The sequence below is a fragment of the Oncorhynchus masou genome, unplaced genomic scaffold, assembly GCF_036934945.1.
Source record: "Oncorhynchus masou masou isolate Uvic2021 unplaced genomic scaffold, UVic_Omas_1.1 unplaced_scaffold_2029, whole genome shotgun sequence".
Lineage (NCBI taxonomy): Eukaryota > Metazoa > Chordata > Actinopteri > Salmoniformes > Salmonidae > Oncorhynchus > Oncorhynchus masou.
In genome coordinates, this window is record NW_027008518.1 from 2,953 (window position 1) to 74,254 (window position 71,302).

Consider the following 71,302-nt stretch of genomic DNA (forward strand, 5'->3'; position numbering starts at 1 on the left):
TTTGTCTTCCAACAAGACAATGATCCAAAACATAAAGCAAAATCTACAATGGAATGGTTCAAAAATAAACATATCCAGGTGTTAGAATGGCCAAGTCAAAGTCCAGATCTGAATCCAATCGAGAATCTGTGGAAAGAACTGAAAACTGCTGTTCACAAATGCTCTCCATCCAACCTCACTGAGCTCGAGCTGTTTTGCAAGGAGGAATGGGAAAAAATTTCAGTCTCTCGATGTGCAAAACTGATAGAGACGTACCCCAAGTGACTTACAGCTGTAATCGCAGCAAAAGGTGGCGCTACAAAGTATTAACTTAAGGGGGCTGAATAATTTTGCACGCCCAATTTTTCAGTGTTTGATTTGTTAAAAAAGTTTGAAATATCCAATAAATGTCATTCCACTTCATGATTGTGTCCCACTTGTTGTTGATTCTTCACAAAAAAATACAGTTTTATATCTTTATGTTTGAAGCCTGAAATGTGGCAAAAGGTCGCAAAGTTCAAGGGGGCCGAATACTTTCGCAAGGCACTGTATCTCCTACTAACATATCTCCTACTAACATATCTCCTCCTACTAACATATCTCCTCCTACTAACTTATATCCTACTAACATACAGTGAGGCAAAAAAAGTATTTAGTCAGCCGCCAATTGTGCAAGTTCTCCCACTTAAAAAGATGAGAGAGGCCTGTAATTTTCATCATAGGCACACTTCAACTATGACAGACAAAATGAGGGGGAAAAATCAAGAAAATCACATTGTAGGATTTTAATGAATTTATTTGCAAATTATGGTGGAAAATAAGTATTTTGTCACCAACAAACAAGCAAGATTTCTGGCTCTCACAGTCCTGTAACTTCTTCTTTAAGAGGCTCCTCTGTCCTCCATTCGTTACCTGTATTAATGGCACCTGCTTGAACTTGTTATCAGTATAAAAGACACCTGTCCACAACCTCAAACAGTCACACTCCAAACTCCACTATGGCCAAGACCAAAGAACTGTCAAAGGACAACAGAAACAAAATTGTAGACCTGCACCAGGCTGGGAAGACTGAATCTGCAATAGGTAAGCAGCTTGGTTTGAAGAAATCAACTGTGGGAGCAATTATTAGGAAGTGGAATACATACAAGACCACTGATAATCTCCCTCGATCTGTGGCTCCACACAAGATCTCACCCTGTGGGGTCAAAATGATCACAAGAACGGTGAAAAAAATCCCAGAACCACACGGGGGGACCTAGTGAATGACCTGCAGAGAGCTGGGACCAAAGTAATAAAGCCTACCATCAGTAACACACTACGCCGCCAGGGACTCAAATCTTGCAGTGCCAGACGTGTCCCCCTGCTTAAGCCAGTCCATATCCAGGCCCGTCTGAAGTTTGCTAGAGAGCATTTGGATGATCCAGAAGATTTGGAGAATGTCATATGGTCAGATGAAACCAAAATATAACTTTTTGGTAAAAACTCATCTCGTCGTTTGGAGGACAAAGAATGCTGAGTTGCATCCAAAGAACACCATACCTACTGTGAAGCATGGGGGTGGAAACATCATGCTTTTGGGCTGTTTTTCTGCAAAGGGACCAGGACGACTGATCCGTGTAAAGGAAATAATGAGATTTTGTGAGATTGTATCGTGAGATTTTGAGTGAAAACCTCCTTCCATCAGCAAGGGCATTGAAGATGAAACGTGGCTGGGTCTTTCAGCATGACAATGATCCCAAACACACCGCCGGGGCAACGAAGAAGTGGCTTTGTAAGAAGCATTTCAAGGTCCTGGAGTGGCCTAGCCAGTCTCCAGATCTCAACCCCGTAGAAAATCTTTGGAGGGAGTTGAAGGTCCGTGTTGCCCAGCAACAGCCCCAGAACATCACTGCTCTAGAGGAGATCTGCATGGAAGAATGGGACAAAATACTAGCAACAGTGTGTGAAAACCTTGTGAAGACTTACAGAAAATGTTTGAAAATCATTGCCAACAAAGGGTATATAACAAAGTATTGAGATAAACTTTTGTTATTGACCAAATACTTATTTTCCACCATAATTTGCAAATAAATTAATTAAAAATCCTACAATGCGATTTTCTGTATTTTTTTCTTCATTTTGTCTGTCATAGTTGAAGTGTACCTATGATGAAAATTACAGGCCTCTCTCATCTTTTTAAGTGGGTGAACTTGCACAATTGGTGGCTGACTAAATACTTTTTTGCCCCACTGTATCTCCTACTAACATATCTCCTATTAACATATCTCCTCCTACTAACTATAACTCCTCCGACTAACATATTCCCTACTAACATATCTCCCCCTACCAACATATCTCCTCCTACTAACATATCTCCTACTAACATGTCTCCTACAAACATATCTCTCCTACTAACATATTGCCTCCTACTAACATATCTCCTACTAACATTTCTCCTCCTACTAACATATCTCCTCCTACTAACATATCCTACTAAATATCTCTACTAACATATTTCCTACTATCTCCTCCTACTAACATATCTCCTCCTACTAACCATATCTCCCTACTAACATATCTCTAACATATTTCCTACTAACATATCTCCTACTAACATAACATATCTCCTCCTCTAACTTATCTCCTCCTTCTAACATATCTAACCTCCTACTAACATATCTCCTCCTACTAACATACATGGAACTCATCAAGAATATTCCTACATAGATCCAGGAGGATAACATTTGAGAGCTGCCATTTGTCCATTGCTTTGTTTTATTTATTCATGGGTGATATTTATGGATGATTCTATCATTGTTTGGGGAATAAATAAGATTGATTTAAATATTCAATGACATCAGAGAATAATTGGAGCTGTTATGCAAATGTAAAATCCAATAGATAATTCATATCCTTCACCTCCCTACCTGTCATAACATAGTGGGTGAACTTCAATTGGTGGCTGACTAAATACTTTTTTGCCCCACTGTATCCTACTAACATATCTCCTATCTCCTAACACATATCTCCTACTAACATATCTCCTACTAACATATCTCCTCCTCTCCTCCTACTAACATATCTCCTCCTACTAACATTGCCTCCTATCTCCTCCTACTAACATATCCTCCTACTAACATATACTAACATATCTCCTACTAACATATACTAACATATTTCCTACTAACATCCTACTAACTAACATATCTCTAACATATCTCCTACTACTAACATATCTCCTACTAACATATCTCCTCCTACTAACATAAAAGCATTTTAGACAGCAGGTATAGTGTACATGGAACTATGAATGACGTACTGGTCATCAAGAATATTCCTACATAGATCCAGGAGGAGTAATGCATTTGAGAGCAGATATGCCATTTGTCCATTGCTTTGTTTTATTTATTCATGGGTGATATTTATGGATGATTCTATCATTGTTTGGGGAATAAATAAGATTGATTTAAATATTCAATGACATCAGAGCATAATTGGAGCTGTTATGCAAATGTAAAATCCAATAGATAATTCACTCATCCTTCACCTCCTTTTCAGAGAAAATGTTGTTATTGATCAATGAACTCACCAAATTGTCTCAACGATCTCATACCCCACAAGGGGCCAAAGCCTCATGGATTTTCCTCAAAAGGATGGAAAACAATAAACAGCTAGTTGGGTGTGAAACTGTCACTAATTAGTAAGGGAGTTCCTTACCTGGTTGTCTAGGTCTTAATGGAAAAAACAAAAACCCACAGACACTTGACCCTCCGTGGAATGAGTTTGACACCCGATTTAACCTATGATTCTATACAGCAGGGGCATACACTGGAGGTCTGGAGTACTGCTCATACACTGGAGATCTGGAGTACTGCTCATACAGGTCTGGAGTACTGCTCATACACTGGAGGTCTGGAGTACTGCTCATACACTGGAGGTCTGGAGTACTGCTCATACACTGGACTGGAGTACTGCTCTGGAGGTCTGGAGTACTGCTCATACACTGGAGGTCTGGAGTACTGCTCATACACTGGAGGTCTGGAGTACTGCTCATACACTGGAGGTCTGGAGGCTCATACACTGGAGGTCTGGAGGTCTGGAGGTCTGGAGTACTGCTCATACTGGAGATCTGGAGGTCTGGGTACTGCTCATACACTGGAGGTCTGTAGTACTGCTCATACACTGGAGGTCTGGAGTACTGCTCATACACAGTCTGGAGTACAGCTCATACACTGGAGGTCTGGAGTACTGCTCATACTCTGAAGATCTTGAGTACTGCTCATACACTGGAGATCTGGAGGTCTGGACTGCATACACTGGAGATCTGGAGGTCTGGAGTACTGTCTGATCTTGAGTACTGATCTGGAGTACTGCTCATACTCTGATGATCTTGAGTACTGCTCATACACTGGAGATCTGGAGGTCTGGAGTACAGCTCATACACTGGAGGTCTGGAGTACTGCTCATACACTGGAGGTCTGGAGTAATGCTCATTTATTTTAAATGTTTATTTCACCTTTATTTAACCAGGTAGGCAAGTTGAGAACAAGTTCTCATTTACAATTGCGACCTGGCCAAGATAAAGCAAAGCAGTTCGACTCATACAACGACACAGTTACACATGGAGTAAAAAAAACATACAGTCAATAATACAGTAGAAACAAGTCTATATACGATGTGAGCAAATGAGGTGAGATAAGGGAGGTAAAGGCAAAAAAAGGCCATGGTGGCAAAGTAAATACAATATAGCAAGTAAAACACTGGAATGGTAGATTTGCAGTGGAAGAATGTGCAAAGTGGAAATAAAAATAATGGGGTGCAAAGGAGCAAAATAAATAAATAAATACAGTAGGGAAAGAGGTATTTGTTTGGGCTAAATTATAGGTGGGCTATGTACAGGTGCAGTAATCTGTGAGCTGCTCTGACAGCTGGTGCTTAAAGCTAGTGAGGGAGATAAGCGTTTCCAGTTTCAGAGATTTTTGTAGTTCGTTCCAGTCATTGGCAGCACAGAACTGGAAGGAAAGGCGGCCAAAGAAAGAATTGGTTTTGGGGGTGACCAGAGAGATACAACTGCTGGAGCGCGTGCTACAGGTGGGTGATGCTATGGTGAACAGCGAGCAGAGATAATGGGGGACTTTACCTAGCAGGGTCTTGTAGATGACATGGAGCCAGTGGGTTTGGCAACGAGTATGAAGCGAGGGCCAGCCAACGAGAGCGTGCGTACAGGTCGTAATGGTGGGTAGTATATGGGGCTTTGGTGACAAAACGGATGGCAGTGTGTTAAACTGCATCCAATTAGTTGAGTAGGGTATTGGAGGCTATTTTGTAAATGACATCGGCGATGTTGAGGATTGGTAGGATGGTCAGTTTTACAAGGGTATGTTGGGCAGCATGAGTGAAGGATGCTTTGTTGCGAGATAGGAAGCCAATTCAAGATTTAACTTTGGATTGGAGATGTTTGATGTGGGTCTGGAAGGAGAGTTTACAGTCTAACCAGACACCTAGGTATTTGTAGTTGTCCACGTATGCTAAGTCAGAGCCGTCCAGAGTAGTGATGTTGGACAGGCGGGCAGGTGCAGGCAGTGATCGGTTGAAGAGCATGCATTTAGTTTTACTTGTATTTAAGAGCAATTGGAGGCCACAGAAGGAGAGTTGTATGGCATTGAAGCTTGCCTGGAGGGTTGTTAACACAGTGTCCAAAGAAGGGCCAGAAGTATACAGAATGGTGTCATCTGCGTAGAGGTGGATCAGAGACTCACCAGCAGCAAGAGCGACATCATTGATGTATACAGAGAAGAGAGTCGGTCCAAGAATTGAACCCTGTGGCACCCCTATAGAGACTGCCAGAGGTCCGGACAGCAGACCCTCCGATTTGACACACTGAACTCTATCAGAGAAGTAGTTGGTGAACCAGGCGAGGCAATCATTTGACAAACCAAGGCTGTCGAGTCTGCCGATGAGGATGTGGTGATTGACAGAGTCGAAAGCCTTGGCCAGATCATTGAATACGGCTGCACAGTAATGTTTTGTATCGATGGCGGTTAAGATATCGTTTAGGACCTTGAGCGTGGCTGAGGTGCACCCATGACCAGCTCTGAAACCAGATTGCATAGCAGAGAGGGTATGGTGAGATTTGAAATGGTCAGTAATCTGTTTGTTGACTTGGCTTTCGAAGATCTTAGAAAGGCAGTGTAGGATAGATATGTCTGTAGCAGTTTGGGTCAAGAGGGTCCCCCCCCTTTGAAGAGGGGGATGACCGCAGATGCTTTCCAATCTTTGGGAATCTCAGACGACACGAAAGAGGTTGAACAGGCTAGTAATAGGGGTGGCAACAATTTCGGCAGATACTTTTAGAAAGGGTCCAGATTGTCTAGCCCGGCTGATTTGTAGGCCCAGATTTTGCAGCTCTTTCAGAACATCAGCTGACTGGATTTGGAAGATGGAGAAATACACTGGAGGTCTGGAGTACTGCTCATACACTGGAGGTCTGGAGTACTGCTCATACACTGGAGGTCTGGAGTACAGCTCATACACTGAGGTCTAGACTACTGCTGGTTTTCTGTTCTACCTAATCATTAATGGCACCCAAGGTCTAAATCAATACATGATTAGAGGAGAACAATGAAAAATAAAGCAGTGGAACTGGCTTCCAGTCCAGATATGAATATGAGGGCTTTACAGTATGAGTTATAGGTACATGCAGCCATAAAGAAAACAGACTAGGATCCCTAAGGGTTTAGATTAAACCACTGAGGTTCTCCCATGCTCAGTCAGCACTACCAGTGTAGGGCATGTGACAATGTCAAGACGGCACTGCCATCAAGTGGACATATCATGTAAAAATCAGGGATCTCCAACTGCAGGCCTGGAGTCTGGTGCAACTTCCAGGACTAACCCTAGCACTGTTTAATAGGATCATTAAATTGCACACATCTGGTGCCCCAGGTCTAGATAAATACTGAAAATAATCAGTGAACCGTGCCTGCTGTATGAAGTCCCACCCAGTTGACCAGCGTTACCTATGCCAAAACCGGCGTCGGGTCTCGCGAGCTCTTTGGTAAACCTGCTTCAGTCTGGGATTCAAATACTGTCATCAGGTGTTTTAGCACTGGTGTAGAACACACATCTGGAAAGCTTTTCATGACAAGACCCCCCTGATAAAAAAAAAAAAAAAAAAGTTTGCCCTCTCATGTTCACTGCATCACTGATGTGATTAGAACAGCTCCTTCCGTTCATTAGCATGTACTCCTGTCAAAGACAGTGGGCTTTCAGTGTACATTATAGAAGTGGCTTCTTCACCGTGCCGTCATCTATACTGAGATGAAAGGATGTCAGCACATCCCAAAGATCTGAGAGATGAAGCCATAGACGTGAGGTTCACCAAGAGAATTTAACAATGAGAAAACCATTTGATTTTACCTGCAGTGGGTTCCAGCCAATGACTAATACATTTAGTGTGTTTACAAATCACATCATTCCCTGAAATGATCAGTAAATTAAAAGTGACAAATGCATTCTGAACATATGACAAGACTTCATGTTGCAAATAGACGACAGAGTATCACATTACAGTGAACGTTTATTCAATGTCCCAGTAGCAGATGTTACATACAAGACTAATAGTAACAAATACAACACAAGGCAGAATGTCACAACCCGAACACTGAGCCTACCCAGAAACCACCCTGTCACCCCCCCCAGGACACCATGTAGAACTGAAACAATATGGCTTTCTCTACCAGTTAGGATAGGTGGAAGTCACTTCTACTCATCTGATCATTTTAGAGCCACACAAATGCTTAGGGGACAGGGGCAAGGTGTTGGCTTCGGGACAGGAGAGCCATCCGAAATAACAGACTCCCTGAAAGGAGTAACACCGAGGTTAAGAGTCAAGGCTTTAGAAACATTTGCGGTGGACGATAGACGGGCCAGATTCCTCGTATTCCTGCTTGGAAATCCACATCTGTTGGAAGGTGGAGAGAGAGGCCAGGATGGAACCACCAATCCACACAGAGTATTTACGCTCTGGAGGGGCGATGATCTGGAGACAAGAGATATGAACGTATTCATTAGTTAAACAGGGAGATCTAAAGTGGTTTTAGTGCAGAACACATTCATAAATTAGATTTGATGAAAGTATTTGGGAAGCCAAAAAGATCACATGAGAAAAAAATTAAAAAATGGGCTAGTCGAGAGATGCCACACTGAATGCCCATAGGCTAAAAGTCACAGAATAACACGTGAATGCCCACCTTAATCTTCATAGTAGGAGGTGCCAAGCCACTGATCTCCTTCTGCATTCTATCAGCGATGCCAGGGAACATAGTGGTTCCACCTGAGAGAACAGTGTTGGCATACAGGTCTTTCCTGATGTCCACATCACACTTCATGATAGAGTTGTAGGTGGTCTCGTGCACTCCAGTGCTTTCCATTCCTACAAAAGCAAGCATGTACATGTCAATGGCAGCCCCAGGAACAGAAATTAACAGGTCTACAAGTATGGCTCTTTTAATGAGGTCAGTGAACACGCAACTGGCAAGAACCTCAGAGCTCCAGAGGACTGTATAGTGGTGAATGACTGTCACTAAGCTGAGTAACATTGTCTAGACAAGAACATTTGTACATGTATTAAAGAGTGAATCCAGTGGCCAAACTAAACCTTTGTCCGCTGATTTATAAAAAAACACATTTAAAAAAAGCCAGAAAGTTGGGTTTTTAGTGCTTATGTAGTCATATCAATACATAACTGAGGGTGCATCTTGTGCGACCTCTAGCAAGAGGAAACATTTTCAGAGCCTCCATTTTAGTAGTGGATAGAAATGACGATTTCAGGACAAAAATTACTATAGTCGCCAACCAGAGAAAAATACCTTTTAACAATTTTTTTTTTAGCTGAAGTTCCTCTTTAAAGGCAAAGAAAAACATCTCACCAATGAAGGATGGCTGGAACATGGTCTCAGGGCACCGGAAGCGCTCGTTGCCGATAGTGATGACCTGTCCATCAGGCAGCTCGTAGCTCTTCTCCAGAGAGGAACTGGAGGCAGAGGTCTTCATCTCCTGCTCAAAGTCCAGCGCCACGTAGGCCAGCTTCTCCTTGATGTCGCGCACAATCTCCCTCTCGGCCGTGGTGGTGAAGCTGTAGCCACGCTCAGTCAGGATCTTCATCAGGTAGTCCGTGAGGTCGCGTCCGGCCAGGTCCAGGCGCAGGATGGCGTGGGGAAGAGCGTAGCCCTCGTAGATGGGCACCGTGTGGCTAACGCCATCCCCGGAATCCATCACGATTCCTGTGGTGCGACCAGATGCGTACAAAGAAAGCACGGCCTGGATACCTACATACATGGCTGGGCTGTTGAAGGTCTCAAACATGATCTGGTAGAAGAATAGAAGGTGGGAATTAGGACTGAGAGACGCTTTATAAAAAGGGTGTTTTAGACACCTACAAATACTGCTAAGAATGTGAGGCCTACCGCTACCCTCAGGCAAGGTGAACAGAGTAACCCTGATGTCTACTGCTCTACATTCTGCTAGTGGATGAGGAGTCCATGTAAATAAAATGGCTGGGTTTATTTACTACTGCCACAGTGTTTATTTGTAAAAAAACACTAATGCCCCCACTTACCTGGGTCATCTTCTCCCTGTTGGCTTTGGGGTTGAGCGGGGCCTCTGTGAGCAGGACGGGATGCTCTTCAGGGGCCACACGCAGCTCATTGTAGAAGGTGTGATGCCAGATCTTCTCCATGTCGTCCCAGTTGGTAACAATGCCGTGCTCGATGGGGTACTTCAGAGTCAGGATGCCCCTCTTGCTCTGGGCCTCATCTCCCACGTAGCTGTCCTTCTGTCCCATGCCCACCATCACACCCTGGGGAAAGAGACATTACGTTACACTTTGTCCCTGCACTACGCATAAACTCAAGTTACACTACAGAAGTTGTTGGCTCAAGAGCACCCCCAGAAGGAAGAGTTCTATATAGCCTCTTCAAACTCTACCCCAAAGTCAAATATAGAGATACAGTAATGTTCTCTAAGTGGACACATGCTCAAACCATCTAAATTCCAAAATTAGGGGTATTAATATAGAGTTGGTCCCCTCCTTTGCTGCTATAATAGCCTCCACTCTTCTGAGAAGGCTTTCCACTAGATGTTTGAACAATGCTGTGGGAAATTGCTTCCATTCAGCCACAAGAACATTAGTAAAGTCAAGCACTGATGTTGAGCAAATTGGAAAGGTGGCATTCTAGGACAGTGCCACGTTGAAAGGCAAAGCTTTTCAGTAAGGCCCTTCTACTGACAACATGTGGATGAAACAGCCAAATCCACTCATTTGAAGGAGTGTCCACATATAGTTTGTGTATAAAAGTAAAGCCTATATTAAGTGAATCTGATATCCAAGAGCCCAGTATGGTTCCAACCTGATGTCTGGGTCTTCCAACAATGGAGGGGAAGACAGCACGGGGAGCATCATCCCCTGCAAAACCAGCCTTGCACATGCCTGAACCATTGTCAACCACCAGTGCAGCAATATCATCTTCAGCCATTCTGTTAAAACAAAGGAGGATTAATGAATCAAGGCCTAAAAAGCAGGAACAAAGCCATACCATTTTCTGGGTCAGGGTATATCATCAGGACAGACCACCAATTACTACAGTATAAATGAGACAAATTAGAAGTCCTCGTTAGTAAGTGTAGACATAGGACCATAGTCAGCTGTAATTCGTAACAATTAGTTAAAATGTTAAACCAGTGACTTAATAAAGAGCACTAGTCTACTAGCAGATCTTGTAAAAACAGTGGAATTGAACCAAATACAATCATTTGGAACAAAGCAAAGAATTCCAATCAGTAATTTATTTTTTCTCAATATATGGCTCCGATCCCAACAGCTCAAACACGTATTCAGACAAATCCAAGCAAAGCTGTATTTCAAATCAAGTGATTTTAACCATAGCTAGAACACATTTAGCGATACAACTCGACATTTCAGATTGGCTTTCTCAAACGGCGGGATAGTGGCGTTTGCTTACCTGTCAGTTAGGATGCTTTCTCTTCAAGAATCCGGGAATGATGTCTTCAATGAAGTGTAGCATCCACATTTCAGCAGGAGACTATATACCTCCTTTTCTCCCCAACCGTGCCTCATCCTCCGCCTTCGCGTTCACCTGCTCACACCAAATATGGGCATTGTTTTCAAAAATGGACACCGGATTGGATTGGGAGGTGTTTTACGGTGGAAGTGACCGACCGTTGTCATTCACATGGTAGCCAAACCTATGCGTTGTGATAATTGCGTTGTTTGCTCTGTAAGATGCTAACTCATATGCCTTGCGACCGTGATATATAGGCCTAAGTTCGAGACAGTAAGAAGACACAGTGGCTGAATAAATTCAACAACATCTTTGTTTCATCACAAAACCGGAGAGCAACCTCTGTCTGGTGAAGTCCTCAAAGCATATTGAATGTAACAAACAGTTACATGATCTACAGCATGGTCAAGTTAATGTTTCTGACATTTTCAGACTACTAAACAACTGTTGATTTAGAACCACAAAGTTGCCACAAGTTGCAAAGAAAACAGAAGCTGCCTTCACTATTCCAGCACCATTTCAACATCATCAAATCACCTCTGCTTAGTCTAATACAGTGACAACTAAAAGATACCAAAAACAATTTAGTCCAATCAATGAAAGCTAAATTTGATGTGGCTGTCCATGGCTCTGATTTCTCTGTGTGTGTGTGTGTGCATTTGTGCAAGTAGAAAAAAACATGTTGACTCTACTTGTAGAGAAATTCCAATGCCATCCTCCTCTCTTTCATGTTGACGAAACAGTCTATGACTCTGTCATACAGTACACACTTTGTTTTTGTTTTCCTAGGCTACCTGGCTAAAATGCTTGCTCGCAAGCCTAACTTCCTTTCATGGGCAACGATGTGCCGCCAGTTAACATTAGCCTACTACAATACATTAGCTACATATTGAACTTCCATCATCTCAGGCAAGGGGCACAATGTATGAATTAATGGTTGGATCCAAATCACCGTTATAGGCCGGTACGGAGAATTAAGTAAAACCACAAGTAAAACCACAAGTCCAAATCCCTATCTCCATCCATGGGTAATTTTGGAAAGGGCCAATTTTAGCTAGCTAGCAAACGGAGGAATACAACACAACAAGATACAATTCATGTCTCTGTCAATTATGTTTTGCCTTCGATGTGAAATCCAAACTGGATTCCCTTTACACTTTTTTTGGGTGTGCCAGGACCATTCACAGTTGAGCTCGCTCAGTTTAGCTCAACGCTGATTGGCTATTATTATTATTATTTTTTTAATTATCAAGGGAGGCCAAATGCTCGCTGGCTTCCCTTGCATTCAAAGCCACGGGCAGCAATAATGTTGACCACACAGCATCAGATAGATGGCCGCTGTTTCGCTCGCTCGGTTGCTTTCTCCAGTGAGATTCGTTCAGCGTCTTGCGAACTGAAGGACGTTTATGTATTGTTTTATTGGTCAGTGTTTTGGGAAAGCCTGACTTCCCTTGCCATCTATGAATACACGCCACTGTTAACAGCGGTAGTAAACTGCTCAACTAAGGGGCAATGCTGTTCAATCTACCACAGACCTGGCTACCTACCAGATGGTCGTCACTGTAGTTACCACAGCCACAAATTCATAAACCCCGCCTATTTCTATAATTTTTATGATAGACAATCTTGACTTTGTGTCTGTGCTATCTAGTGGAAACCCTAACACGCAGTGCTCATCTTACCGCTGTCCCCCACCCACTCAGCAACAATGGTAGTTAATGCCGTTTTAGGTCTTCTGCTGTGTGCCTCTCCTCCATGTTCTGTGGTCAGATCCTACATGGGACTTCATTTCCCAAGAGCTCATCAATGTGATGGGTTTCTACAGTGATGTATTACAGCTTGTTCATAAACATCCAACAATCTGTTGCTCCACGTATGGTGTTTGAGAGCTGGCGCTTTGTAGGCCTACTTGCAGAGCAATCATTGTACAATTTCTCCATCCCTGCCGTCACGGTTTTGGCATCTAGTCTGGTTTGTATTGCCTTACAGGACTTCTCTGCTGTCGCTTCCCTATCTCACTCTCTGACATTTTTTAAAATGTTATCGAGGATGAGGTGCTGGCCGCTTTAAATAAGTCATTTTAAAGATACATATCTCCTACTAACATATCTCCTCCTACTAACATATCTCCTACTAACATATCTCCTCCTACTAACATATCTCCTACTAACATATCTCCTCCTACTAACATATATCCTACTAACATATCTCCTCCTACTAACATATATCCTACTAACATACAGTGCCTTGCGAAAGTATTCGGCCCCCTTGAACTTTGTGACCTTTTGCCACATTTCAGGCTTCAAACGTAAAGATATAAAACTGTATTTTTTTGTGAAGAATCAACAACAAGTGGGACACAATCATGAAGTGGAACAACATTTATTGGATATTTCAAACTTTTTTAACAAATCAAAACTGAAAAATTGGGCGTTCAAAATTATTCAGCCCCTTTACTGTCAGTGCAGCAAACTCTCTCCAGAAGTTCAGTGAGGATCTCTGAATGATCCAATGTTGACCTAAATGACTAATGATGATAAATACAATCCACCTGTGTGTAATCAAGTCTCCGTATAAATGCACCTGCACTGTGATAGTCTCAGAGGTCCGTTAAAAGCGCAGAGAGCATCATGAAGAACAAGGAACACGCCAGGCAGGTCCGAGATACTGTTGTGAAGAAGTTTAAAGCCGGATTTGGATACAAAAAGATTTCCCAAGCTTTAAACATCCCAAGGAGCACTGTGCAAGCGATAATATTGAAATGGAAGGAGTATCAGACCACTGCAAATCTACCAAGACCTGGCCGTCCCTCTAAACTTTCAGCTCATAGAAGGAGAAGACGGATCAGAGATGCAGCCAAGAGGCCCATGATCACTCTGGATGAACTGCAGAGATCTACAGCTGAGGTGGGAGACTCTGTCCATAGGACAACAATCAGTCGTATATTGCACAAATCTGGTCTTTATGGAAGAGTGGCAAGAAGAAAGCCATTTCTTAAAGATATCCATAAAAAGTGTTGTTTAAAGTTTGCCACAAGCCACCTGGGAGACACACCAAACATGTGGAAGGTGTTCTGGTCAGATGAAACCAAAATTGAACTTTTTGGCAACAATGCAAAATGTTATGTTTGGCATAAAAGCAACACAGCTCATCACCCTGAACACAACATACCCACTGTCAAACATGGTGGTGGCAGCATCATGGTTTGGGCCTGCTTTTCTTCAGCAGGGACAGGGAAGATGGTTAAAATTGATGGGAAGATGGATGGAGCCAAATACAGGACCATTCTGGAAGAAAACCTGATGGAGTCTGCAAAAGACCTGAGACTGGGACGGAGATTTGTCTTCCAACAAGACAATGATCCAAAACATAAAGCAAAATCTACAATGGAATGGTTCAAAAATAAACATATCCAGGTGTTAGAATGGCCAAGTCAAAGTCCAGATCTGAATCCAATCGAGAATCTGTGGAAAGAACTGAAAACTGCTGTTCACAAATGCTCTCCATCCAACCTCACTGAGCTCGAGCTGTTTTGCAAGGAGGAATGGGAAAAAATTTCAGTCTCTCGATGTGCAAAACTGATAGAGACATACCCCAAGTGACTTACAGCTGTAATCGCAGCAAAAGGTGGCGCTACAAAGTATTAACTTAAGGGGGCTGAATAATTTTGCACGCCCAATTTTTCAGTTTTTGATTTGTTAAAAAAGTTTGAAATATCCAATAAATGTCGTTACACTTCATGATTGTGTCCCACTTGTTGTTGATTCTTCACAAAAAAATACAGTTTTATATCTTTGTTTGAAGCCTGAAATGTGGCAAAAGGTCGCAAAGTTCAAGGGGGCCGAATACTTTCGCAAGGCACTGTATCTCCTACAAACATATCTCCTACTAACATATCTCCTCCTACTAACATATCTCCTCCTACTAACTTATATCCTACTAACATACAGTGGGTTAAAAAAGTATTTAGTCAGCCACCAATTGTGCAAGTTCTCCCACTTAAAAAGATGAGAGAGGCCTGTAATTTTCATCATAGGCACACTTCAACTATGACAGACAAAATGAGGGGGAAAAAATCAAGAAAATCACATTGTAGGATTTTAATGAATTTATTCGCAAATTATGGTGGAAAATAAGTATTTTTCACCAACAAACAAGCAAGATTTCTGGCTCTCACAGTCCTGTAACTTCTTCTTTAAGAGGCTCCTCTGTCCTCCATTCGTTACCTGTATTAATGGCACCTGCTTGAACTTGTTATCAGTATAAAAGACACCTGTCCACAACCTCAAAAGTCACACTCCAAACTCCACTATGGCCAAGACCAAAGAACTGTCAAAGGACAACAGAAACAAAATTGTAGACCTGCACCAGGCTGGGAAGACTGAATCTGCAATAGGTAAGCAGCTTGGTTTGAAGAAATCAACTGTGGGAGCAATTATTAGGAAGTGGAATACATACAAGACCACTGATAATCTCCCTCGATCTGTGGCTCCACACAAGATCTCACCCTGTGGGGTCAAAATGATCACAAGAACGGTGAAAAAAATCCCAGAACCACATGGGCGGACCTAGTGAATGACCTGCAGAGAGCTGGGACCAAAGTAATAAAGCCTACCATCAGTAACACACTACGCCGCCAGGGACTCAAATCTTGCAGTGCCAGACGTGTCCCCCTGCTTAAGCCAGTCCATATCCAGGCCCGTCTGAAGTTTGCTAGAGAGCATTTGGATGATCCAGAAGATTGGGAGAATGTCATATGGTCAGATGAAACCAAAATATAACTTTTTGGTAAAAACTCAACTCGTCGTTTGGAGGACAAAGAATGCTGAGTTGCATCCAAAGAACACCATACCTACTGTGAAGCATGGGGGTGGAAACATCATGCTTTTGGGCTGCTTTTCTGCAAAGGGACCAGGACGACTGATCCGTGTAAAGGAAATAATGAGATTTTGTGAGATTGTATCGTGAGATTTTGAGTGAAAACCTCCTTCCATCAGCAAGGGCATTGAAGATGAAACGTGGCTGGGTCTTTCAGCATGACAATGATCCCAAACACACCGCCGGGGCAACGAAGAAGTGGCTTCGTAAGAAGCATTTCAAGGTCCTGGAGTGGCCTAGCCAGTCTCCAGATCTCAACCCCGTAGAAAATCTTTGGAGGGAGTTGAAGGTCCGTGTTGCCCAGCAACAGCCCCAGAACATTACTGCTCTAGAGGAGATCTGCATGGAAGAATGGGACAAAATACTAGCAACAGTGTGTGAAAACCTTGTGAAGACTTACAGAAAATGTTTGAAAATCATTGCCAACAAAGGGTATATAACAAAGTATTGAGATAAACTTTTGTTATTGACCAAATACTTATTTTCCACCATAATTTGCAAATAAATTAATTAAAAATCCTACAATGCGATTTTCTGTATTTTTTTCTTCATTTTGTCTGTCATAGTTGAAGTGTACATATGATGAAAATTACAGGCCTCTCTCATCTTTTTAAGTGGGTGAATTGGTGCACAATACTTTTTGCCCCACTGTATCTCCTACTAAATATCTCCTATTAACATTCCTCCTACTAACACTGTATTCCTACTAACATACTAACATATCTCCTCCTACTAACATATCCCTACTAACATATCTCATAACATATCTCCTACTAACATATCTCCTACTAACATATCTCCCCCTACAACATATCTCCTCCTAACATATATCTCCTCCTACTAACATATCTCCTACTAACAACATATCTCCTCCTACTAACATATCATATCTCCCCTACTAACATATCTCCTACTCCTACTAACATATCTCCTACTAACATGTCTCCTACTAAACATATCTCCTCCTACTAACATATTGTTTTATTTATTCCTCCTACTAACATATCTCCATAACTGCCTCCTACTAACATATCTCCTACTAACATTTCTCCTCCTACTAACATATCTCCTCCTATCTCCTACTAACATATCCCTACTAACATATACTCATATCCCCTACTTACATACTAACATATCTCTACTAACATAAAAGCATTTTAGACAGCAGGTATAGTGTACATGGAACTCTGGTCATCAAGAATACAAGATCCAGGAGGAGTAATGCATTTGAGAGCAGATATGCCATTTGTCCATTGCTTTGTTTTATTTACTAACATTGTTTGGGGAATAAATAAGATTGATTTAAATATTCAATGACATCAGAGAATAATTCCTACAAAATGTAAAATCCAATAGATAATTCACTCATCCTACTAACATTTCTCCTCCTACTAACATATTCTCCTACTAACATATCTCCTACTAACATATCTCCTCCTACTAACATATCTACTAACATATCTCCTACTAACATATCTCATATCTCCTACTAACATATCTCCTCTACTAACATATTGCCTCCTACTAACATATCTCCTACTAACATATCTCCTCCTACTAACATATCTCCTCCATTCTAACATATCTCTCCTAACTACTAACATATCTCTACTACTAACATATCTCCTACTAACATATCTCCTCCTACTAACATAAAAGCATTTTAGACAGCAGGTATAGTGTACATGGAACTATGAATGAGGTACTGGTCATCAAGAATATTCCTACATAGATCCAGGAGGATTAATGCATTTGAGAGCAGATATGCCATTTGTTCATTGCTTTGTTTTATTAATTCATGGGTGATATTTATGGATGATTCTATCATTGTTTGGGGAATAAATAAGTTTAAATTAAATATTCAATGACATCAGAGCATAATTGGAGCTGTTATGCAAATGTAAAATCCAATAGATAATTCACTCATCCTTTACCTCCTTTTCAGAGAAAATGTTGTTATTGATCAATGAACTCACCAAATTGTCTCAACGATCTCATACCCCACAAGGGGCCAAAGCCTCATGGATTTTCCTCAAAAGGATGGAAAACAATAAACAGCTAGTTGGGTGTGAAACTGTCACTAATTAGTAAGGGAGTTCCTTACCTGGTTGTCTAGGTCTTAATGGAAAAAACAAAAACCCACAGACACTTGACCCTCCGTGGAATGAGTTTGACACCCGATTTAACCTATGATTCTATACAGCAGGGGCATACTCTGGAGTACAGCTCATACACTGGAGGTCTGGAGTACTGCTCATACACTGGAGATCTGGAGGTCTGGAGTACTGCTCATACACTGGAGATCTGGAGTACTGCTCATACACTGGAGGTCTGGAGTACTGCTCATACACTGGAGGTCTGGAGTACTGCTCATACACTGGAGGTCTGGAGTACTGCTCATACACTGGAGGTCTGGAGTACTGCTCATACACTGGAGGTCTGGAGTACTGCTCATACACTGGAGGTCTGGAGTACTGCTCATACACACTGGAGGTCTGGAGGTCTGGAGTACTGCTCATACACTGGAGATCTGGAGGTCTGGTGTACTGCTCATACACTGGAGGTCTGGACATACACTGGAGGTCTGGAGTACTGCTCATACACTGGAGGTCTGGAGTACTGCTCATACACTGGAGATCTGGAGGTCTGGAGTACTGCTCATACACTGGAGGTCTGGAGTACTGCTCATTTATTTTAACTGGAGGTCTATACTTCACTCTGAAGATCTTGAGTACTGCTCATGCACTGGAGATCTGGAGGTCTGGAGTACTGCTCATACACTGGAGGTCTGGAGTACTGCTCATTTATTTTAAATGTTTATTTCACCTTTATTTAACCAGGTAGGCAAGTTGAGAACAAGTTCTCATTTACAATTGCGACCTGGCCAAGATAAAGCAAAGCAGTTCGACTCATACAACGACACAGTTACACATGGAGTAAAACAAACATACAGTCAATAATACAGTGTAAACAAGTCTACATACGATGTGAGCAAATGAGGTGAGATAAGGGAGGTAAAGGCAAAAAAAAGGCCATGGTGGCAAAGTAAATACAATATAGCAAGTAAAACACTGGAATGGTAGATTTGCAGTGGAAGAATGTGCAAAGTGGAAATAAAAATAATGGGGTGCAAAGGAGCAAAATAAATAAATAAATACAGTAGGGAAAGAGGTATTTGTTTGGGCTAAATTATAGGTGGGCTATGTACAGGTGCAGTAATCTGTGAGCTGCTCTGACAGCTGGTGCTTAAAGCTAGTGAGGGAGATAAGCGTTTCCAGTTTCAGAGATTTTTGTAGTTCGTTCCAGTCATTGGCAGCACAGAACTGGAAGGAAAGGCGGCCAAAGAAAGAATTGGTTTTGGGGGTGACCAGAGAGATATACCTGCTGGAGCGCGTGCTACAGGTGGGTGATGCTATGGTGATCAGCGAGCAGAGATAAGGGGGGACTTTACCTAGCAGGGTCTTGTAGATGACATGGAGCCAGTGGGTTTGGCAACGAGTATGAAGCGAGGGCCAGCCAACGAGAGCGTACAGGTCGTAATGGTGGGTAGTATATGGGGCTTTGGTGACAAAATGGATGGCAGTGTGTTAAACTGCATCCAATTAGTTGAGTAGGGTATTGGAGGCTATTTTGTAAATGACATCGGCGATGTCGAGGATTGGTAGGATGGTCAGTTTTACAAGGGTATGTTGGGCAGCATGAGTGAAGGATGCTTTGTTGCGAGATAGGAAGCCAATTCTAGATTTAACTTTGGATTGGAGATGGTTGATGTGGGTCTGGAAGGAGAGTTTACAGTCTAACCAGACACCTAGGTATTTGTAGTTGTCCACGTATGCTAAGTCAGAGCCGTCCAGAGTAGTGATGTTGGACAGGCGGGCAGGTGCAGGCAGTGATCGGTTGAAGAGCATGCATTTAGTTTTACTTGTATTTAAGAGCAATTGGAGGCCACAAAAGGAGAGTTGTATGGCATTGAAGCTTGTCTGGAGGGTTGTTAACACTGTCCAAAGAAGGGCCAGAAGTATACAGAATGGTGTCATCTGCGTAGAGGTGGATCAGAGACTCACCAGCGGCAAGAGCGACATCATTGATGTATACAGAGAAGAGAGTCGGTCCAAGAATTGAACCCTGTGGCACCCCCATAGAGACTGCCAGAGGTCCGGACAGCAGACCCTCCGATTTGACACACTGAACACTATCAGAGAAGTAGTTGGTGAACCAGGCGAGGCAATCATTTGACAAACCAAGGCTGTCGAGTCTGCCGATGAGGATGTGGTGATTGACAGAGTCGAAAGCCTTGGCCAGATCATTGAATACGGCTGCACAGTAATGTTTTGTATCGATGGCGGTTAAGATATCGTTTAGGACCTTGAGCGTGGCTGAGGTGCACCCATGACCAGCTCTGAAACCAGATTGCATAGCAGAGAGGGTATGGTGAGATTTGAAATGGTCAGTAATCTGTTTGTTGACTTGGCTTTCGAAGATCTTAGAAAGGCAGTGTAGGATAGATATGTCTGTAGCAGTTTGGGTCAAGAGGGTCCCCCCCTTTGAAGAGGGGGGTGACCGCAGATGCTTTCCATTCTTTGGGAATCTCAGACGACACGAAAGAGGTTGAACAGGCTAGTAATAGGGGTGGCAACAATTTCGGCAGATACTTTTAGAAAGGGTCCAGATTGTCTAGCCCGGCTGATTTGTAGGCCCAGATTTTGCAGCTCTTTCAGAACATCAGCTGACTGGATTTGGGAGACGGAGAAATACACTGGAGGTCTGGACTACTGCTGGTTTTCTGTTCTACCTAATCATTAATGGCACCCAAGGTCTAAATCAATACATGATTAGAGGGGAACAATGAAAAATAAAGCAGTGGAACTGGCTTCCAGTCCAGATATGAATATGAGGGCTATACAGTATCAGTTCTAGGTACATGCAGCCACCAAAAAGACTAAGATTCTTAAGGGTTTAGATTAAACCACTGAGGTTCCCCCATGCTCGGTCAGCACTACCAGTGTCGGTCATGTGACAATGTGAAGACGGCACTGCCATCTAGTGGACATAGCATGTAAATCAGGGCTCTCCAACTGCAGGCCTGGAGTCTGCAGGTGTTACTTCCAGGACTAACTCGAGCGCTGTTCGATAGGATCATTAAATTACACCCATCTGGTGCCCCAGGTCTAGATAAATACTGAAAATAATCAGTGAATCTGGCTCGAGGTAAATGTGCCTGCCATATGAAGTTCCACCCAGTTGACCAGCACTACCGACGCCAAAACAGGCGTCGGGTCTTGCGAGCTCTTTGGTATACTCACCTGCGATTTAAATACTGTCATCAGGTGTTTTAGCACTGGTGTAGAACACCCACCTGCAAAGCTTTTCATGACAAGACCCCCATGATATAGAATTAGCTGTCCTCTTATGTTCACGTCATCACTGATGTGATGAGAACAGCTACTTCCGTTCATTAGCATGTACTCCTGTCAAAGACAGTGGGCTTTCAGTGTACATTATAGAAGTGGCTTCTTCACCTTGCCGTCATCTAGACTGAGATGAAAGGATGTCAGCACATCCCAAAGATCTGAGAGATGAAGCCATAGACGTGAGGTTCACCAAGAGAATTTAACAATGAGAAAACCATTTGTCACCCATTTGATTTAACCTGCAGTGGGTTCCAGCCAATGACTAATACATTTAGTGTGTTTACAAATCACATCATTCCCTGAAATGATCAGTAAATTAAAAGTGACAAATGCATTCTGAACATATGACAAGACTTCATGTTGCAAATAGACAGAGTATCACATTACAGTGAACGTTTATTCAATGTCCCAGTAGCAGATGTTACATACAAGACTAATAGTAACAAATACAACACAAGGCAGAATGTCACAACCCGAACACTGAGCCTACCCAGAAACCACCCTGTCACCCCCCCCAGGACACCATGTAGAACTGAAACAATATGGCTTTCTCTACCAGTTAGGATAGGTGGAAGTCACTTCTACTCATCTGATCATTTTAGAGCCACACAAATGCTTAGGGGACAGGGGCAAGGTGTTGGCTTCTGGACAGGAGAGCCATCCGAAATAACAGACTCCCTGAAAGGAGTAACACCGAGGTTAAGAGTCAAGGCTTTAGAAACATTTGCGGTGGACGATAGACGGGCCAGATTCCTCGTATTCCTGCTTGGAAATCCACATCTGTTGGAAGGTGGAGAGAGAGGCCAGGATGGAACCACCAATCCACACAGAGTATTTACGCTCTGGAGGGGCGATGATCTAGAGACAAGAGATATGAACGTATTCATTAGTTAAACAGGGAGATCTAAAGTGGTTTTAGTGCAGAACACATTCATAAATTAGATTTGATGAAAGTATTTGGGAAGCCAAAAAGATCACATGAGAAAAAATAAAATGGGCTAGTCGAGAGATGCCACACTGAATGCCCATGGGCTAAAAGTCACAGAATAACACGTGAATGCCCACCTTAATCTTCATAGTAGGAGGTGCCAAGCCACTGATCTCCTTCTGCATTCTATCAGCGATGCCAGGGAACATAGTGGTTCCACCAGAGAGAACAGTGTTGGCATACAGGTCTTTCCTGATGTCCACATCACACTTCATGATAGAGTTGTAGGTGGTCTCGTGCACTCCAGTGCTTTCCATTCCTACAAAAGCAAGCATGTACATGTCAATGGCAGCCCCAGGAACAGAAATTAACAGGTCTACAAGTATGGCTCTTTTAATGGTCAGTGAACACGCAACTGGCAAGAACCTCAGAGCTCCAGAGGATTGTATGAATGAATGACTGTCACTAAGCTGAGTAACATTGTCTAGACAAGAACATTTGTACATGTATTAAAGAGTGAATCCAGTGGCCAAATTAAACCTTAGTTCGCTGATTTATAAAAAATACATTTAAAAAAAGCCAGAAAGTTGGGTTTTTAGTGCTTATGTAGTCATATCAATACATAACTGAGGGTGCATCTTGTGCGACCTCTACCAAGAGGAAACATTTTCAGAGCCTCCATTTTAGTAGTGGATAGAAATGACGATTTCAGGACAAAAATTACTATAGTCGCCAACCAGAGAAAAATACCTTTTAACAATTTTTTTTTAGCTGAAGTTCCTCTTTAAAGGCAAAGAAAAACATCTCACCAATGAAGGATGGCTGGAACATGGTCTCAGGGCACCGGAAGCGCTCGTTGCCGATAGTGATGACCTGTCCATCAGGCAGCTCGTAGCTCTTCTCCAGAGAGGAACTGGAGGCAGAGGTCTTCATCTCCTGCTCAAAGTCCAGCGCCACGTAGGCCAGCTTCTCCTTGATGTCGCGCACAATCTCCCTCTCGGCCGTGGTGGTGAAGCTGTAGCCACGCTCAGTCAGGATCTTCATCAGGTAGTCCGTGAGGTCGCGTCCGGCCAGGTCCAGACGCAGGATGGCGTGGGGAAGAGCGTAGCCCTCGTAGATGGGCACCGTGTGGCTAACGCCATCCCCGGAATCCATCACGATTCCTGTGGTGCGACCAGATGCGTACAAAGAAAGCACGGCCTGGATACCTACATACATGGCTGGGCTGTTGAAGGTCTCAAACATGATCTGGTAGAAGAATAGAAGGTGGGAATTAGGACTGAGAGACGCTTTATAAAAAGGGTGTTTTAAGCACCTACAAATACTGCTCAGAATGTGAGGCCTACCGCTACCCTCAGGCAAGGTGAACAGAGTAACCCTGATGTCTACATTCTGCTAGTGGATGAGGAGTCCATGTAAATAAAATGGCTGGGTTTATTTACTACTGCCACAGTGTTTATTTGTAAAAAACACTAATGCCCCCGCTTACCTGGGTCATCTTCTCCCTGTTGGCTTTGGGGTTGAGCGGGGCCTCTGTGAGCAGGACGGGATGCTCTTCAGGGGCCACACGCAGCTCATTGTAGAAGGTGTGATGCCAGATCTTCTCCATGTCGTCCCAGTTGGTAACAATGCCGTGCTCGATGGGGTACTTCAGAGTCAGGATGCCCCTCTTGCTCTGGGCCTCATCTCCCACGTAGCTGTCCTTCTGTCCCATGCCCACCATCACACCCTGGGGAAAGAGACATTACGTTACACTTTGTCCCTGCACTACGCATAAACTGAGGTTACACTACAGAAGTTGTTTTCATCAAATGTTCTTGAGTTGCCTGTATGTTTCACTAAACAGCAAATCAAATTAGAGATACTTAATGTTCTCAGTGAAATGCTCAAACAATCTTTCCAGTTTTAGGGGTACCAATATCATGCTGTTGTTAGTGGGTTTGGGGAGGAGTGTCCCTTTCTTTTTAATGAGGCCATTTCTGGCCAAAATTTGTCCATTTCGTGGACCTCTTGGCTCAAGAGCACCCCCAGAAGGAAGAGTTCTGCATAGACTCTTCAAACTATCCCAAAGTCAAATATAGGAGATAGAGAACATTACTGTAAGTACACACATGCTCAAACATCTAAATTCCAAAATCAGGGGTATTAATATAGAGTTGGTCCCCTCCTTTGCTGCTATAATAGCCTCCACTCATCTGAGAAGGCTTTCCACTAGATGTTTGAACAATGCTTTGGGGAATTGCTTCCATTCAGCCACAAGAGCATTAGTGAAGTCAGGCACTGATGTTGAGCAAATAGGCCTGACCATTGTCAGTCGGTGTTCCACTTCATCACAAAAGTGTTCGATGGGGTTGATGAATCAAGGCTCTGAGCAGGCCAAAGTTCTTCCATACGATCCACAGACCATTTCTGTATGGACCTCACTTTGTGCACAGGAGTATTGTCATGCTGAAACAGGAAATGGTCTTCACCCAAACTGTTGCCACAAAGACAAGAGCACAGAATGGCATTGTATGCTGTAGTGTTAAGATTTCCCATTAATTAATTAATGTTTAAGCCTGAAACATAAAAAAACAGCCCCAGACCATTATTCCTCCACCAAACTTTAGTTGACACTACACAGTCGACAGGTAGCTTCTCCTGGCATCTGCCAAACCCAGATTCATCAGTCGGACTGCAAGATGGTGAAGCTTGAGTCAGCACTCAAACAGTAAGCATTTTTCCATATATGCTCCAGAGTCCAACAGCTCAAACAGTATTCAGACAAATCCAGCAAAGCTGTATGCGCAAGTGATCTTAGGCTTGGGTGCAGCCATAACTAGAAAATAATTCATTAAGCTCCCGACAACAGTTCTTGTGCTCAAACGGCGGGATAGGGGCAGTTTGAAACCGGTAGAGAATGTTGCAAAGAAGGTCAGACCATTTTACATGTCAGCAATCCCATTCTGTGAGCTTGTGTGGCCTCCACTTCACAGCTGAGCTATTGTTGCTCCTAATGTTTCCACTTCAATAACAGTGCTTACAGTTGACCAGGGCACCTAGCAGGGCATTGGAATTTGACAAACTGAGTTGGAAAGGTGGCATTCTAGGACAGTGCCACGTTGAAAGGTCAGAGCTTTTCAGTAAGGCCCTTCTACTGACAACATGTGGATGAAACAGCCAAATCCACTCATTTGAGGAGTTGTCCACATATAGTTTGTGTATAAAAGTATAGCCTATATTAAGTGAATCCGATATCCAAGAGCCCAGTATGGTTCCAACCTGATGTCTGGGTCTTCCAACAATGGTGGGAAGACAGCAAGGGAGCATCATCCCCTGCAAAACCAGCCTTGCACATGCCTGAACCATTGTCAACCACCAGTGCAGCAATATCATCTTCAGCCATTCTGTTAAAACAAAGGAGGATTAATGAATCAAGGCCTAAAAAGCAACAACAAAGCCATACCATTTTCTGGGTCAGGGTATATCATCAGGACAGACCACCAATTACTACAGTATAAATGAGACAAATTAGAAGTCCTCATTAGTAAGTGCAGACATAGGACCATAGTCAGCTGTAATTCGTAACAATTAGTTAAAATGTTTAACCAGTGACTAAAAGAGCACTAGTCTACTAGCAGATCTTGTAAAAACAGTGGAATTGAACCAAATACAATCATTTGGAACAAAGCAAAGAATTCCAATCAGTAATTTATTTTTTCTCAATATATGGCTCCGATCCAAACAGCTCAAACACTTATTCAGACAAATCCAAGCAAAGCTGTATTTAAAAATCAAGTGATTTTAACCATAGCTAGAACACATTTAGCGATACAACTCGACATTTCAGATTGGCTTTCTCAAACGGCGGGATAGTGGCGTTTGCCTTACTTGTCAGTGGGGATGCTTTCTCTTCAAGAATCCGGGAATGATGTATGTCTTCAATGAAGTGTAGCAATCCACATTTCAGCAGGATACTATATACATTGTTTCTCTATAAATGTTAACTCATCCTCCGCCTTCGCGTTCACCTGCTCACACCAAATATGGGCATTGTTTTCAAAAATAAGACACACGGATTGGATTGGGAATAAATTCAACGGTGGAACACCTACCGTTGTCATTCCATCAGCCAAAACTGCGAGTGAAAATTGCGTTGTCTGGTGAAGATCCTAACTCAGCATATTGAATGTAACAAACAGTTACAGGATCTACAGCATGGTCAAGCTACTGTTTCTGACATTTTCAGACTACTAAACAACTGTTGATTTAGAACCACAGAGAGTTACCACAAGTTGCAAAGAAAACAGAAGCTGCCTTCACTATTCCAGCACCATTTCAACATCATCAAATCACCTCTGCTTAGTCTAATACAGTGACAACTAAAAGATACCAAAAACAATTTAGTCCAATCAATGTAAGCTCAATGTGATGTGGCTGTCCATGGTTCTGACTTCTGTGTGTGTGTGTGTGTGTGCATTTGTGCAAGTAGAAAAAAACATGTTGACTCTACTTGTAGAGAAATTCCAATGCCATCCTCCTCTCTTTCATGTTGACCAAACAGTTTATGACTCTGTCATACAGTACACACTTTGTTTTTGTTTTCCTAGGCTACCTGGCTAAAATGCTTGCTCGCAAGCCTAACTTCCTTTCATGGGCAACGATGTGCCGCTAGTTAACATTAGCCTACTACAGTACATTAGCTACATATTGAACTCCCATCCTCTCAGGCCAGGGGCACAATGTATGAATTAATGGTTGGATCAAAATCACCGTTATAATCATTCGCCAGTACGGAGAATTAAGTAAAACCACAAGTCCAATTACCCATCCATGGGTAATTTAGGAAAGGGCCAATTTTAGCTAGCTAGCAAACGGAGGAAAACAGCACAATGAGATACAATTCATGTTTCTGTCAATTATGTTTTGCCTTTGATGTGAAATCCAAACTGGATTCCCTTTACACTTTTTTGGGGTGTGCCAGGACCATTCACAGTTGAGCTCGCTCAGTTTAGCTCAACGCCGATTGGCTATTATTATTATTATTTTTAATTATCAAGGGAGGCCAAATGCTCGCTGGCTTCCCTTGCATTCAAAGCTACGGGCGGCAATAATGTTGACCACACAGCATCAGATAGATGGCCGCTGTTTCGCTCGCTCGGATGCTTTCTCCAGTGAGATTCGTTCAGCGTCTTGCGAACTGAAGGACGTTTATGTATTGTTTTATTGGTCAGTGTTTTGGGAAAGCCTGACTTCCCTTGCCATCTATGAATACACGCCACTGCTAACAGCGGTAGTAAACTGCTCAACTAAGGGGCAATGCTGTTCAATCTACCACAGACCTGGCTACCTACCAGATGGTCGTCACTGTCATTACCACAGCCACAAATTCATAAACCCCGCCTATTTCTATAATTTTTATAATAGACAATGTTGACTTTGTGGCTGTGCTATCTAGTGGAAACCCTACACAGTGCTCAACTTACTGCTGTCCCCCACCCACTCAGCAACAATGGTAGTTAATGCTGTTTTAGGTTTTCTGCTGTGTGCCTCCTCCATGTTCTGTGGTCAGTCCCTACATGGGACTTCATTTCCCAAGAGCTCATCAATGTGATGTGTTTCTGCAGTGATGTATTACAGCTTGTTCATAGACATCCAACAATCTGTTGCTCCAAGTATGGTGTTTGAGAGCTGGCGCTTTGTAGGCCTGTACAATTTCTCCATCCCGGCCGTCACGGTTTTGGCATGAGTCTGGTTTGTATTGCCTTACAGGACTTCTCTGCTGTCACTTCCCTATCTCACTCTCTGACATTTTTTAAACTGTTAACGAGGATGACGTGCTGGGCGCTTTAAATAAGTCATTTTAAAGATACATATCTCCTACTAACATATCTCCTCCTACTAACATATATCTCCTACTAACATATCTCCTCCTATAGCATATCTCCTACTAACATATCTCCTCCTACATATCTCCTACATATCTCCTACTAACATATATAACATATCTCCTCCTAACCTAACATATCTCCTACTAACATACTAACATATATCCTACTAACATATCTCCTACTAACATATCTCCTACTAAAATATCTCCTACTAACATATCTCCTACTAACATATCTCCTCCTACTATATCTCCATAGCACATCTCCTCTAACATATCTCCTACTAACATATCTCCTCCTACTAGCATATCTCCTACTAACATATCTCCTACTAACATAAGCATATCTATCTAACATATCTCCTACTAACATATCTCCTCCTAACATATCTCCTCCTACTAACATATCTCCTAACCTCCTCCTACTAACATATCCTTTTATCTCCTACTAACATATCTCCTCCTACTAACATATCTCTCCTACTAACATATCTCCTCCTCTAACATATCTCCTACTAACATATCTCCTACTAACATATCTCCTCCTACTAACATATCCCCTACTAACATATCTCCTCCTACTAACATATCTCCTACTAACATATCTCCTACTAGCACATCTCCCCGTACTAACATATCTCCTCCTACTAACATATCTCCTCCTACTAGCATATCTCCTACTAACATATCTCCTCCTAACATATCTCCTACTCACATATCTCCTCCTACTAACATATCTCCTACTAACATATCTCCTCCTAACATATCTCCTACTAACATATCTCCTACTAACATATCTCCTCCTAACATATCTCCTACTAACATATCTCCTCCTTCTAACATATCTCCTACTAACATATCTCCTACTAACATATCTCCTCCTGCTAACATATCTCCTCCTTCTAACATATCTCCTACTACTAACATATCTCCTACTAACATATCTCCTCCTACTAAAATAAAAGCATTTTAGACAGCAGGTATAGTGTACATGGAACTATGAATGAGGTACTGGTCATCAAGAATATTCCTACATAGATCCAGGAGGATTAATGCATTTGAGAGCAGATATGCCATTTGTTCATTGCTTTGTTTTATTAATTCATGGGTGATATTTATGGATGATTCTATCATTGTTTGGGGAATAAATTAGTTTAAATTAAATATTCAATGACATCCATCAGCATAATTGGAGCTGTTATGCAAATGTAAAATCCAATAGATAATTCACTCATCCTTTACCTCCTTTTCAGAGAAAATGTTGTTATTGATCAATGAACTCACCAAATTGTCTCAACGATCTCATACCCCACAAGGGGCCAAAGCCTCAGGGATTTTCCTCAAAAGGATGGAAAACAATAAACAGCTAGTTGGGTATGAAACTGTCACTAATTAGTAAGGGAGTTCCTTACCTGGTTGTCTAGGTCTTAATGGAAAAAACAAAAACCCACAGACACTCGACCCTCCGTGGAATGAGTCTGACACCCGATTTAACCTATGATTCTATACAGCAGGGGCATACTCTGGAGAACTGCTCATACACTGGAGATCTGGAGTACTGCTCATACACTGGAGGTCTGGAGTACTGCTCATACACTGGAGGTCTGGTCTCCTACTAACATCTCTCCTAGTGGAGGTCTGGAGTACTGCTCATACACTGGAGGTCTGGAGTACTGCTCATACACTGGAGATCTGAGACTGCTCATACACTGGAGATCTGTCTGGACATACATACACTGGAGGTCTGGAGTACTGCTCATACATACTGGAGGTCTGGAGTAAGCTCTACACTGGAGGTCTGGAGTACTGCTCTGAAGATACACTGCTCATACAGGTCTGGAGGTCTGGAGTACTGCTCATACACTGAAGGTCTAGAGTACTGCTCATACTTTGAAGATCTGGAGTACTGCTCATACACTGGAGGTCTGGAGTACTGCTCATACACTGGAGGTCTGGAGTACTGCTCATACACTGGAGGTCTGGACATACACTGGAGGTCTGGAGTACTGCTCATACACTGGAGGTCTGGAGTACTGCTCATACACTGGAGGTCTGGAGTAATGCTCATTTATTTTTATTTTTTATCTCACCTTTTTTTAACCAGGTAGGCAAGTTGAGAACAAGTTCTTATTTACAATTGCGACCTGGCCAAGATAAATTAAAGCAGTTCGACTCGTAAAATGACACAGAGTTACACATGGAGTAAAACAAACATACAGTCAATAATACAGTAGAAACAAGTCTATATACGATGTGAGCAAATGAGGTGAGATAAGGGAGGTAAAGGCAAAAAAAGGCCATGGTGGCAAAATAAATACAATATAGCAAGTAAAACACTGGAATGGTAGATTTGCAGTGGAAGAATGTGCAAAGTAGAAATAAAAATAATGGGGTGCAAAGGAGCAAAATAAATAAATACAGTGGGGAAAGAGGTATTTGTTTGGGCTAAATTATAGGTGGGCTATGTACAGGTGCAGTAATCTGTGAGCTGCTCTGACAGCTGGTGCTTAAAGCTAGTGAGGGAGATAAGTGTTTCCAGTTTCAGAGATTTTTGTAGTTCGTTCCAATCATTGGCAGCAGAGAACTGGAAGGAGAGGCGGCCAAAGAAAGAATTGGTTTTGGGGGTGACCAGAGAGATATACCTGCTGGAGTGCGTGCTACAGGTGGGTGATGCTATGGTGACCAGCGAGCTGAGATAAGGGGGGACTTTACCTAGCAGGGTCTTGTAGATGACATGGAGCCAGTGGGTTTGGCAACGAGTATGAAGCGAGGGCCAGCCAACGAGAGCGTACAGGTCGTAATGGTGGGTAGTATATGGGGCTTTGGTGACAAAACGGATGGCAGTGTTAAACTGCATCCAATTAGTTGAGTAGGGTATAGGAGGCTATTTTGTAAATGACATCGGCGATGTCGAGGATTGGTAGGATGGTCAGTTTTACAAGGGTATGTTGGGCAGCATGAGTGAAGGATACTTTGTTGCGAGATAGGAAGCCAATTCTAGATTTAACTTTGGATTGGAGATGTTTGATGTGGGTCCGGAGGGAGAGTTTACAGTCTAACCAGACACCTAGGTATTTGTAGTTGTCCACGTATTCTAAGTCAGAGCCGTCCAGAGTAGTGATGTTGGACAGGCGGGCAGGTGCAGGCAGTGATTGGCCACAGAAGGAGAGTTGTATGGGATTGAAGCTTGCCTGGAGGGTTGTTAACACAGTGTCCAAAGAAGGGCCAGAAGTATACAGAATGGTGTCATCTGCGTAGAGGTGGATCAGAGACTCACCAGCAGAAAGAGCGACATCATTGATGTATACAGAGAAGAGAGTCGGTCCAAGAATTGAACCCTGTGGCACCCCCATAGAGACTGCCAGAGGTCCGGATAGCAGACCCTCCAATTTGACACACTGAACTCTATCAGAAAAGTAGTTGGTGAACCAGGCGAGGCAATCATTTGACAAACCAAGGCTGTCGAGTCTGCCGATGAGGATGTGGTGATTGACAGAGTCGAAAGCCTTGGCCAGATCATTGAATACGGCTGCACAGTAATGTTTCGTATCGATGGCGGTTAAGATATTGTTTAGGACCTTGAGCGTGGCTGAGGTGCACCTATGACCAGCTCTGTAACCAGATTGCATAGCAGAGAGGGTATGGTGAGATTTGAAATGGTCGGTAATCTGTTTGTTGACTTGGACTTCGAAGATCTTAGAAAGGCAGTGTAGGATAGATATGTCTGTAGCAGTTTGGGTCAAGAGGGTCCCCCCCTTTGAAGAGGGGGATGACCGAGGATGCTTTCCAATCTTTGGGAATCTCAGACGACACGAAAGAGGTTGAACAGGCTAGTAATAGGGGTGGCAACAACTTCGGCAGATACTTTTAGAAAGGGTCCAGATTGTCTAGCCCGGCTGATTTGTAGGTCCAGATTTTGCAGCTCTTTCAGAACATCAGCTGACTGGATTTGGGAGAAATACACTGGAGGTCTGGACTACTGCTGGTTTTTTGTTCTACCTAATCATTAATGGCACCCCAGGTCTAAATCAATACATGATTAGAGGGGAACAAAGAAAAATAAAGCAGTTGAACTGGCTTCCAGTCCAGATATGAGGGCTATACAGTATCAGTTCTAGGTACATGCAGTCACCAAAAAGACTAAGATTCCTAAGGGTTTAGATTAAACCACTGAGGTTCCCCCATGCTCAGTCAGCACTACCAGTGTCGGTCATGTGACAATGTGAAGACGGCACTGCCATCTACTGGACATAGCATGTAAATCAGGGCTCTCCAACTGCGGGCCTGGAGTCTGCAGGTGTTACTTCCAGGACTAACCCGAGCGCTGTTCGATAGGATCATTAAATTACACCCATCTGGTGCCCCAGGTCTAGATAAATACTGAAAATAATCAGTGAACCTGGCTTCGAGGTAAATGTGCCTGCCATATGAAGTTCCACCCAGTTGACTAGCACTACCAAAACAGGCGTCGGGTCTTGCGAGCTCTTTGGTATACTCACCTGCGATTTCAATACTGTCAGGTGTTTTAGCACTGGTGTAGAACACCCACCTGCAAAGCTTTTCATGACAAGACCCCCCTGATATAGAATTAGCTGTCCTTTTATGTTCACGTCATCACTGATGTGATGACAACAGCTACTTCCGTTCATTAGCATGTACTCCTGTCAAAGACAGTGGGCTTTCAGTGTACATTATAGAAGTGGCTTCTTCACCTTGCCGTCATCTAGACTGAGATGCAAGGATGTCAGCACATCCCAAAGAGCTGAAGCCATAGACGTGAGGTTCACCAAGAGAATTTAACAATGAGAAAACCATTTGTCACCCATTTGATTTAACCTGCAGTGGGTTCCAGCCAATGACAAATACATTTGTGTTTACAAATCACACCATTCCCTGAAATGATCAGTAAATTAAAAGTGACAAATGCATTCTGAACATATCACAAGACTTCATGTTGCAAATAGACAGAGTATCACATTACAGTGAACGTTTATTCAATGTCCCAGTAGCAGATGTTACATACAAGACTAATAGTAACAAATACAACACAAGGCAGAATGTCACAACCCGAACACTGAGCCTACCCAGAAACCACCCTGTCACCCCCCCCAGGACACCATGTAGAACTGAAACAATATGGCTTTCTCTACCAGTTAGGATAGGTGGAAGTCACTTCTACTCATCTGATCATTTTAGAGCCACACAAATGCTTAGGGGACAGGGGCAAGGTGTTGGCTTCGGGACAGGAGAGCCATCCGAAATAACAGACTCCCTGAAAGGAGTAACACCGAGGTTAAGAGTCAAGGCTTTAGAAACATTTGCGGTGGACGATAGACGGGCCAGATTCCTCGTATTCCTGCTTGGAAATCCACATCTGTTGGAAGGTGGAGAGAGAGGCCAGGATGGAACCGCCAATCCACACAGAGTATTTACGCTCTGGAGGGGCGATGATCTGGCGACAAGAGATATGAACTTATTCATTAGTTAAACAGGGCGATCTAACTTATGAATGTATTCTGCACTAAAACCACTTAATTTCTGATGAAAGTATTTGGGAAGCCAAAAAGATCACATGAGAAAAAATAAAATGGGCTAGTCGAGAGATGCCACACTGAATGCCCATGGGCTAAAAGTCACAGAATAACACGTGAATGCCCACCTTAATCTTCATAGTAGGAGGTGCCAAGCCACTGATCTCCTTCTGCATTCTATCAGCGATGCCAGGGAACATAGTGGTTCCACCAGAGAGAACAGTGTTGGCATACAAGTCTTTCCTGATGTCCACATCACACTTCATGATAGAGTTGTAGGTGGTCTCGTGCACTCCAGTGCTTTCCATTCCTACAAAAGCAAGCATGTACATGTCAATGGCAGCCCCAGGAACAGAAATTAACAGGTCTACAAGTATGGCTCTTTTAATGAGGTCAGTGAACACGCAACTGGCAAGAACCTCAGAGCTCCAGAGGATTGTATAGTGGTGAATGACTGTCACTAAGCTGAGTAACATTGTCTAGACAAGAACATTTGTACATGTATTAAAGAGTGACTCAGTGGCCAAATGAAACCTTTGTCCGCTGATTTATAAAAAATACATTTTAAAAAGCCAGAAAGTTGGGTGTTTAGCGCTTATGAATAGTCATATCAATACATAACTGAGGGTGCATCTTGTGTGACCTCTACCAAGAGGAAACATTTTCAGAGCCTCCATTTTAGTAGTGGATAGAAGTGACAATTTTAGGACTAGAATTACTATATAGTCGCCAACCAGAGAAAAATACCTTTTAACAAAATATTTTTTAGCTGAAGTTCCTCTTTAAAGGCACAGAAAAACAACTCACCAATGAAGGATGGCTGGAACATGGTCTCAGGGCACCGGAAGCGCTCGTTGCCGATAGTGATGACCTGTCCATCAGGCAGCTCGTAGCTCTTCTCCAGAGAGGAACTGGAGGCAGAGGTCTTCATCTCCTGCTCAAAGTCCAGCGCCACGTAGGCCAGCTTCTCCTTGATGTCGCGCACAATCTCCCTCTCGGCCGTGGTGGTGAAGCTGTAGCCACGCTCAGTCAGGATCTTCATCAGGTAGTCCGTGAGGTCGCGTCCGGCCAGGTCCAGGCGCAGGATGGCGTGGGGAAGAGCGTAGCCCTCGTAGATGGGCACCGTGTGGCTAACGCCATCCCCGGAATCCATCACGATTCCTGTGGTGCGACCAGATGCGTACAAAGAAAGCACGGCCTGGATACCTACATACATGGCTGGGCTGTTGAAGGTCTCAAACATGATCTGGTAGAAGAATAGAAGGTGGGAATTAGGACTGTGAGAGACTCTTTATAAAAAGGGTGTTTTAGACACCTACAAATACTACTGCTCAGAATGTGAGGCCCACCGCTACCCTCAGGCAAGGTGAACAGAGTAACCCTGATGTCTACTGCTCTACATTCTGCTAGTGGATGAGGACTCACTGTAAATAAAATGGCTGGGTTTATTTACTACTGCCACAGTGTTTATTTGTAGGAAACACTAATGCCCCCACTTACCTGGGTCATCTTCTCCCTGTTGGCTTTGGGGTTGAGTGGGGCCTCTGTGAGCAGGACGGGATGCTCTTCAGGGGCCACACGCAGCTCATTGTAGAAGGTGTGATGCCAGATCTTCTCCATGTCGTCCCAGTTGGTAACAATGCCGTGCTCGATGGGGTACTTCAGAGTCAGGATGCCCCTCTTGCTCTGGGCCTCATCTCCCACGTAGCTGTCCTTCTGTCCCATGCCCACCATCACACCCTGGGGAAAGAGACATTACGTTACACTTTGTCCCTGCACATACACAGCATAAACTCTTTAAGTTACACTACAGAAGTTGTTGGCTCAAGAGCACCCCCAGAAGGAAGAGTTCTATATAGCCTCTTCAAACTCTACCCCAAAGTCAAATATAGAGATACAGGAATGTTCTCTAAGTGGACACATGCTCAAACCATCTAAATTCCAAAATCAGGGGTATTAATATAGAGTTGGTCCCCTCCTTTGCTGCTATAATAGCCTCCACTCATCTGAGAAGGCTTTCCACTAGATGTTTGAACAATGCTGTGGGGAATTGCTTCCATTCAGCCACAAGAACATTAGTAAAGTCAAGCACTGATGTTGAGCAAATTGGAAAGGTGGCATTCTAGGACAGTGCCACGTTGAAATCAAAGCTTTTCAGTAAGGCCCTTCTACTGACAACATGTGGATGAAACAGCCAAATCCACTCATTTGAAGAGTGTCCACATATAGTTTGTGTATAAAAGTATAGCCTATATTAAGTGAATCCGATATCCAAGAGCCCAGTATGGTTCCAACCTGATGTCTGGGTCTTCCAACAATGGAGGGGAAGACAGCACGGGGAGCATCATCCCCTGCAAAACCAGCCTTGCACATGCCTGAACCATTGTCAACCACCAGTGCAGCAATATCATCTTCAGCCATTCTGTTAAAACAAAGGAGGATTAATGAATCATGGCCTAAAAAGCAGGAACAAAGCCATACCATTTTCTGGGTCAGGGTATATCATCAGGACAGACCACCAATTACTACAGTATAAATGAGACAAATTAGAAGTCCTCATTAGTAAGTGCAGACATAGGACCATAGTCAGCTGTAATTCGTAACAATTAGTTAAAATGTTAAACCAGTGACTTAATAAAGAGCACTAGTCTACTAGCAGATCTTGTAAAAACAGTGGAATTGAACCAAATAATCATTTGGAACAAAGCAAAGAATTCCAATCGGTAATTTATTTTTTCTCAATATATGGCTCCGATCCCAACAGCTCAAACACGTATTCAGACAAATCCAAGCAAAGCTGTATTTCAAAATAAGTGATTTTAACCATAGCTAGAACACATTTAGCGATACAACTCGACATTTCAAATTAGCTTTCTCAAACGGCGGGATAGTGGCGTTTGATTACCTATCAGTTAGGATGCTTTCTCTTCAAGAATCCGGGAATGATGTCTTCAATGAAGTGTAGCATCCACATTTCAGCAGGAGACTATATACCTCCTTTTCTCCCCAACCGTGCCTCATCCTCCGCCTTCGCGTTCACCTGCTCACACCAAATATGGGCATTGTTTTCAAAAATAGACACCGGATTGGATTGGGAGGTATTTTACGGTGGAAGTGACCGACGGTTGTCATTCACATGGTAGCCAAACCTATGCGTTGTGATAATTGCGTTGTTTGCTCTGTAAGATGCTAACTCATATGCCTTGCGACCGTGATATATAGGCCTAAGGTCGAGACAGTAAGAAGACACAGTGGCTGAATAAATTCAACAACATCTTTGTTTCATCACAAAACCGGAGAGCAACCTCTGTCTGGTGAAGTCCTCAAAGCATATTGAATGTTACAAACAGTTACAGGATCTACAGCATGGTCAAGTTAATGTTTCTGACATTTTCAGACTACTAAACAACTGTTGATTTAGAACCACAAAGTTGCCACAAGTTGCAAAGAAAACAGAAGCTGCCTTCACTATTCCAGCACCATTTCAACATCATCAAATCACCTCTGCTTAGTCTAATACAGTGACAACTAAAAGATACCAAAAACAATTTAGTCCAATCAATGAAAGCTAAATTTGATGTGGCTGTCCATGGCTCTGATTTCTCTGTGTGTGTGTGTGTGCATTTGTGCAAGTAGAAAAAACATGTTGACTCTACTTGTAGAGAAATTCCAATGCCATCCTCCTCTCTTTCATGTTGAGAAACAGTCTATGACTCTGTCATACAGTACACACTTTGTTTTTGTTTTCCTAGGCTACCTGGCTAAAATGCTTGCTCGCAAGCCTAACTTATTTCATGGGCAACGATGTTAACCAGTTAACATTAGCCTACTACAGTACATTAGCTACATATTGAACTTCCATCCTCTCAGGCCAGGGGCACAATGTATGAATTAATGGTTGGATCCAAATCACCGTTATAGGCCGGTACGGAGAATTAAGTAAAACCACAAGTAAAACCACAAGTCCAAATCCCTATCTCCATCCATGGGTAATTTTGGAAAGGGCCAATTTTAGCTAGCTAGCAAACGGAGGAATACAACACAACAAGATACAATTCATGTCTCTGTCAATTATGTTTTGCCTTCGATGTGAAATCCAAACTGGATTCCTTTACACGATTTTTTGGGTGTGCCAGGACCATTCACAGTTGAGCTCGCTCAGTTTAGCTCAACGCTGATTGGCTATTATTATTATTATTTTTTTAATTATCAAGGGAGGCCAAATGCTCGCTGGCTTCTCTTGCATTCAAAGCCACGGGCAGCAATAATGTTGACCACACAGCATCAGATAGATGGCCGCTGTTTCGAGGCTGGGTTGCTTTCTCCAGTGAGACGTTCAGCGTCTTGCGAACTGAAGGACGTTTATGTATTGTTTTATTGGTCAGTGTTTTGGGAAAGCCTGACTTGTTTTGCCATCTATGAATACACGCCACTGTTAACAGCGGTAGTAAACTGCTCAACTAAGGGGCAATGCTGTTCAATCTACCACAGACCTGGCTACCTACCAGATGGTCGTCACTGTAGTTACCACAGCCACAAATTCATAAACCCTGCCTATTTCTATAATTTTTATGATAGACAATCTTGACTTTGTGTCTGTGCTATCTAGTGGAAACCCTAACACGCAGTGCTCATCTTACCGCTGTCCCCCACCCACTCAGCAACAATGGTAGTTAATGCCATTTTAGGTCTTCTGCTGTGTGCCTCTCCTCCATGTTCTGTGGTCAGATCCTACATGGGACTTAATTTCCCAAGAGCTCATCAATGTGATGGGTTTCTACAGTGATGTATTACAGCTTGTTCATAAACATCCAACAATCTGTTGCTCCACGTATGGTGTTTGAGAGCTGGCGCTTTGTAGGCCTACTTGCAGAGCAATCATTGTACAATTTCTCCATCCCTGCCGTCACGGTTTTGGCATCTAGTCTGGTTTGTATTGCCTTACAGGACTTCTCTGCTGTCGCTTCCCTATCTCACTCAAGCTACTGTTTCTGACATTTTCGACATGACATTTTTTAAAATGTTATCGAGGATGAGGTGCTGGCCGCTTTAAATAAGTCATTTTAAAGATACATATCTCCTACTAACATATCTCCTCTAACATATTTACTAACATATAACAATCTCCTACTAACATATCTCCTCCTACTAACATATATCCTACTAACATATCTCCTCCTACTAACATATATCCTACTAACATACAGTGCCTTGCGAAAGTATTCGGCCCCCTTGAACTTTGTGACCTTTTGCCACATTTCAGGCTTCAAACGTAAAGATATAAAACTGTATTTTTTTGTGAAGAATCAACAACAAGTGGGACACAATCATGAAGTGGAACAACATTTATTGGATATTTCAAACTTTTTTAACAAATCAAAACTGAAAAATTGGGCGTTCAAAATTATTCAGCCCCTTTACTGTCAGTGCAGCAAACTCTCTCCAGAAGTTCAGTGAGGATCTCTGAATGATCCAATGTTGACCTAAATGACTAATGATGATAAATACAATCCACCTGTGTGTAATCAAGTCTCCGTATAAATGCACCTGCACTGTGATAGTCTCAGAGGTCCGTTAAAAGCGCAGAGAGCATCATGAAGAACAAGGAACACGCCAGGCAGGTCCGAGATACTGTTGTGAAGAAGTTTAAATTAATGGATTTGGATACAAAAAGATTTCCCAAGCTTTAAACATCCCAAGGAGCACTGTGCAAGCGATAATATTGAAATGGAAGGAGTATCAGACCACTGCAAATCTACCAAGACCTGGCCGTCCCTCTAAACTTTCAGCTCATAGAAGGAGAAGACGGATCAGAGATGCAGCCAAGAGGCCCATGATCACTCTGGATGAACTGCAGAGATCTACAGCTGAGGTGGGAGACTCTGTCCATAGGACAACAATCAGTCGTATATTGCACAAATCTGGTCTTTATGGAAGAGTGGCAAGAAGAAAGCCATTTCTTAAAGATATCCATAAAAAGTGTTGTTTAAAGTTTGCCACAAGCCACCTGGGAGACACACCAAACATGTGGAAGAAGGTGCTCTGGTCAGATGAAACCAAAATTGAACTTTTTGGCAACAATGCAAAATGTTATGTTTGGCATAAAAGCAACACAGCTCATCACCCTGAACACAACATACCCACTGTCAAACATGGTGGTGGCAGCATCATGGTTTGGGCCTGCTTTTCTTCAGCAGGGACAGGGAAGATGGTTAAAATTGATGGGAAGATGGATGGAGCCAAATACAGGACCATTCTGGAAGAAAACCTGATGGAGTCTGCAAAAGACCTGAGACTGGGACGGAGATTTGTCTTCCAACAAGACAATGATCCAAAACATAAAGCAAAATCTACAATGGAATGGTTCAAAAATAAACATATCCAGGTGTTAGAATGGCCAAGTCAAAGTCCAGATCTGAATCCAATCGAGAATCTGTGGAAAGAACTGAAAACTGCTGTTCACAAATGCTCTCCATCCAACCTCACTGAGCTCGAGCTGTTTTGCAAGGAGGAATGGGAAAAATTTCAGTCTCTCGATGTGCAAAACTGATAGAGACATACCCCAACGACTTACAGCTGTAATCGCAGCAAAAGGTGGCGCTACAAAGTATTAACTTAAGGGGGCTGAATAATTTTGCACGCCCAATTTTTCAGTTTTGATTTGTTAAAAAGTTTGAAATATCCAATAAATGTCATTCCACTTCATGATTGTGTCCCACTTGTTGTTGATTCTTCACAAAAAAAATACAGTTTTATATCTTATGTTTGAAGCCTGAAATGTGGCAAAAGGTCGCAAAGTTCAAGGGGGCCGAATACTTCGCAAGGCACATATCTCCTACTAACATATCTCCTACTAACATATCTCCTCCTACTAACATATCTCCTCCTACTAACTTATATCCTACTAACATACAGTGGGTTAAAAAAGTATTTAGTCAGCCACCAATTGTGCAAGTTCTCCCACTTAAAAAGATGAGAGGCCTGTAATTTTCATCATAGGCACACTTCAACTATGACAGACAAAATGAGGGGGAAAAAATCAAGAAAATCACATTGTAGGATTTTAATGAATTTATTCGCAAATTATGGTGGAAAATAAGTATTTTTTCACCTACAAACAAGCAAGATTTCTGGCTCTCACAGTCCTGTAACTTCTTCTTTAAGAGGCTCCTCTGTCCTCCATTCGTTACCTGTATTAATGGCACCTGTTGGAACTTGTTATCAGTATAAAAGACACCTGTCCACAACCTCAAAAAGTCACACTCCAAACTCCACTATGGCCAAGACCAAAGAACTGTCAAAGGACAACAGAAACAAAATTGTAGACCTGCACCAGGCTGGGAAGACTGAATCTGCAATAGGTAAGCAGCTTGGTTTGAAGAAATCAACTGTGGGAGCAATTATTAGGAAGTGGAATACATACAAGACCACTGATAATCTCCCTCGATCTGTGGCTCCACACAAGATCTCACCCTGTGGGGTCAAAATGATCACAAGAACGGTGAAAAAAATCCCAGAACCACATGGGCGGACCTAGTGAATGACCTGCAGAGAGCTGGGACCAAAGTAATAAAGCCTACCATCAGTAACACACTACGCCGCCAGGGACTCAAATCTTGCAGTGCCAGACGTGTCCCCCTGCTTAAGCCAGTCCATATCCAGGCCCGTCTGAAGTTTGCTAGAGAGCATTTGGATGATCCAGAAGATTGGGAGAATGTCATATGGTCAGATGAAACCTAAATATAACTTTTTGGTAAAAACTCAACTCGTCGTATTTTTTTTTGGAGGACAAAGAATGCTGAGTTGCATCCAAAGAACACCATACCTACTGTGAAGCATGGGGGTGGAAACATCTTTTTTGGGCTCCTTTTCTGCAAAGGGACCAGGACGACTGATCCGTGTAAAGGAAATAATGAGATTTTGTGAGATTGTATCGTGAGATTTTGAGTGAAAACCTCCTTCCATCAGCAAGGGCATTGAAGATGAAACGTGGCTGGGTCTTTCAGCATGACAATGATCCCAAACACACCTCCCTAACATACTCCTCCTAAGAAGTGGCTTCGTACTAACATTTCAAGGTCCTGGAGTGGCCTAGCCAGTCTCCAGATCTCAATCCCCGTAGAAAATCTTTGGAGGGAGTTGAAGGTCCGTGTTGCCCAGCAACAGCCCCAGAACATTACTGCTCTAGAGGAGATCTGCATGGAAGAATGGGACAAAATACTAGCAACAGTGTGTGAAAACCTTGTGAAGACTTACAGAAAATGTTTGAAAATCATTGCCAACAAAGGGTATATAACAAAGTATTGAGATAAACTTTTGTTATTGACCAAATACTTATTTTCCACCATAATTTGCAAATAAATTAATTAAAAATCCTACAATGCGATTTTCTGTATTTTTTTCTTCATTTTGTCTGTCATAGTTGAAGTGTACCTATGATGAAAATTACAGGCCTCTCTCATCTTTTTAAGTGGGTGAACTTGCACAATTGGTGGCTGACTAAATACTTTTTTGCCCCACTGTATCTCCTACTAACATATCTCCTATTAACATATCTCCTCCTACTAACATATCTCCTACTAACATATCTGCTACAAACATAACTCCTCCGACTAACATATTCCCTACTAACATATCTCCCCCTACCAACATATCTCCTCCTACTAACATATCTCCTACTAACATGTCTCCTACAAACATATCTCCTCCTACTAACATATTGCCTCCTACTAACATATGTCCTACTAACATTTCTCCTCCTACTAACATATCTCCTCCTACTAACATATCTCCTACTAACATATCTCCTACTAACATATCTCATACTAACATATTTCCTACTAACATATCTCCTCCTACTAACATATCCCCTACTAACATATCTCCTCCTTCTAACATATCTCCTACTACTAACATATCTCCTACTAACATATCTCCTACTAACATATCTCCTCCTACTAACATAAAAGCATTTTAGACAGCAGGTATAGTGTACATGGAACTATGAATGAGGTACTGGTCATCAAGAATATTCCTACATAGATCCAGGAGGATTAATGCATTTGAGAGCAGATATGCCATTTGTTCATTGCTTTGTTTTATTAATTCATGGGTGATATTTATGGATGATTCTATCATTGTTTGGGGAATAAATAAGTTTAAATTAAATATTCAATGACATCAGAGCATAATTGGAGCTGTTATGCAAATGTAAAATCCAATAGATAATTCACTCATCCTTTACCTCCTTTTCAGAGAAAATGTTGTTATTGATCAATGAACTCACCAAATTGTCTCAACGATCTCATACCCCACAAGGGGCCAAAGCCTCAGGGATTTTCCTCAAAAGGATGGAAAACAATAAACAGCTAGTTGGGTGTGAAACTGTCACTAATTAGTAAGGGAGTTCCTTACCTGGTTGTCTAGGTCTTAATGGAAAAAACAAAAACCCACAGACACTTGACCCTCCGTGGAATGAGTTTGACACCCGATTTAACCTATGATTCTATACAGCAGGGGCATACTCTGGAGTACAGCTCATACACTGGAGGTCTGGAGTACTGCTCATACACTGGAGATCTGGAGTACTGCTCATACACTGGAGGTCTGGAGTACTGCTCATACACTGGAGGTCTGGAGTACTGCTCATACACTGGAGGTCTGGAGTACTGCTCATACACTGGAGGTCTGGAGTACTGCTCATACACTGGAGGTCTGGAGTACTGCTCATACACTGGAGGTCTGGAGTACTGCTCATACACTGGAGGTCTGGAGGTCTGGAGTACTGCTCATACACTGGAGATCTGGAGGTCTGGTGTACTGCTCATACACTGGAGGTCTGGACATACACTGGAGGTCTGGAGTACTGCTCATACACTGGAGGTCTGGAGTACTGCTCATACACTGGAGATCTGGAGGTCTGGAGTACTGCTCATACACTGGAGGTCTGTAGTACTGCTCATAGACTGGAGGTCTGGAGTACTGCTCATACTCTGAAGATCTTGAGTACTGCTCATGCACTGGAGATCTGGAGGTCTGGAGTACTGCTCATACACTGGAGGTCTGGAGTACTGCTCATTTATTTTAAATGTTTATTTCACCTTTATTTAACCAGGTAGGCAAGTTGAGAACAAGTTCTCATTTACAATTGCGACCTGGCCAAGATAAAGCAAAGCAGTTCGACTCATACAACGACACAGTTACACATGGAGTAAAACAAACATACAGTCAATAATACAGTGTAAACAAGTCTACATACGATGTGAGCAAATGAGGTGAGATAAGGGAGGTAAAGGCAAAAAAAAGGCCATGGTGGCAAAGTAAATACAATATTGCAAGTAAAACACTGGAATGGTAGATTTGCAGTGGAAGAATGTGCAAAGTGGAAATAAAAATAATGGGGTGCAAAGGAGCAAAATAAATAAATAAATACAGTAGGGAAAGAGGTATTTGTTTGGGCTAAATTATAGGTGGGCTATGTACAGGTGCAGTAATCTGTGAGCTGCTCTGACAGCTGGTGCTTAAAGCTAGTGAGGGAGATAAGCGTTTCCAGTTTCAGAGATTTTTGTAGTTCGTTCCAGTCATTGGCAGCACAGAACTGGAAGGAAAGGCGGCCAAAGAAAGAATTGGTTTTGGGGGTGACCAGAGAGATATACCTGCTGGAGCGCGTGCTACAGGTGGGTGATGCTATGGTGATCAGCGAGCAGAGATAAGGGGGGACTTTACCTAGCAGGGTTTTGTAGATGACATGGAGCCAGTGGGTTTGGCAACGAGTATGAAGCGAGGGCCAGCCAACGAGAGCGTACAGGTCGTAATGGTGGGTAGTATATGGGGCTTTGGTGACAAAATGGATGGCAGTGTGTTAAACTGCATCCAATTAGTTGAGTAGGGTATTGGAGGCTATTTTGTAAATGACATCGGCGATGTCGAGGATTGGTAGGATGGTCAATTTTACAAGGGTATGTTGGGCAGCATGAGTGAAGGATGCTTTGTTGCGAGATAGGAAGCCAATTCTAGATTTAACTTTGGATTGGAGATGGTTGATGTGGGTCTGGAAGGAGAGTTTACAGTCTAACCAGACACCTAGGTATTTGTAGTTGTCCACGTATGCTAAGTCAGAGCCGTCCAGAGTAGTGATGTTGGACAGGCGGGCAGGTGCAGGCAGTGATCGGTTGAAGAGCATGCATTTAGTTTTACTTGTATTTAAGAGCAATTGGAGGCCACAAAAGGAGAGTTGTATGGCATTGAAGCTTGTCTGGAGGGTTGTTAACACTGTCCAAAGAAGGGCCAGAAGTATACAGAATGGTGTCATCTGCGTAGAGGTGGATCAGAGACTCACCAGCGGCAAGAGCGACATCATTGATGTATACAGAGAAGAGAGTCGGTCCAAGAATTGAACCCTGTGGCACCCCCATAGAGACTGCCAGAGGTCCGGACAGCAGACCCTCCGATTTGACACACTGAACACTATCAGAGAAGTAGTTGGTGAACCAGGCGAGGCAATCATTTGACAAACCAAGGCTGTCGAGTCTGCCGATGAGGATGTGGTGATTGACAGAGTCGAAAGCCTTGGCCAGATCATTGAATACGGCTGCACAGTAATGTTTTGTATCAATGGCGGTTAAGATATCGTTTAGGACCTTGAGCGTGGCTGAGGTGCACCCATGACCAGCTCTGAAACCAGATTGCATAGCAGAGAGGGTATGGTGAGATTTGAAATGGTCAGTAATCTGTTTGTTGACTTGGCTTTCGAAGATCTTAGAAAGGCAGTGTAGGATAGATATGTCTGTAGCAGTTTGGGTCAAGAGGGTCCCCCCCTTTGAAGAGGGGGGTGACCGCAGATGCTTTCCATTCTTTGAGAATCTCAGACGACACGAAAGAGGTTGAACAGACTAGTAATAGGGGTGGCAACAATTTCGGCAGATACTTTTAGAAAGGGTCCAGATTGTCTAGCCCGGCTGATTTGTAGGCCCAGATTTTGCAGCTCTTTCAGAACATCAGCTGACTGGATTTGGGAGACGGAGAAATACACTGGAGGTCTGGACTACTGCTGGTTTTCTGTTCTACCTAATCATTAATGGCACCCAAGGTCTAAATCAATACATGATTAGAGGGGAACAATGAAAAATAAAGCAGTGGAACTGGCTTCCAGTCCAGATATGAATATGAGGGCTATACAGTATCAGTTCTAGGTACACGCAGCCACCAAAAAGACTAAGATTCTTAAGGGTTTAGATTAAACCACTGAGGTTCCCCCATGCTCGGTCAGCACTACCAGTGTCGGTCATGTGACAATGAAGACGGCACTGCCATCTAGTGGACATAGCATGTAAATCAGGGCTCTCCAACTGCAGGCCTGGAGTCTGCAGGTGTTACTTCCAGGACTAACTCGAGCGCTGTTCGATAGGATCATTAAATTACACCCATCTGGTGCCCCAGGTCTAGTTAAATACTGAAAATAATCAGTGAATCTGGCTTCGAGGTTAATGTGCCTGCCATATGAAGTGCCACCCAGTTGACCAGCACTACCGACGCCAAAACAGGCGTCGGGTCTTGCGAGCTCTTTGGTATACTCCCCTGCGATTTAAATACTGTCATCAGGTGTTTTAGCACTGGTGTAGAACACCCACCTGCAAAGCTTTTCATGACAAGACCCCCATGATATAGAATTAGCTGTCCTCTTATGTTCACGTCAGCACTGATGTGATGAGAACAGCTACTTCCGTTCATTAGCATGTACTCCTGTCAAAGACAGTGGGCTTTCAGCGTACATTATAGAAGTGGCTTCTTCACCTTGCCGTCATCTAGACTGAGATGAAAGGATGTCAGCACATCCCAAAGATCTGAGAGATGAAGCTGTTACGGATACAGTTATCCTGTGTGTGTGTGTGTATCCTGTGTGTGTGTTTCTTTTCTCTCCTTCTCCCCTCACAGGTGAAAATCATCACTCCCCAATCAATCATCAATCAGAAGACACACCTCCTCATATTTCCTAAACCTATCACAGTTCCTTCCCCATGGTTTAAAAACCCCATCATTTGTTTGTTCTGAAGCCCAGCCCAGCCCAGCTCAGCCCAGCTCAATCTCTCTGTAAATGCCATGTCTGTAGGTCTCTGTGTTTCACTCTCGCTTTGTATCGTAACCTCTCTTTTGTTTAAGCACCTCATAGCACTTTGTCATCACCTGTGAGTATTGTTTTTGGTTATGGTGTTTGTGTTTGATTGCTGGTGGAAAAGGGGGAAACCAAGACAAGTCGCCCATGGGCATACACTACCCGTAGGTGAACTTTGTTAAATACACTAGTTAGAACTGGGCGGACCACCCACTGTATTTTTGGTTAGTTAGTTAGCTGTTGTTAAAGTAGGCTAGTCTAGCTTAGGGGTGTTTTTGAATACTTATTGTTTCTTTCCTTGGGTCCAGCTCAGCCCCTTTTCCTGCTCCCCCATTACCGTGTGTTTATAAATAAACCTAGAGTTTGATGGTAGATTTCAGTTGTCGTGCTTATTTCGTTCACACTTTTCCTTTGTCACAATAATAATTTGCATGAGTTATGTTACGAGTCTCATTACCATCCCCCTAGACTGTCGGGCCAAAAGGGATTCGTAACATAAGTGGGGGCTCATCCGGGATATGTCATAACTGACACCCATGCCGCTCATGTAGATTGTTGTAGTGGTATAGTTCAGTGTTGAGCGTCATAGCTGAAGTAGCATTAGTGTTTGCTATTTCCTTTGGCACTTGTGAAGTAGTGTAAAAATGACTACTTTTGATTTGAAATCTTTTTTGGATAACCCTTCGTGGGAGGTTTTTGACAAATGTCGTAGAGTTGATTTAATGACCTTGGCTGACCATTATTCAGTATCGATTCCGCAGAGTTTAGTTAAGGCGGAGGTGAAACGGAGAGTATTAAATGTATTGTTGGAAGAGCAGGTGCTTGTGTTACCGCTGCCTGAGACTACTACCCCTGTAGCGGATGTTGCTGCTCCTGTAAGACCATTGGTGTCTGATAATGAGGGAGAGGCTAAAACACCAGCCACATTGTCCCATTTTGATCCACTCTCCCCACTGTCAAATGGTGATGCCAGGAGGGATGTCTGTTTAGCACAGTTCCAACTGGAGGTGGAAGAGAGAGCCCAAATTAGGCGAGAGACTCTCCAGTTGGAGATGTGTAAAATAGAGGCAGAAAAAGAACGAGAACAACGGCATTTAGAGATGTGTAAAATTGAGGCAGACAGAGAACAAAGGCAGTTGGAGTTCAAAATGCGCCAGATGGAACTTGAGACAGCGAGGCTAGCCTCCGGTCCTACTGTGCCTGTTTGTGAGCCGTCCTCACCTGCTGTGTCCTCAAACACGTTTGACATTAGTAGGCAGATTGCCTTAGTACCTTTGTTCAGAGAGTCAGAGGTTGACTCCTATTTTTGTGTATTTGAGCGTATAGCCGTAGCATTGAAATGGCCTGAAGAGGTTTGGTGCCTATTACTTCAGTGTAAATTAACTGGTAAAGCCCAAGAGGTTTTGTCAGCGCTACCTCTGGAGGACAGTTTGAATTATGAAGTGGTCAAAGCTACTGTTCTTCGTGCCTATGAGCTTGTGCCTGAGGCATACCGACAGAGATTTAGGTCTCATAGAAAGTCTTCTAGTAAGACTTATGTGGAATTTGCTAGAGACAAGGGAAATCTGTTTGATAAATGGCATGCTGCTAGTAAGGTAACTGATTTCAACTCTCTCCGGGAGTTAATCTTGTTGGAAGAGTTTAAAAATTGCTTACCCGAACGCATTGTAGTTTACCTAAACGAACAGAAAGTATCCTCCCTGGCAGAAGCGTCTGTGTTGGCAGACGAGTTTGTGTTGACGCACAAGAGTGTGTTTTCGGCTCAAACTGAGAGTAGAGCCACTGAGTTTCCTACCTTTAGCCCTAGTCGTCCAGCAGTAGTATGTGAAGCACGCCAGAAGAATGAGCGTCGATGTTTCTATTGTCATAAAGTAGGACATATGATTAATGATTGCTTCCTGCTTAAACGCAAACAAGGGATGTCTCTTCGTGCCAAGCCACCAACAGGTGTTGCTCTAATTCGTACGGTTGTGAGGTCTGCAACAAAACAGGTGCCTCAGGGTAACTGTAGTTTGAAAGTCTCAGTCCCCGACCGCAGTTATGAACCATTCATTTTCGAGGGTTTGTGTCCCTAACGAATGACGAAGCGTCTCAACGACCGGTTAAAATCCTTAGAGATACTGGTGCGGCGCAGTCGTTTATATTGTCTGATGTGTTGCCCTTGTCTGACGATACATACTGTGGTTCCAGTGTGTTAGTGCAGGGTATTGAAATGGGTTTTGTCCCAGTGCCATTGCACTTTGTGAAAGTACACTCTGAGTTAATCAGTGGAATATTCAGAGTGGGGTACGCCCTACGTTGCCAGTGAAAGGTGTGACCTTCATAATGGGTAACGATATTGCCGGAGGAAAGGTGGTACCCGTATTGGAAGTATTGGATAAAAGTGACCACTCTCTCTCGAATGAGCTGGCACAGAATTATCCACATGTGTTCCCCGCTTGTGCTGTCACTCATGCTCAGGCACGACAAGAGGGTGATGAGAGAGATTTGTCGAACACTGTTCTGTTCAAAGAGGTTGATCAAGAGGATGGATTGTGTGATCCCTCTGAGAAGCATGGACAGGTGCGCCCTGTTAATGCCAAGGTCTTGGCTATAACTGCATTCCCTGCACCTACCACCAGACGAGAGCTACGCTGCTTTTTAGGGATGGATTTGGCTACTACCGTAGCTTCTGTAAAAATTTCTCTGCGGTAGTTGCTCCATTGACCGATTTGCTTAGTCCGGCTAGATCATTTGAGTGGTCCCCTGATTGTAAGAGAGCTTTTGAATCAGCGAAAGCACTCTTATGTAGTACACCTGTACTTGCTGCTCCTGATTTTGAACAACCGTTCAAACTTGAGGTAGATGCTAGTGCCAGAGGTGCTGGTGCTGTTCTACTGCAGCAGGACAAGAGTGGAGTGGATCATCCCGTTTGTTATTTTTTCACGTAAATTTAATAAATGTCAAACAAACTATGCGACAATAGAACAAGAAGCTCTTGCTTTGTTGTTGGCTCTGCAATACTTTGAAGTATATATTGGTTCCAGTGCCCTACCCGTGATTGTATATACTGACCATAACCCCTTAGTTTTTCTCCACCGAATGTACAACCAGAACCAGCGCCTTATGCGTTGGGCGCTGATTGTACAAAATTATAATTTGGAGATCCGCCACAAAAAGGGTTCTGATAATGTGTTGGCAGATGCTTTGTCTCGTGTGTGAAAATGATTTCTGCATGTTTTGCAAGGTTGTTGCTTTGTTAGGAGTATTAATTGAAATACTGTAGTCGCAACCCCTAGGGTTGCTCTTTTAAGGGTGGGAGTGTTACGGATACAGTTATCCTGTGTGTGTGTGTGTATCCTGTGTGTGTGTTTCTTTTCTCTCCTTCTCCCCTCACAGGTGAAAATCATCACTCCCCAATCAATCATCAATCAGAAGACACACCTCCTCATATTTCCTAAACCTATCACAGTTCCTTCCCCATGGTTTAAAAACCCCATCATTTGTTTGTTCTGAAGCCCAGCCCAGCCCAGCTCAGCCCAGCTCAATCTCTCTGTAAATGCCATGTCTGTAGGTCTCTGTGTTTCACTCTCGCTTTGTATCGTAACCTCTCTTTTGTTTAAGCACCTCATAGCACTTTGTCATCACCTGTGAGTATTGTTTTTGGTTATGGTGTTTGTGTTTGATTGCTGGTGGAAAAGGGGAAACCAAGACAAGTCGCCCATGGGCATACACTACCCGTAGGTGAACTTTGTTAAATACACTAGTTAGAACTGGGCGGACCACCCACTGTATTTTTGGTTAGTTAGTTAGCTGTTGTTAAAGTAGGCTAGTCTAGCTTAGGGGTGTTTTTGAATACTTATTGTTTCTTTCCTTGGGTCCAGCTCAGCCCCTTTTCCTGCTCCCCCCATTACCGTGTGTTTATAAATAAACCTAGAGTTTGATGGTAGATTTCAGTTGTCGTGCTTATTTCGTTCACACTTTTCCTTTGTCACAATAATAATTTGCATGAGTTATGTTACGAGTCTCATTACCATCCCCCCTAGACTGTCGGGCCAAAAGGGATTCGTAACATAAGCCATAGACGTGAGGTTCACCAAGAGAATTTAACAATGAGAAAACCATTTGTCACCCATTTGATTTAACCTGCAGTGGGTTCCAGCCAATGACTAATACATTTAGTGTGTTTACAAATCACATCATTCCCTGAAATGATCAGTAAATTAAAAGTGACAAATGCATTCTGAACATATGACAAGACTTCATGTTGCAAATAGACGACAGAGTATCACATTACAGTGAACGTTTATTCAATGTCCCAGTAGCAGATGTTACATACAAGACTAATAGTAACAAATACAACACAAGGCAGAATGTCACAACCCGAACACTGAGCCTACCCAGAAACCACCCTGTCACCCCCCCCAGGACACCATGTAGAACTGAAACAATATGGCTTTCTCTACCAGTTAGGATAGGTGGAAGTCACTTCTACTCATCTGATCATTTTAGAGCCACACAAATGCTTAGGGGACAGGGGCAAGGTGTTGGCTTCTGGACAGGAGAGCCATCCGAAATAACAGACTCCCTGAAAGGAGTAACACCGAGGTTAAGAGTCAAGGCTTTAGAAACATTTGCGGTGGACGATAGACGGGCCAGATTCCTCGTATTCCTGCTTGGAAATCCACATCTGTTGGAAGGTGGAGAGAGAGGCCAGGATGGAACCACCAATCCACACAGAGTATTTACGCTCTGGAGGGGCGATGATCTAGAGACAAGAGATATGAACGTATTCATTAGTTAAACAGGGAGATCTAAAGTGGTTTTAGTGCAGAACACATTCATAAAAGTATTTGGGAAGCCAAAAAGATCACATGAGAAAAAATAAAATGGGCTAGTCGAGAGATGCCACACTGAATGCCCATGGGCTAAAAGTCACAGAATAACACGTGAATGCCCACCTTAATCTTCATAGTAGGAGGTGCCAAGCCACTGATCTCCTTCTGCATTCTATCAGCGATGCCAGGGAACATAGTGGTTCCACCTGAGAGAACAGTGTTGGCATACAGGTCTTTCCTGATGTCCACATCACATTTCATGATAGAGTTGTAGGTGGTCTCGTGCACTCCAGTGCTTTCCATTCCTACAAAAGCAAGCATGTACATGTCAATGGCAGCCCCAGGAACAGAAATTAACAGGTCTACAAGTATGGCTCTTTTAATGGTCAGTGAACACGCAACTGGCAAGAACCTCAGAGCTCCAGAGGACTGTATAGTGGTGAATGACTGTCACTAAGCTGAGTAACATTGTCTAGACAAGAACATTTGTACATGTATTAAAGAGTGAATCCAGTGGCCAAATTAAACCTTAGTTCGCTGATTTATAAAAAATACATTTAAAAAAAGCCAGAAAGTTGGGTTTAGTGCTTATGTAGTCATATCAATACATAACTGAGGGTGCATCTTGTGCGACCTCTACCAAGAGGAAACATTTTCAGAGCCTCCATTTTAGTAGTGGATAGAAATGACGATTTCAGGACAAAAATTACTATAGTCGCCAACCAGAGAAAAATACCTTTTAACAATTTTTTTTTTAGCTGAAGTTCCTCTTTAAAGGCAAAGAAAAACATCTCACCAATGAAGGATGGCTGGAACATGGTCTCAGGGCACCGGAAGCGCTCGTTGCCGATAGTGATGACCTGTCCATCAGGCAGCTCGTAGCTCTTCTCCAGAGAGGAACTGGAGGCAGAGGTCTTCATCTCCTGCTCAAAGTCCAGCGCCACGTAGGCCAGCTTCTCCTTGATGTCGCGCACAATCTCCCTCTCGGCCGTGGTGGTGAAGCTGTAGCCACGCTCAGTCAGGATCTTCATCAGGTAGTCCGTGAGGTCGCGTCCGGCCAGGTCCAGACGCAGGATGGCGTGGGGAAGAGCGTAGCCCTCGTAGATGGGCACCGTGTGGCTGACGCCATCCCCGGAATCCATCACGATTCCTGTGGTGCGACCAGATGCGTACAAAGAAAGCACGGCCTGGATACCTACATACATGGCTGGGCTGTTGAAGGTCTCAAACATGATCTGGTAGAAGAATAGAAGGTGGGAATTAGGACTGTGAGAGACTCTTTATAAAAAGGGTGTTTTAGACACCTACAAATACGGCTCAGAATGTGAGGCCCACCGCTACCCTCAGGCAAGGTGAACAGAGTAACCCTGATGTCTACTGCTCTACATTCTGCTAGTGGATGAGGAGTCCATGTAAATAAAATGGCTGGGTTTATTTACTACTGCCACAGTGTTTATTTGTAAAAAAAAAACACTAATGCCCCCGCTTACCTGGGTCATCTTCTCCCTGTTGGCTTTGGGGTTGAGTGGGGCCTCTGTGAGCAGGACGGGATGCTCTTCAGGGGCCACACGCAGCTCATTGTAGAAGGTGTGATGCCAGATCTTCTCCATGTCGTCCCAGTTGGTAACAATGCCGTGCTCGATGGGGTACTTCAGAGTCAGGATGCCCCTCTTGCTCTGGGCCTCATCTCCCACGTAGCTGTCCTTCTGTCCCATGCCCACCATCACACCCTGGGGAAAGAGACATTACGTTACACTTTGTCCCTGCACTACGCATAAACTCAAGTTACACTACAGAAGTTGTTGGCTCAAGAGCACCCCCAGAAGGAAGAGTTCTATATAGCCTCTTCAAACTCTACCCCAAAGTCAAATATAGAGATACAGGAATGTTCTCTAAGTGGACACATGCTCAAACCATCTAAATTCCAAAATCAGGGGTATTAATATAGAGTTGGTCCCCTCCTTTGCTGCTATAATAGCCTCCACTCATCTGAGAAGGCTTTCCACTAGATGTTTGAACAATGCTGTGGGGAATTGCTTCCATTCAGCCACAAGAACATTAGTAAAGTCAAGCACTGATGTTGAGCAAATTGGAAAGGTGGCATTCTAGGACAGTGCCACGTTGAAAGTCAAAGCTTTTCAGTAAGGCCCTTCTACTGACAACATGTGGATGAAACAGCCAAATCCACTCATTTGTGTCCACATATAGTTTGTGTATAAAAGTATAGCCTATATTAAGTGAATCCGATATCCAAGAGCCCAGTATGGTTCCAACCTGATGTCTGGGTCTTCCAACAATGGAGGGAAGACAGCACGGGGAGCATCATCCCCTGCAAAACCAGCCTTGCACATGCCTGAACCATTGTCAACCACCAGTGCAGCAATATCATCTTCAGCCATTCTGTTAAAACAAAGGAGGATTAATGAATCATGGCCTAAAAAGCAGGAACAAAGCCATACCATTTTCTGGGTCAGGGTATATCATCAGGACAGACCACCAATTACTACAGTATAAATGAGACAAATTAGAAGTCCTCATTAGTAAGTGCAGACATAGGACCATAGTCAGCTGTAATTCGTAACAATTAGTTAAAATGTTAAACCAGTGACTTAATAAAGAGCACTAGTCTACTAGCAGATCTTGTAAAAACAGTGGAATTGAACCAAATAATCATTTGGAACAAAGCAAAGAATTCCAATCAGTAATTTATTTTTTCTCAATATATGGCTCCGATCCAAACAGCTCAAACACGTATTCAGACAAATCCAAGCAAAGCTGTATTTCAAATCAAGTGATTTTAACCATAGCTAGAACACATTTAGCGATACAACTCGACATTTCAGATTGGCTTTCTCAAACGGCGGGATAGTGGCGTTTGCTTACCTGTCAGTTAGGATGCTTTCTCTTCAAGAATCCGGGAATGATGTCTTCAATGAAGTGTAGCATCCACATTTCAGCAGGAGACTATATACCTCCTTTTCTCCCCAACCGTGCCTCATCCTCCGCCTTCGCGTTCACCTGCTCACACCAAATATGGGCATTGTTTTCAAAAATGGACACCGGATTGGATTGGGAGGTGGTTTACGGTGGAAGTGACCTACCGTTGTCATTCACATGGTAGCCAAACCTATGCGTTGTGAAAATTGCGTTGTTTGCTCTGTAAGATGCTAACTCAGCATATTGAATGTAACAAACAGTTACAGGATCTACAGCATGGTCAAGTTAATGTTTCTGACATTTTCAGACTACTAAACAACTGTTGATTTAGAACCACAGAGAGTTACCACAAGTTGCAAAGAAAACAGAAGCTGCCTTCACTATTCCAGCACCATTTCAACATCATCAAATCACCTCTGCTTAGTCTAATACAGTGACAACTAAAATATACCAAAAACAATTTAGTCCAATCAATGCAAGCTAAATGTTATGTGGCTGTCCATGGCTCTGATTTCTCTGTGTGTGTGTGTGCATTTGTGCAAGTAGAAAAAAACATGTTGACTCTACTTGTAGAGAAATTCCAATGCCATCCTCCTCTCTTTCATGTTGACGAAACAGTCTATGACTCTGTCATACAGTACACACTTTGTTTTTGTTTTCCTTAGGCTACCTGGCTAAAATGCTTGCTCGCAAGCCTAACTTCCTTTCATGGGCAACGATGTGCCGCCAGTTAACATTAGCCTACTACAGTACATTAGCTACATATTGAACTTCCATCCTCTCAGGCCTGGGGCACAATGTATGAATTAATGGTTGGATCCAAATCACCGTTATAATCATTGGCCAGTATGGAGAATTAAGTAAAACCACAAGTCCAGATCCCTATCTCCATCCATGGGTAATTTAGGAAAGGGACAATTTTAGCTAGCTCGCTAGCAAACGGAGGAAAATAACACAACAAGATACAATTCATGTCTCTGTCAATTATGTTTTGCCTTCGATGTGAAATCCAAACTGGATTCCCTTTTTTGGGTGTGCCAGGACCATTCACAGTTGAGCTCGCTCAGTTTAGCTCAACGCTGATTGGCTATTATTATTATTATTTTTTTAATTATCAAGGGAGGCCAAATGCTCGCTGGCTTCAGTTGCATTCAAAGCTACGGGCAGCAATAATGTTGACCACACAGCATCAGATAGATGGCAGCTGTTTCGCTCGCTCGGATGCTTTCTCCGGTGAGATTCGTTCAGCCTCTTGCGAACTGAAGGACGTTTATGTATTGTTTTATTGGTCAGTGTTTTGGGAAAGCCTGACTTCCCTTGCCATTTATGAATACACGCCTAGTAAACTGCTCAACTAAGGGGCAATGCTGTTCAATCTACCACAGACCTGGCTACCTACCAGATGGTCGTCACTGTAGTTACCACAGCCACAAAGTCATAAACCCCGCCTATTTCTATAATTTTTATAATAGACAATCTTGACTTTGTGGCTGTGCTATCTAGTGGAAACCCTACCACGCAGTGCTCATCTTACCGCTGCCCCCCACCCACTCAGCAACAATGGTAGTTAATGCCGTTTTAGGTTTTCTGCTGTGTGCCTCTCCTCCATGTTCTGTGGTCAGTCCCTACATGGGACTTCATTTCCCAAGAGATCATCAATGTGATGTGTTTCTGCAGTGATGTATTACAGCTTGTTCATAGACATCCAACAATCTGTTGCTCCACATATGGTGTTTGAGAGCTGGCGCTTTGTAGGCCTACTTGCAGAGCAATCATTGTACAATTTCTCCATCCCGGCCGTCACGGTTTTGGCATGAGTCTGGTTTGTATTGCCTTACAGGACTTCTCTGCTGTTGCTTCCCTATCTCACTCTCTGACATGTTTTAAACTGTTAACGAGGATGACGTGCTGGGCGCTTTAAATAAGTCATTTTAAAGATACATATGTCCTACTAACATATCTCCTCCTACTAACATATATCCTACTAACATATATCCTCCTACTAACATATCTCCTCCTACTAACATATCTCCTACTAACATATCTCCTCCTAACATATCTACTACTAACATATCTCCTCCTACTAACATATCTCCTACTAACATATCTCCTACTAACATATCTCCTCCTACTAACATATCTCCTTCTACTAACATATCTCCTACTAACATATCTCCTACTAACATATCTCCTACTAACATATCTCCTCCTACTAACATATCTCCTCCTACTAACATATCTCCTCCTACTAACATATCTCCTACTAACATATCTCCTCCTACTAACATATCTCCATATCTCCTCCTACTAACATATAACATATCTCCTCCTACTAACATATCTCCTCCTAACATTTCTCCTACTAACATATCTCCTCCTAACATATCTCCTCCTACTAACATATCTCCTCCTTCTAACATATCTCCTACTAACATATTTCCTCCCTCTAACATATCCCCTACTAACATATCTCCTCCTACTAACATATCTCCTCCTTCAAACATATCCCCTACTAACATATCTCCTCCTACTAACATATCTCCTCCTTCTAACATATCTCCTACTAACATATTTCCTCCCTCTAACATATATCCTCCTACTAACATAAAAGCATTTTAGACAGCAGGTATAGTGTACATGGAACTATGAATGAGGTACTGGTCATCAAGAATATTCCTACATAGATCCAGGAGGAGAAATGCATTTGAGAGCAGATATGCCATTTGTCCATTGCTTTGTTTTATTTATTCATGGGTGATATTTATGGATGATTCTATCATTGTTTGGGGAATAAATAAGATTGATTTAAATATTCAATGACATCAGCACATAATTGGAGCTGTTATGCAAATGTAAAATCCAATAGATAATTCACTCATCCTTTACCTCCTTTTCAGAGAAAATGTTGTTATTGATCAATGAACTCACCAAATTGTCTCAACGATCTCATACCCCACAAGGGGCCAAAGCCTCAGGGATTTTCCTCAAAAAGATGGAAAACAATAAACAGCTAGTTGGGTGTGAAACTGTCACTAATTAGTAAGCGAGTTCCTTACCTGGTTGTCTAGGTCTTAATGGAAAAAACAAAAACCCACAGACACTCGACCCTCCGTGGAATGAGTTTGACACCCAATTTAACCTATGATTCTATACAGCAGGGGCATACTCTGGAGAACTGCTCATACACTGGAGATCTGAAGGTCTGGAGTACAGCTCATACACTGGAGGTCTGGAGTACTGCTCATACACTGGAGATCTGGAGGTCTGGAGTACTGCTCATACACTGGAGGTCTGGAGTACTGCTCATACACTGGAGGTCTGGAGGTCTGGACAGCTCATACACTGGAGGTCTGGAGTACTGCTCATACACTGGAGATCTGGAGGTCTGGAGTACAGCTCATACACTGGAGGTCTGGAGTACTGCTCATACTCTGAAGATCTTGAGTACTGCTCATACACTGGAGATCTGGAGGTCTGGAGTACAGCTCATACACTGGAGGTCTGGAGTACTGCTCATACACTGGAGGTCTGGAGTACTGCTCATACACTGGAGGTCTGGACATACACTGGAGGTCTGGAGTACAGCTCATACACTGGAGGTCTGGAGTACTGCTCATACACTGGAGGTCTGGAGTACTGCTCATACACTGGAGATCTGGAGGTCTGAAGTACTGCTCATACACTGGAGGTCTGGAGTAATGCTGATTTATTTTAAATTTTTATTTCACCTTTATTTAACCAGGTAGGCAAGTTGAGAACAAGTTCTCATTTACAATTGCGACCTGGCCAAGATAAAGCAAAGCAGTTCGACTCATACAACGACACAGTTACACATGGAGTAAAACAAACATACAGTCAATAATACAGTAGAAACAAGTCTATATATACAATGTGAGCAAATGAGGTGAGATAAGGGAGGTAAAGGCAAAAACACTGGAATGGTAGATTTGCAGTGGAAGAATGTGCAAAGTGGAAATAAAAATAATGGGGTGCAAAGGAGCAAAATAAATAAATAAATACAGTAGGGAAAGAGGTATTTGTTTGGGCTAAATTATAGGTGGGCTATGTACAGGTGCAGTAATCTGTGAGCTGCTCTGACAGCTGGTGGTTAAAGCTTGTGAGAGAGATAAGCGTTTCCAGTTTCAGAGATTTTTGTAGTTCGTTCCAGTCATTGGCAGCAGAGAACTGGAAGGAAAGGCGGCCAAAGAAAGAATTGGTTTTGGGGGTGACCAGAGAGATATACCTGCTGGAGCGCGTGCTACAGGTGGGTGATGCTATGGTGACCAGCGAGGTGAGATAAGGGGGGAGTTTACCTAGCAGGGTCTTGTAGATGACATGGAGCCAGTGGGTTTGGCAACGAGTATGAAGCGAGGGCCAGCCAACGAGAGCGTACAGGTCGTAATGGTGGGTAGTATATGGGGCTTTGGTGACAAAACAGATGGCAGTGTGTTAAACTGCATCCAATTAGTTGAGTAGGGTATTGGAGGCTATTTTGTAAGTGACATGGGTGATGTCGAGGATTGGTAGGATGGTCAGTTTTACAAGGGTATGTTGGGCAGCATGAGTGAAGGATGCTTTGTTGTGAGATAGGAAGCCAATTCTAGATTTAACTTTGGATTGGAGATGTTTGATGTGGGTCTAGAAGGAGAGTTTACAGTCTAACCAGACACCTAGGTATTTGTAGTTGTCCACGTATTCTAAGTCAGAGCCGTCCAGAGAAGTGATGTTGGACAGGCTGGCAGGTGCAGGCAGTGATCGTTTGAAGAGCATGCATTTAGTTTTACTTGTATTTAAGAGCAATTGGAGGCAACAGAAGGAGAGTTGTATGGCATTGAAGCTTGCCTGGAGGGTTGTTAACACAGTGTCCAAAGAAGGGCCAGAAGTATACAGAATGGTGTCATCTGCGTAGAGGTGGATCAGAGACTCACCAGCGGCAAGAGCGACATCATTGATGTATACAGAGAAGAGAGTCGGTCCAAGAATTGAACCCTGTGGCACCCCCATAGAGACTGCCAGAGGTCCGGACAGCAGACCCTCCAATTTGACACACTGAACTCTATCAGAAAAGTAGTTGGTGAACCAGGTGAGGCAATCATTTGACAAACCAAGGCTGTCGAGTCTGCCGATGTGGATGTGGTGATTGACAGAGTCGAAAGCCTTGGCCAGATCATTGAATACGGCTGCACAGTAATGTTTCGTATCGATGGCGGTTAAAATGTCGTTTAGGACCTTGAGCGTGGCTGAGGTGCATCATGACCATCTCTGAAACCAGATTGCATAGCAGAGAGGGTATGGTGAGATTAGAAATGGTCGGTAATCTGTTGACTTGGCTTTCGAAGATCTTAGAAAGGCAGTGTAGGATAGATATGTCTGTAGCAGTTTGGGTCAAGAGGGTCCCCCCCTTTGAACAGGGGGATGACCGCAGATCCTTTCCAATCTTTGGGAATCTCAGACGACACGAAAGAGGTTGAACAGGCTAGTAATAGGGGTGGCAACAACTTTGGCAGATACTTTTAGAAAGGGTCCAGATTGTCTCGCCCGGCTGATTTGTAGGTCCAGATTTTGCAGCTATTTCAGAACATCAGCTGACTGGATTTGGGAGAAGGAGAAATACACTGGAGGTCTGGACTACTGCTGGTTTTCTGTTCTACCTAATCATTAATGGCACCCCAGGTCTAAATCAATACATGATTAGAGGGGAACAAAGAATTAAGCAGTGGAACTGGCTTCCAGTCCAGCTATGAATATGAGGGCTATACAGTATCAGTTCTAGGTACATGCAGTCACCAAAAAGACTAAGATTCCTAAGGGTTTAGATTAAACCACTGAGGTTCCCCCATGCTCAGTCAGCACTACCAGTGTCGGTCATGTGACAATGTGAAGACGGCACTGCCATCTAGTGGACATAGCATGTAAATCAGGGCTCTCCAACTGCAGGCCTGGAGTCTGCAGGTGTTACTTCCAGGACTAACCAGAGCGCTGTTCGATAGGATCATTAAATTACACCCATCTGGTGCCCCAGGTCTAGATAAATACTGAAAATAAGTGAACCTGGCATCGAGGTAAATGTGCCTGCCATATGAAGTTCCACCCAGTTGACCAGCACTACCAATTCCAAAACAGGCGTCGGGTCTTGCGAGCTCTTTGGTATACTCACCTGCGATTTAAATACTGTCAGGTGTTTATCACTGGTGTAGAACACACACCTGCAAAGCTTTTCATGACAAGACCCCCCCCTGATATAGAATTAGCTGTCCTTTTATGTTCACGTCATCACTGATGTGATGAGAACAGCTACTTCCGTTCATTAGCATGTACTCCTGTCAAAGACAGTGGGCTTTCAGTGTACATTATAGAAGTGGCTTCTTCACCTTGCCGTCATCTAGACTGAGATGAAAGGATGTCAGCACATCCCAAAGATCTGAGAGATGAAGCCATAGACGTGAGGTTCACCAAGAGAATTTAACAATGAGAAAACCATTTGTCACCCATTTGATTTAACCTGCAGTGGGTTCCAGCCAATGACAAATACATTTGTGTTTACAAATCACATCATTCCCTGAAATGATCAGTAAATTAAAAAGTGACAAATGCAGCATAAGACTTAATGTTGCAAATAGACGACAGAGTATCACATTACAGTGAACGTTTATTCAATGTCCCAGTAGCAGATGTTACATACAAGACTAATAGTAACAAATACAACACAAGGCAGAATGTCACAACCCGAACACTGAGCCTACCCAGAAACCACCCTGTCACCACCCCCCCCGGACACCATGTAGAACTGAAACAATATGGCTTTCTCTACCAGTTAGGATAGGTGGAAGTCACTTCTACTCATCTGATCATTTTAGAGCCACACAAATGCTTAGGGGACAGGGGCAAGGTGTTGGCTTCGGGACAGGAGAGCCATCCGAAATAACAGACTCCCTGAAAGGAGTAACACCGAGGTTAAGAGTCAAGGCTTTAGAAACATTTGCGGTGGACGATAGACGGGCCAGATTCCTCGTATTCCTGCTTGGAAATCCACATCTGTTGGAAGGTGGAGAGAGAGGCCAGGATGGAACCGCCAATCCACACAGAGTATTTACGCTCTGGAGGGGCGATGATCTGGCGACAAGAGATATGAACTTATTCATTAGTTAAACAGGGCGATCTAACTTATGAATGTATTCTGCACTAAAACCACTTAATTTCTGATGAAAGTATTTGGGAAGCCAAAAAGATCACATGAGAAAAAATAAAATGGGCTAGTCGAGAGATGCCACACTGAATGCCCATGGGCTAAAAGTCACAGAATAACACGTGAATGCCCACCTTAATCTTCATAGTAGGAGGTGCCAAGCCACTGATCTCCTTCTGCATTCTATCAGCGATGCCAGGGAACATAGTGGTTCCACCTGAAAGAACAGTGTTGGCATACAGGTCTTTCCTGATGTCCACATCACACTTCATGATAGAGTTGTAGGTGGTCTCGTGCACTCCAGTGCTTTCCATTCCTACAAAAGCAAGCATGTACATGTCAATGGCAGCCCCAGGAACAGAAATTAATAGGCCTACAAGTATGGCTCTTTTAATGAGGTCAGTGAACACGCAACTGGCAAGAACCTCAGAGCTCCAGAGGATTGTATAGTGGTGAATGACTGTCACTAAGCTGAGTAACATTGTCTAGACAAGAACATCTGTACATGTATTAAAGAGTGACTCCAGTGGCCAAATTAAACCTTTGTCCGCTGATTTATAAAAAATACATTTAAAAAAGACAGAACGTTGGGTGTTTAGTGCTTATGAATAGTCATATCAATACATAACTGAGGGTGCATCTTGTGTGACCTCTACCAAGAGGAAACATTTCAGAGCCTCCATTTTAGTAGTGGATAGAAGTGACAATTTCAGGACTAGAATTACTATATAGTCGCCAACCAGAGAAAAATACCTTTTAACAAAGACATTTTTAGCTGAAGGTCTTCTTTGAAGACACAGAAAAACATCTCACCAATGAAGGATGGCTGGAACATGGTCTCAGGGCACCGGAAGCGCTCGTTGCCGATAGTGATGACCTGTCCATCAGGCAGCTCGTAGCTCTTCTCCAGAGAGGAACTGGAGGCAGAGGTCTTCATCTCCTGCTCAAAGTCCAGCGCCACGTAGGCCAGCTTCTCCTTGATGTCGCGCACAATCTCCCTCTCGGCCGTGGTGGTGAAGCTGTAGCCACGCTCAGTCAGGATCTTCATCAGGTAGTCCGTGAGGTCGCGTCCGGCCAGGTCCAGGCGCAGGATGGCGTGGGGAAGAGCGTAGCCCTCGTAGATGGGCACCGTGTGGCTAACGCCATCCCCGGAATCCATCACGATTCCTGTGGTGCGACCAGATGCGTACAAAGAAAGCACGGCCTGGATACCTACATACATGGCTGGGCTGTTGAAGGTCTCAAACATGATCTGGTAGAAGAATAGAAGGTGGGAATTAGGACTGTGAGAGACTCTTTATAAAAAGGGTGTTTTAGACACCTACAAATACTGCTAAGAATGTGAGGCCCACCGCTACCCTCAGGCAAGGTGAACAGAGTAACCCTGATGTCTACTGCTCTACATTCTGCTAGTGGATGAGGACTCACTGTAAATAAAATGGCTGGGTTTATTTACTACTGCCACAGTGTTTATTTGTAGGAAACACTAATGCCCCCACTTACCTGGGTCATCTTCTCCCTGTTGGCTTTGGGGTTGAGTGGGGCCTCTGTGAGCAGGACGGGATGCTCTTCAGGAGCCACACGCAGCTCATTGTAGAAGGTGTGATGCCAGATCTTCTCCATGTCGTCCCAGTTGGTAACAATGCCGTGCTCGATGGGGTACTTCAGAGTCAGGATGCCCCTCTTGCTCTGGGCCTCATCTCCCACGTAGCTGTCCTTCTGTCCCATGCCCACCATCACACCCTGGGGAAAGAGACATTACGTTACACTTTGTCCCTGCACTACGCATAAACTGAGGTTACACTACAGAAGTTGTTTTCATCAAATGTTGGCTTGAGTTGCCTGTATGTTTCACATAAACAGCTACAATCAATTTCTTAACTCATGAAATCACAATCTTTAGTTTTAGGCTACCAATACATCATGCTGTTGTTAGTGGGTTTGGGGAGGAGTGTCCCTTTCTTTTTAATGAGGCCATTTCTGGCCAATATTTGTCCATTTAGTGGACCTCTTGGCTCAAGAGCACCCCCAGAAGGAAGAGTTCTATATAGCCTCTTCAAACACTATCCCAAAGTCAAATATAGAGAGAGAACATTACTGTAAGTACACACATGCTCAAACATCTAAATTCCAAAATCAGGGGTATTAATATAGAGTTGGTCCCCTCCTTTGCTGCTATAATAGCCTCCACTCATCTGAGAAGGCTTTCCACTAGATGTTTGAACAATGCTGTGGGGAATTGCTTCCATTCAGCCACAAGATCATTAGTGAAGTCAGGCACTGATGTTGAGCAAATAGGCCTGACTCGCAGTCGGTGTTCCACTTCATCACAAAAGTGTTCGATGGGGTTGAGGTCCGGGCTCTGAGCAGGCCAGTCAAGTTCTTCCATACGATCCACAGCCCATTTCTGTATGGACCCCACTTTGTGCACAGGAGTATTGTCATGCTGAAACAGGAAATGGTCTTCACCCAAACTGTTGCCACAAAGACAAGAGCACAGAATGGCATTGTATGCTGTAGTGTTAAGATTTCCCATTAATGGAATTAAGTGACCTAGCCTGAAACATGAAAAACAGCCCCAGACCATTATTCCTCCACCAAACTTTAGTTGACACTACACAGTCGACAGGTAGCGTTCTCCTGGCATCTGCCAAACCCAGATTCATCAGTCGGACTGCAAGATGGTGAAGCTTGAGTCAGCACTCAAGAGAGCATGTTTCCACTGCTCCAGAGTCCAATGGCAGTGTTTTACACCACTCCAGCAAACGCTTGGCGATGCGCATAGTGATCTTAGGCTTGGGTGCAGCTGCTTGGCCACGGAAAATAACTTCATTAAGCTCCCGACGAACAGTTCTTGTGCTGACGCTGCTTCCAGGGGCAGTTTGAAACTCGGTAGAGAATGTTGCAACCAAGGTCAGACAATTTTTACATGCGTCAGCAATCCCATTCTGTGAGCTTGTGTGGCCTACCACTTCACAGCTGAGCTATTGTTGCTCCTAGATGTTTCCACTTCAATAACAGTGCTTACAGTTGACCAGGGCAGCTCTAGCAGGGCAGGAATTTGACAAACTGAGTTGGAAAGGTGGCATTCTAGGACAGTGCCACGTTGAAAGGCAAAGCTTTTCAGTAAGGCCCTTCTACTGACAACATGTGGATGAAACAGCCAAATCCACTCATTTGAAGGAGTGTCCACATATAGTTTGTGTATAAAAGTATAGCCTATATTAAGTGAATCCGATATCCAAGAGCCCAGTATGGTTCCAACCTGATGTCTGGGTCTTCCAACAATGGAGGGGAAGACAGCACGGGGAGCATCATCCCCTGCAAAACCAGCCTTGCACATGCCTGAACCATTGTCAACCACCAGTGCAGCAATATCATCTTCAGCCATTCTGTTAAAACAAAGGAGGATTAATGAATCAAGGCCTAAAAAGCAACAACAAAGCCATACCATTTTCTGGGTCAGGGTATATCATCAGGACAGACCACCAATTACTACAGTATAAATGAGACAAATTAGAAGTCCTCATTAGTAAGTGTAGACATAGGACCATAGTCAGCTGTAATTCGTAACAATTAGTTAATGTTTAACCAGTGACTAAAAGAGCACTAGTCTACTAGCAGATCTTGTAAAAACAGTGGAATTGAACCAAATAATAATTTAGAACAAAGCAAAGAATTCCAAACAGTAATTTATTTTTTCTCAATATATGGCTCCGATCCCAACAGCTCAAACACGTATTCAGACAAATCCAAGCAAAGCTGTATTTCAAAATAAGTGACTTTAACCATAGCTAGAACACATTTAGCGATACAACTCGACATTTCAGATTGGCTTTCTCAAACGGCGGGATAGTGGCGTTTGATTACCTGTCAGTTAGGATGCTTTCTCTTCAAGAATCCGGGAATGATTATGTCTTCAATGAAGTGTAGCATCCACATTTCAGCAGGAGACTATATACCTCCTTTTCTCCCCAACCGTGCCTCATCCTCCGCCTTCGCGTTCACCTGCTCACACCAAATATGGGCATTGTTTTCAAAAAAAGACACCGGATTGGATTGGGAGGTGTTTTACGGTGGAAGTGACCGAAGGTTGTCATTCACATGGTAGACGATATTAAAGAGATTGGAAGGTAACAGGTACATGTTGGGTTAGCCGAAAGGTTTTGGGTAATTTAAATTCAGTATAATTTGGAAATGTAAGCAACGTCGTTGAATGTGTTAGCAGGCTAACCCAATATCAAGTCAATCCACATTGTGGAAAAGACAACAAAGAAGAGGTCTGGGGAAAAGAGGTCTGGGGCGATCATAGTGTAGTGAGACAAAAGTAGCGCATATGGCGCGATCTAATGTAATACCTCTATGTGCTCGATCCCTTCGTAATTTATGAACATGACTTGACTGTTTTGTTTTGTTAAATAAACATTTCCCAAACTATTATTTTGAAAGATCAGCAGCGTGTCATGCATCAGATCTGCATCAGATCTGCGCACCCTGGACCAGAGTGTTGCATTGAAAGTTTGACGAGAGACAGGCATAGGTGGGCTATGCTGCCCTTCATAGTCTGTAGACATTAATCAAATACATATTAGACCATGTCAAAAACGTGACCTGTGTTTAGTTATTCAGTACTCTACAATGCAACCTCAAAGCACCTAGTATACACAGGCAGCCTAATTCTGATCTGATTGGTCAAAATACCAATAATTGGGCAAAATATCAGAATTGGGCTGCCTTTGGGTAAAAATCAGGTATAATTGCTCCCGAAATACAGGCTAGCAGAAGGCAATTCTTGTAAAAAAAACTCAATGTGTGAGAGGCCTGTACTTGTCTGTGGGGCTATAATTGTCTAACAGGCAGTAGTGGTGTGTAGGTAAAATCACTGGGGAATTTAAACCTATGTGTTGTGATAATTGCGTTGATTGCTCTATAACATGTTAGCTCATATGCCTTGCGACCGTGATATATAGGCCTAAGGTCGAGACAGTAAGAAGACACAGTGGCTGAATAAATTCAACAACACCTTTGTTTCATCACAAAACCGGAGAGCAACCTCTGTCTGGTGATGTCCTCAAAGCACATTTCATGCTATATTCTGATGAAAGAATGCTTCATGGTTCATTGCTAATGAGCAAACAGATGGATCACTGGTATCTGAAACCATTTCCTTATATTAATTATAAACTGGGTGGTTCGAGCCCTGAATGCTGATTGGCTGACAGCCATGGTATATCAGACCGTATACCACGGGTATGACAAAACATGTATTTTTACTCCTCCAATTACGTTGGTATAGTTATAATAGCAGTACGGCATCTCAGAGGTTTGTGATATACTGTTTGGCCAATATACCGCGGCTAAGGGCTGTGTCCAGGCACTCCGCATTGTTAGGCGTTGTACAGCATACTGGCCATATAACACACCTCCTCAGGCCTTATTGCTTAATTAGAACATATAAAACATAGGTCTACATAGCCCACAGGAGCTGTGTAGTAGAAACAGGAGATATTCATTCTGGTACAATTAACATATAACCTTTAACCTAGGGGGAAGAATCAGAAACTCTTTATCCAAGGGGTTATTTGTCACATAAATGGAAAGTTTTTGTGACAGAAGAAGCTGTTTAGTAGTAGGAGGATTAATGTCTGTGTACGTACTCTACTGGTCTTGCTGGAGACACTTTCACAGTTATAGTCAGTCTGTCTTCAGAAAAAATGGATCTATATATCTGTGTCATATCCATGCAATAATTGATGTTACCCATTTTAACTTCCTTTTCTAAAATGCAGATATTTTCCTGTGTATGTCCACTAAGGGGCAATGCAGTTCAATCTACCACAGACCTGGCTACCTACCAGATGGTCGTCACTGTAGTTACCACAGCCACAAAGTCATAAACCCCGCCCATTTCTATCATTTTTTACAGACAATTAAACAATTTTGACTTTGTGGCTGTGCTTTCTAGTGGAAACCCTACCAGACAGTGCTCATCTTACCACTGTCCCCCACCCACTCAGCAACAATGGTAGTTAATGCTGTTTTAGGTTTTCTGCTGTGTGCCTCTCCTCCATGTTCTGTGGTCAGTCCCTACATGGGACTTCATTTCCCAAGAGCTCATCAATGTGATGGGTTTCTACAGTGATGTATTACAGCTTGTTCATAGACATCCAACAATCTGTTGCTCCACGTATGGTGTTTGTGAGATGGCGCTTTGTAGTCCTACTTGCAGAGCAATCATTGTACAATTTCTCCATCCCGGCCGTCACGGTTTTGGCATCTAGTCTGGTTTGTATTGCCTTACAGGATTTCTCTGCTGTTGCTTCCCTATCTCACTCTCTGACATTTTTTAAACTGTTAACGAGGATGACGTCCTGGGCGCTTTAAATAAGTAATTTTAAAGATGCATATCTCCTACTAACATATCTCCTACTAACATATCTCCTCCTACTAACATATCTCCTCCTTCTAACATATCTCCTCCTACTAACATATCTCCTACTAACATATCTCCTACTAACATATCTCCTCCTACTAACATATCTCCTACTAACATATTTCCTACTAACATATCTCCTACTAACATATCTCCTCCTACTAACATATCTCCTCCTACTAACATATCTCCTACTAACATATCTCCTACTAACATATCTCCTCCTACTAACATATCTCCTACTAACAGTCTCCTCCTCCTGAGCTGAGCGCTCTGGAGTAGGTTTTCATCAAGGATCTCTCTGTATTTAGCTCCATTCATCTTTCCCTCGATCCTGCCTAGTCTCCCAGTCCCTTCCACTGAAAAAAATCCCCACAGCATGATGCTGCAAGCACCATGCTTCACTGTACGGATGGTGCCAGGTTTGCTCCAGACGTGACGTTTGGCATTCAGGCCAAAGAGTTCAATCTTGGTTTCATCAGACCAGAGAATGTTCTTTCTCATGGTCTGAGAGTCCTTTAGGTGCCTTTTGACAAACTCCAAGAGGGCTGTCATGTACCTTTTACTGAGGAGTGTCTTCTGTCTGGCGACTATCATAATGGCCTGATTCTCCCATCTCCACAGAGGAACTCTGGAGCTCTCTCAGAGTGACCATTGAGTTCATGGTCACCTCCCTGACCAAGGCCCTTCTCCCCCGATTGGTCAGTTTGGCCAGGCGGCCAGCTCTAGGAAGAGTCTTGGTGGTTCTTAACTTCTTCCATTTAAGAATGATAGAGGTCACTGTGTTCTTGGGGACCTTCAATGCTGCAGACATTTTTTGGTACCCTTCTCCAGATCTGTGCCTTGACACAATCCTGTCTCGGAGCTCTACGGACAATTCCTTCGACCTCAATATCTGCAATATCTCTCATTATGAGACATTCAGTCCTACAGGGGTCACTAATCATTATGAGACATTCAGTCCTACAGGGGTCACTAATCATTATGAGACATTCAGTCCTACAGGGGTCACTAATCATTATGAGACATTCTACAGGGGTCACTAATCATTATGAGACATTCAGGGGTCACTAATCATTATGAGTCACTAATCACATTCAGTCACTAATCATTATGAGACATTCAGGGGTCACTAATCATTATGAGACATTCAGGGGTTACTTTTTAATGGTACGTTTACAAACATATATTATGATAAATATAATTGAAACTTGTGTCTCATTATGGTAATTGTTCCAAGATGGCGTAGCAGTAAGTCGTCCTGTCGTATCGTCTCTCTGTAAATATCGTCTCTTTTTCGTTTTAGATATTTTTCTTCGCATATCTTTAAAAACATTTTTGCTCGCTTCCAAATACTCTCCTGCAACCCGCCTCACCCAATGTAGCTACTTTTCCTAAAGTATTTATATTTACTTCGGAACCGGAACCCCTCAACTGAAGCTAGCCAGCTAACCACCTGCTATGCTAGCGGTCTTCAGCTAACCGGTCATCAGCTAACCCTTAGCTCGGAAAGCTCTCGCCAGTTCGAACAACGCGACGCTAACCAGAGCATAACGGACCTATTTTTTTTTTTTTTAACCCCGGATTCCCACCGCAAACGGAACATCTTTCAGCTGGATCTTCACAACTAGCTATCAAGCTAAACCGCAACCCTGGTTGTTTACTCCTGGCCAGCGTTTCCACCCACGTAGCTTGAAGCTAGCCCGGCCAGAGCTCCTGTGCTCATAGCATACTCCTGGGCTACAATACCCGGACCCACGACCGGTCTATCGATGTCACTGCATGAAGAGGAATAAACAGACTCACCCCATCGCGACGCCCTCCAAGGCGAACTCTCTAGCCCTCGCTATCTCCTTGCTTGCTAATTCGGCATGCTAACTGCTAGCTTGTTTAGCCCAGGTCCGCTAACTACTACCTTGTTTACCCCGGCCTGCTAATCTGCTAGCACAGGCCTGCTAATCTGTTAGCTTGTTAGCACAGGCCTGCTAACCGTCTGCATTGCCGCGTCCCAAACACGCAGTGGCCCATATGTACTTTCTATCTCTTCCCGATTTTTACATTTTTTTATACCTTCCGGAAACCTGCCTCAACCAATGTGATACGGAATCGCTATTATTTTTAATTTTTAGAACACACTCAAGAACCTCCAGAAGCTAACCAGCTAACTAGCTACAAGCTATTTAGTCATTGTTAGTTTTTTTAACCTGGATAACACTCGCCAGTCCAGCCCCCCTGCCCCATGGACTCTGATCACTTGGCTACATAGCTGATGCACACTGGACTGTCCATTAATCACGGTACTCCATTCTGCTTGTTTGTTTTATCAGTCGGCCTCGTTGCCTAGTCAATGCCATTTCACCTGCTGTTGTTATGCTAGCTGATTAGCTGTTGTTTCACCCACTGTTTTAGCTAGCTTTCCCAGTTCAACACCTGTGATTACTGTATGCCTCGCTGTATGTCTCTCTCAATTGTCAATATGCCTTGTATACTGTTGCTCAGGTTAGTTATCATTGTTTTAGTTCACAATGGAGCCCCTTGTCCCACTCCTCATACCCCTGATACCTCCTTTGTCCCACCTCCCACATATGCGGTGACCTCACCCATTACAACCAGCATGTCCAGAGATAAAACCTCTCTCATCATCACCCAGTGCCTGGGCTTACCTCCGCCATACCCGCACCCCACCATACCCCTGTCTGCGCATTATGCCCTGAATATATTCTACCATGCCCAGATACCTGCTCCTCTTATTCTCTGTCCCCAACGCTCTAGGCGACCAGTTTTGATAGCCTTTAGCCGCACCCTCATACTACTCCTTCTCTGTTCCGCGGGTGATGTGGAGGTAAACCCAGGCCCTGCATGTCCCCAGGCACCCTCATTTGTTGACTTCTGTGATCGAAAAAGCCTTGGTTTCATGCATGTCAACATCAGAAGCCTTCTCCCTAAGTTTGTTTTACTCACTGCTTTAGCACACTCTGCTAACCCTGATGTCCTTGCCGTGTCTGAATCCTGGCTCAGGAAGGCCACCAAAAATTCAGAGATTTCCATACCCAACTATAACATCTTCCGTCAAGATAGAACTGCCAAAGGGGGAGGAGTTGCAGTCTACTGCAGAGATAGCCTGCAAAGTAATGTCATACTTTCCAGGTCCATACCCAAACA

At 43.3% G+C, this 71,302-nt stretch overlaps 5 protein-coding genes across 5 annotated transcripts; all 5 read right to left on the minus strand.

Annotated features, from left to right (window-relative positions):
* Positions 1-7,505: 7,505 nt before the first annotated feature.
* LOC135532791 (actin, non-muscle 6.2) lies at positions 7,506-11,079 on the minus strand. The gene is made up of 6 exons (XM_064960229.1): positions 10,980-11,079; positions 10,368-10,494; positions 9,578-9,817; positions 8,889-9,327; positions 8,211-8,392; positions 7,506-7,999 (listed from the first exon to the last, which is right to left on the minus strand). The coding sequence occupies exons 2-6, from the start codon at positions 10,491-10,493 to the stop codon at positions 7,856-7,858; spliced, it is 1,131 nt and encodes a 376-aa protein (XP_064816301.1). The 5' UTR covers position 10,494; positions 10,980-11,079; the 3' UTR covers positions 7,506-7,855.
* A 10,625-nt stretch (positions 11,080-21,704) lies between these two features.
* Positions 21,705-23,979, minus strand: LOC135532792 (actin, non-muscle 6.2-like). The gene is made up of 4 exons (XM_064960230.1): positions 23,746-23,979; positions 23,066-23,504; positions 22,394-22,575; positions 21,705-22,186 (listed from the first exon to the last, which is right to left on the minus strand). Exons 1-4 carry the CDS (start codon positions 23,977-23,979, stop codon positions 22,043-22,045), a joined length of 999 nt encoding a protein of 332 aa, XP_064816302.1. The 3' UTR covers positions 21,705-22,042.
* Positions 23,980-33,097: 9,118 nt separating this feature from the next.
* Positions 33,098-36,077, minus strand: LOC135532793 (actin, non-muscle 6.2). Its single transcript, XM_064960231.1, has 5 exons — positions 35,952-36,077; positions 35,157-35,396; positions 34,464-34,902; positions 33,785-33,966; positions 33,098-33,577 (listed from the first exon to the last, which is right to left on the minus strand). The coding sequence occupies exons 1-5, from the start codon at positions 36,075-36,077 to the stop codon at positions 33,434-33,436; spliced, it is 1,131 nt and encodes a 376-aa protein (XP_064816303.1). The 3' UTR covers positions 33,098-33,433.
* Positions 36,078-51,020: 14,943 nt separating this feature from the next.
* LOC135532794 (actin, non-muscle 6.2-like) lies at positions 51,021-53,311 on the minus strand. The gene is made up of 4 exons (XM_064960232.1): positions 53,075-53,311; positions 52,381-52,819; positions 51,708-51,889; positions 51,021-51,514 (listed from the first exon to the last, which is right to left on the minus strand). The coding sequence occupies exons 1-4, from the start codon at positions 53,306-53,308 to the stop codon at positions 51,371-51,373; spliced, it is 999 nt and encodes a 332-aa protein (XP_064816304.1). The 5' UTR covers positions 53,309-53,311; the 3' UTR covers positions 51,021-51,370.
* Positions 53,312-61,289: 7,978 nt separating this feature from the next.
* On the minus strand, positions 61,290-65,655 carry LOC135532796 (actin, non-muscle 6.2). The gene is made up of 6 exons (XM_064960233.1): positions 65,578-65,655; positions 64,973-65,099; positions 63,211-63,450; positions 62,521-62,959; positions 61,842-62,023; positions 61,290-61,634 (listed from the first exon to the last, which is right to left on the minus strand). The coding sequence occupies exons 2-6, from the start codon at positions 65,096-65,098 to the stop codon at positions 61,491-61,493; spliced, it is 1,131 nt and encodes a 376-aa protein (XP_064816305.1). The 5' UTR covers position 65,099; positions 65,578-65,655; the 3' UTR covers positions 61,290-61,490.
* Positions 65,656-71,302: the final 5,647 nt, after the last annotated feature.

Bases quoted from the DNA above. Each gene is read 5' to 3' on its own strand.
- LOC135532792 (XM_064960230.1), bottom strand. From the start codon at position 23,979: ATGGTGGGCATGGGACAGAAGGACAGCTACGTGGGAGATGAGGCCCAG. The intron at 23,505-23,745 runs GTAAGCGGGGGC...TTCTTCTACCAG, and splicing joins ACAGGGAGAAGATGACCCAG to ATCATGTTTGAGACCTTCAA. The intron at 22,187-22,393 runs GTGGGCATTCAC...TCTTGTCTCTAG, and splicing joins CTCCTACTATGAAGATTAAG to ATCATCGCCCCTCCAGAGCG.
- LOC135532791 (XM_064960229.1), bottom strand. From the start codon at position 10,493: ATGGCTGAAGATGATATTGCTGCACTGGTGGTTGACAATGGTTCAGGC. The intron at 9,328-9,577 runs GTAAGTGGGGGC...TTCTTCTACCAG, and splicing joins ACAGGGAGAAGATGACCCAG to ATCATGTTTGAGACCTTCAA. The intron at 8,000-8,210 runs GTGGGCATTCAC...TCTTGTCTCCAG, and splicing joins CTCCTACTATGAAGATTAAG to ATCATCGCCCCTCCAGAGCG.
- LOC135532793 (XM_064960231.1), bottom strand. From the start codon at position 36,077: ATGGCTGAAGATGATATTGCTGCACTGGTGGTTGACAATGGTTCAGGC. The intron at 33,967-34,463 runs GTGAGTTGTTTT...TTGCTTTTGTAG, and splicing joins GTTCCAGCCATCCTTCATTG to GAATGGAAAGCACTGGAGTG. The intron at 33,578-33,784 runs GTGGGCATTCAC...TCTTGTCGCCAG, and splicing joins CTCCTACTATGAAGATTAAG to ATCATCGCCCCTCCAGAGCG.
- LOC135532794 (XM_064960232.1), bottom strand. From the start codon at position 53,308: ATGGTGGGCATGGGACAGAAGGACAGCTACGTGGGAGATGAGGCCCAG. The intron at 52,820-53,074 runs GTAAGCGGGGGC...TTCTTCTACCAG, and splicing joins ACAGGGAGAAGATGACCCAG to ATCATGTTTGAGACCTTCAA. The intron at 51,890-52,380 runs GTGAGATGTTTT...TTGCTTTTGTAG, and splicing joins GTTCCAGCCATCCTTCATTG to GAATGGAAAGCACTGGAGTG.
- LOC135532796 (XM_064960233.1), bottom strand. From the start codon at position 65,098: ATGGCTGAAGATGATATTGCTGCACTGGTGGTTGACAATGGTTCAGGC. The intron at 62,960-63,210 runs GTAAGTGGGGGC...TTCTTCTACCAG, and splicing joins ACAGGGAGAAGATGACCCAG to ATCATGTTTGAGACCTTCAA. The intron at 62,024-62,520 runs GTGAGATGTTTT...TTGCTTTTGTAG, and splicing joins GTTCCAGCCATCCTTCATTG to GAATGGAAAGCACTGGAGTG.